This window comes from Pseudophryne corroboree, chromosome 4, assembly GCF_028390025.1.
Source record: "Pseudophryne corroboree isolate aPseCor3 chromosome 4, aPseCor3.hap2, whole genome shotgun sequence".
Lineage (NCBI taxonomy): Eukaryota > Metazoa > Chordata > Amphibia > Anura > Myobatrachidae > Pseudophryne > Pseudophryne corroboree.
In genome coordinates, this window is record NC_086447.1 from 292,505,758 (window position 1) to 292,577,846 (window position 72,089).

Consider the following 72,089-nt stretch of genomic DNA (forward strand, 5'->3'; position numbering starts at 1 on the left):
TCCATTTCAACACTGCCACCGGGAGTCTGCACTGAATCTATACCGCTAACCTTTGCAACCTCAGCCACCTCTATTGGTACCACCACAGGAAGGGGGGGAAGGACACCAACCCGACCAACCTCCACTTCTGCTCTCCTGGTCACCTCCACCAGCTCCTCATCCTGCGCTGTATTATGGAAAGCCGAGGGGCAACGGCTGAATGGGTGACCCTCCACACCACACAAATTGCAAATAATGCCCTCGCAGTCCCTCGCCAAATGACCCACACCATTGCACTTGGAGCATTTTTGCGCGGGGCAGTCCTTGCTAATGTGGCGAAAATCACCACATCTGTGACACATGCGAGGCTGACCCGGGTAAAAACACTGAATCCGGTCCCTGCCAATGTAGGCGGCCGACGGGACATGGACCGCATGTCTCAACCGAACCTTGGCCTCCCAAGCACCGCCCCACACCTCCAACGACCCAGGGGCCTTGACCAGGGGGGTCTGCAAGGAGTCAACATATCGCAGTAACCAAAAAGTTAGATCAACCACACTTATTGACTCGTTTCTGACCAAAATTGTTACCTTTACTGTGTCCTGACGGGTGATTGCAAATGCCTTGAACTTGCACCAATACGTCAAATTTTTATAGACTGGCCAGTAGGACCAGAACATCTGTAGACCGTTATAGGTCATGAAACTGAGATCAAAATCCGGTGTTCCCACCGGATGAATGCAAGCGAAAAGATCATCCGCCTTAAAGCCCATCTTGAAGAATTCTATTAGAAAGTCAGTACGAGACGGGGGGGTACCTTCACCCATCCACTTGAGCTGCACCGCATTGCGGCGCTTCACAGGCTGCCCACCACCACTAGAGACCGGTGCAATCCTAGACCTGCCACCAGGCACATCCGTCACCACCTTGGCATAGGAGTTATCTGATCCTGAGACCACCACCGGAGCCACCACCGGAGCCACCACCGCACCTTGCACCGATTTACCACCACCACCTTGCATCGGTATACCACCACCAACACCACTAGAGGAAGCAAGAACACCACCACCACCAACAGACCGACCTAAGGCTTGCCCCTGCGCAACCACTTTCTTCTGTTGCTCCGCCAACAGTGCCAGAGCTGGTCTGGCTCTAAGCGGAATCTCCAGACCCCCATATATTGAGTCCACTACAGCCATCTCCTGAACACCCAGCACCTCCTTATTCAGAGCTGGCAGACCTTGGGCCAACCTATCCCTGACCACACTGCAAACATTCTTAGTTACACCATTGGACAAAATTCCATCAGCTGCTGGGGGAACATCCTCAGTACCCACCGCAGATGGCTTCGACGGCGGCACCTCCTTCCCTTTAACAGCAGAAATATCAGAGACCCTCTCTAACTCCAGAGGGGTCATCACAACGCTGCAAGGCCTTAAAGCAACAGTCTCACACAATAGTTCTTTCTCAGGTAACTCTTCCTCCAACACCCGAATCTGAGCGTAGAAGGGGTGCTCCCCCTCCACCACCTCCACCACCTCAATGTCCTGAGCCACCATGTTAGGCGGCAAGTCCACACTCAGAGCCACCTCCGTTGACTTTGCTTTAATAGCAGCCACCACAGACTCAAGGAGACACTGCTTACTCCGCAACTTCTCCTCAATCTCCTCCAAGTCTTTGGTAATGGCAGGCCTGTCCCTACTGTAGGAAGTATTACGCTTCTTTCTCTTCGCCGCAACTACCCTCGTAAGTCTTGCAATTTCCGCCTCAAGCTCGGCTACCGAAGCCTCTGCGCTCGATGGGTCCGCCACACCTTGCGACGCATCAGGCACATGTGACATGGCCATCCCTGACTGCATTGGCGGTGAAGGACAACACTCCGAGGTCTCACCCGACGGACTGACATCACCATCCACAGCAGGCGCAGAAACTTCCACAAGCATGTCAGGCTCCTCTTGACACTGCAGCGCTAAATCCTGCACCGCAAACTCAGCCGCGCCAGGGTCCCTGCTTGGCACCCCGTCAGATCCAGAGGACTGCAGATCCCCCCCAAGGGTCACCCCCACCTTCTCTTGCGGAATGTCCCCATATGCAGCAAGCTCCACACACATAGACTCAGCAGATCTTTCTTCAATGCAGGCAGCACTACATATATCAGCTCCAGCAACATCCACCATCTGAACAACTGGGGACATAGAGACATCCATCACTGTACTTTCAGCATTTGGATCCAAATCGCCAGGACCCCCACCACCTTCAGCCACAGATGGCAGAACACTTGCAGCCACAGAGGGGGCTAGAACAGAGATGCCAGTAGCACCTGGCAGAGCGCCTGCAGCCACCATCCTTAACACAGGGTCCACTATGTCAGGGGCAGCACTATCGACCAAGTCCCCAGTAACACACTCCAGACCCCCACCAGACACACCTGCTGCCTCAATTTTAGAAGCGGGACCCGCAGGTGTAGATGAAATAGGCACATGAACAGCTTGCCCCTCACAGTCCTGTCCCCCCACAGCCCCAAACATGGTACTCACGTCACCCACGGCTGTCAGGGGGGGCTGGGAACCAGCACTAGTCTCTGGCTGCAAATCCTCCTTAAGCTGCACAGACGACGCCAGGGGGGGGGGCAACTTTCACGGGGGAATTAACTGCCTTCCACTAGGCAGAATTGCATGAAACTTGGTAGGCTTGTTTAGATGTGTTGGAACTTCACTCGTGTGAATTTTCAGCCCGATAGTCCCTTGGCCCACGGAGATAGACTCCTCCAAACACAGTTTCATATCTGTTAAATCCACGGCTGCCATTTTGGGACACACTGCAGCAGCATCAGGCATAGGCTTGTTGCAGACTTTATCCTGCTTTTCCACACTTTTCCCTGGATTTAAGGACATATCCAGGGGCTCCTCCAACTCCTCTCCCCCTGGGGAGTCCATTTCCACTGGGGTGGCCCCCCAAAAAATGCTCCAAACAGGCTTTTCCACACTGATTTGAAGAGCTCCTCTCACACCTCACCGCAGCTGCAGGCACCAGACTTGCCCTCCAATGGGTCCTCGTTAAAGGATTTAAAGTGTACTCATTCCAATTACAGGGCCTCGAAAGAGTCCTGTATTGTTATTTTTCGTCACTACCTCCCCGAGTCGGGAGTGGGTAATTTGCGCGCCTGCTGCCTTCCTTGGATGTGGTAGCCGTTTCTCAGGCTCCCTCTCCGGAATCGAACCCTGATTCCCCGTTACCCGTGGTCACCATGGTAGGCGCAGAAAGTACCATCGAAAGTTGATAGGGCAGACATCCGAATGCGTCGTCGCCGTCACGGGGACGTGCGATCGGCCCGAGGTTATCTAGAGTCGCCAGAGAGGCCGGGGGCGGCGGGAGGCCGGGGCCGACCCGCCGGGAACCCCCGGATTGGTCTTGGACTGATAAATGCACGCATCCCTGGGGGTCAGCGCTCGTCGGCATGTATTAGCTCTAGAATTACCACAGTTATCCAAGTAACGGGGTCGAGCGATCAAAGGAACCATAACTGATTTAATGAGCCATTCGCAGTTTCACTGTACCGGCCGTGTGTACTTATACGTGCATGGCTTAATCTTTGAGACAAGCATATGCTACTGGCAGGATCAACCAGGTAGCTCTCGGTATCGGCCGGCGCGCGCCCGAACATCGGGGGCCGCGGCGCGCACCGTCTCGAAAGCGGAGGGTCCGCCGGACCGGGCTCCATCCACCGACGCACGGCAGGGCGGACCGGGGCGGGTCTCGAGCCGAGCGGGCACTCGGAAAATATGGGGACGGGAGGAGGAGGATGGCCGTCCCCGGTCAGGGCCGATTGGGAAGCTCGGAGTCAGAGTGGACGGCGGGGCCCGGCCGCCACCGCACCGTCGGGCGGACACCCCGGGGAGGGGCAACATCACCACGCTAGATTTCGCCTGTTTTCTCCTCACCCGACAACCCGTTCGATAGGAAACCTGTGCAAGCCGTCCTGGGGGATGGTTTTTTTCGCTGGGACGGCAGCAACTGCCCCCAGCCCCACCTCATCCCGATCTACACCTGACGGGTTTCATCTGGTCCCGGGGGGGTGAAAGGGTGTAAAGAAGTTCCACCTCGCGAGGCTCCATCGCCCTTCCGGGGTGCCACCGTCTGGCGCACGGGCGAACGCGGCTTCCGCCGGCTCCCTCCGAAAAGCACCTCCCGCTCTCCCTGCGTCTCTTGGACGGTCTCGCTCCGAGTCTGCGCTTCTCTCTCGCCCTGCCGCCAGACTCGGCTCCTCTCCCGCGCTCTCTCGCGCTCTGACCTCCGCCCCGTCCGGCCCTCCCGTCCACGGCGGGGGAGGTCCGGCAGGCAAACCCTTCCGTGCGACCACCTCGCCGGAGCGGGGGCGGCGCGCAGGGCCCTCTCCTGGGGCTGCAAGGAGCGGCCATCGGGGCTGGCCGCGTCCTCGGATCTCGATGCGACGCTCATTCGGTTCCTGGGAAATCGTGTGCTCCGCCGGGGTCCGGGGGCGAGCGCCCTTCGCTGGGCGAGGGGGACGCTTCCCCGGCACCCCTGGCGGCATCAGACGCCTGCGGGTGCCGGCGGACGGAGCAGACCGCGCCGCACGGGGTACGGGTGCGGGGCCCGCCCGGCTCCGGAAACCGGAGCGATCGGGCGGACGCCTGGGGACCGGACGCCCTCTCCGGGCCGAGAGGTTCCGGGCGCGCCGTGGGCAGAGGGAGGGTCGGGTTTGCCTTGAGCCGGCCGAGACCCCTTGGTTCCGGCCGAGCGATCGTCCCTCCCCGCCGGGGCGCGGGGTGCCACATCGATCGGGTTGCTGAAAGAAAAGAGTAATTTTCATTCGGTTCACTGTTTCCATACCGTAATCCATCCGCCACCTGTAAATCTCGCTCAGGGGGTCCTCTCGGACGTCGTGGGACGGGAGGCGCGCGCGACACTTTCGCGGTGCGCCCTGCAATTTTTCTCCGAGGCCTTGGAAGTGCCTCCCAGCCTGAGGAACACCAGTCCGCACTCATCGGCGAAACTTCCACAAATTGCAGTACCCGATTTGGCCCGCTGGGGGGCGCTGCCTCCGGGGGAGAAGGAGACGTGCCCAGGCCGTACGTCGGGCTCCAACGGACACCCATCTTGACCCTTTATAGGCCCCATCGGGGAGATGGTCCTGCCCATGCTGATATCGGAGCTCCACAGCTATCCTCTCACAAACCCATTCGCCGGAGCTCCAAAAATCATTTGGTTCACTGTTTCCATACCGTAATCCATCCGCCACCTGTAAATCTCGCTCAGGGGGTCCTCTCGGACGTAGTGGGACGGGAGGCGCGCGCGACACTTTTGCGGCGCGCCCTGCAATTTTTCTCCGAGGCCTTGGAAGTGCCTCCCAGCCTGAGGCACACCGGTCCGCACTCATATGCGAAACTTCCACAAATTGCAGTACCCGATTTGGCCCGCTGGGGGGCGCTGCCTCCGGGGGAGAAGGAGACGTGCCCGGCCCGTACGTCGGGCTCCAACGGATGCCCGCCGTGGACCCTTTATAGGCCCCATCCTGGTCCTGCCATGCTGTTATCGGAGCTCCACGGCTATCTTGTCACTAAACCTTTCGTTTGAGCTCCAGGGCTTTTTGCTTTTTGTAACCCGGTTCCTGGAGCCCTGCCTGGGCAAAATCGGATGCAAGAAGGCCCTGCCCATGCTGATCTCTGAGCTCCGCGCATCTTCTGTCACGGGTCCTTTCGCAAAAGCTCCAGGGAAACAGGCTTTTCGGCCCCGGACAGAGTCCCGGCTCTCTCGCTCGCCTCGTTGGTACCTACTGATCCGGCGGAGGTGTTCTCCGGCGGGTAGCGACACGGACGGCCGAGGGCGCGCTTCACCCAGGCTTCAACCATCTCCTCCCCGAGCCCCTGGAAGTGCCGCTGGGCCGCGGGCGCCCCGGTCCGCACTCATCCGCGACACTTCCGCGCTGGAGTCCGACGCTCGCCGGCCGCGTCCCCCGGCCCGCGGGGGGCCCGGGGGGAGGCCCGACGCGTGCGGGGGGAGGCGGCGGGCGGCGGGGGAGCCCCCGCGCCACCCGACGGCGCCCCCCGGTGGCCAGAGGCGGCTCGGAGTGAGACGATCGGGGGGGAACGGCGGCGCGTGACCCGCCCCGGCCCCCTTGGCCCAGCGGACGGGCAGGCGGCTCCCGGGCGACCCCCCGATCCCCGCCGCGGCGCCCCCCGGTGGCCGCCTGACGCCACTGCGGGGGGTGCAGATTCCGTGTGTCCTCTCGGATAAAAACAAAAGAAACGATTCCCGTCGGGCGAAAGTAAGTGGGACGCAGGACCCCGGGCCCCGCCGGTCCGCGCGCGCGGCGCCCCCCGCTGGCCGGTCGAAGGGATGACAAAAATAAAATGAAAAAAATTTCAAAAAAGCACTCGCCCCAAACAGACGAAAGGTACCCGGTCCGCCCGGATGAACCCTCCCCCGTGTCCCCGCCGCGGCGCCCCCCGCTGGCCAGCCGAGGTAATACACGATTGAGAGGGGGGGAGTGAAAAAAAAAGGGCAAAAAATGAAAAACACCCCACCCATTTGAATGCAAAGTCCCGGAGCGGCCAGGGGTGGACGCCGGTCCGCGCGCACGGCGCCCCCCGCAGGCCAGTTGAAGGGAAGAATGGAACGAGACTAAAAGATAAAAAAATTTCAAAAAAGCACTCGCCCCAAACAGATGAAATGTACCCGGTCCGCCCGTGTCCCCGCCGCGGCGCCCCCCGCTGGCCAGCCGAGGTAATACACGATTGAGAGGGGGGAAGTGAAAAAAAAGGGCAAAAAATGGAAAACACCCCACCCATTTGAATGCAAAGCCCCGGAGCGGCCAGGGGTGGACGCCGGTCCGCGCGCACGGCGCCCCCCGCAGGCCAGTTGAAGGGAAGAACGGAACGAGACTAAAAGATAAAAAAAATTCAAAAAAGCACTCGCCCCAAACAGATGAAATGTACCCGGTCCGCCCGTGTCCCCTCCGCGGCGCCCCCCGCTGGCCAGCCGAGGGAATACACGATTGAGATTAAAAAAAAACAGGCAAAAGACAAAAACACACCACCGATTTAAATGCAGTGTTCACGAGCGCCAGTCCGCGCGCGCGGCGCCCCCTGCTGGCCGCGTAAAAAAAAAAATAATAATAATAATCCACCGTTGTGAATTTGCGATGTGTCCGGTACGGCGGCGGCGGGGAGGCGTCTCCCCTCGTCGGCGCACCCTGGTGGGGGGAAATAAATGAAAGGGAAAAAAAAAAAGAACAGCCCGGGCTCTCGCCGGCTTCCGCAGCCCGGGCTCCCTCCGGCTTCCGCGGCCCGGGCTCCGTACATACAGACAGCAAATGAAATAACGGACGGATGGATGGAAGAGAAGAACAGCCAGGGATCTCGCCGGCTTCCGCAGCCCGGGCTCCAGCCGGCTTCCGCAGCCCGGGCTCCCTCCGGCTTCCGCGGCCCGGGCTCCCTCCGGCTTCCGCGGCCCGGGCTCCGTACATACAGACAGAAAATGAAATAATGGAAGGATGGAAGAGGAGAACAGCCCGGGCTCTCGCCGGCTACCGCAGCCCGGGCACCCGCCGGCTTCCGCAGCCCGGGCTCCCTCCGGCTTCCGCGGCCCGGGCTCCGTACATACAGACAGCAAATGAAATAACGGACGGATGGATGGAAGAGAAGAACCGCCAGGGATCTCGCCGGCTTCCGCAACCCGGGCTCCAGCCGGCTTCCGCAGCCCGGGCTCCCTCCGGCTTCCGCGGCCCGGGCTCTCTCCGGCTTCCGCGGCACGGGCTCCCTCCGGCTTCCGCGGCCCGGGCTCCCTCCGGCATCCGCGGCACAGGCTCCGTACATACAGACAGAAAATGAAAAAATGGAAGGATGGAAGAGGAGAACAGCCCGGGCTCTCGCCGGCTACCGCAGCCCGGGCACCCGCCGGCTTCCGCAGCCCGGGCTCCCTCCGGCTTCCGCGGCCCGGGCTCTCGCCGGCTACCGCAGCCCGGGCACCCACCGGCTTCCGCAGCCCGGGCTCCCTCCGGCTTCCGCGGCCCGGGCTCCGTACATACAGACAGCAAATGAAATAACGGACGGATGGATGGAAGAGAAGAACAGCCAGGGATCTCGCCGGCTTCCGCAACCCGGGCTCCAGCCGGCCTCCGCAGCCCGGGCTCCCTCCGGCTTCCGCGGCCCGGGCTCTCTCCGGCTTCCGCGGCCCGGGCTCTCGCCGGGTGAAGATCAGGCGAGAGTAGGGGTGTCCTCCGCTGGACGGGAAGCCCAGGCCGTGGAGCCGCCGCACGGACCGGGGGTTGACCCGGCCGGGGACGGGCAGGAGGCGAGGCCCGGACTCGCTCCCGTCCAGACGGCCCGAGGCCCCTCCTCCCCTCCCGGTGGACCCGCCCCCGACTATTAAGCCCGGCCAGGGAGTCCACGTCGGCCCCCGGGCGGACCAGGGAAGGACCCCCCTTCCGCGCTCCGCCGTGCTCGGAGGCGCTGACGCGCCGGGCGGACGGGGTGCCTCCGGCCAAGTCCCCGGCCGGGACTTGGCTGGCTGGCGAGCGAGGGAGGGCGAGGGTTAGGGCCTCGCCCGTCCCCCGCCCCGGGCCAAGTCCCCCGACCGGAGCGGAGCGAGCAGGCCGCCCTAACCCCCCCCGGTGGCACCGCAGCACCGGAGATTATTCGGGGAATGCTCCACAGCGCTGCTGGGGAAGTGTTTGCTTTAAACACACTCTGCATTGCATACACACCGAAACCCATTCCAGTCTGGTAAACGTGATTCTCTGGGACTTGCGAGAATTGTATGCTGGGTAGTTGAGACATGACTCCCCCATCACCTCCCAGGGTCAGACTCATGGGGACCTCATTTTAGGTCCCCACCATGTCGGAGGTCCCGCCAGTGTTGGTGTGCTGTCTGGCCCTTGTCCCCGTTAGGATATATAAACAAGTGCACACACACACACACACACACACACACACACACACACACACACACACCCAGCACTGGCAGCACTCCTTGGTCTGGAATCGTGGGGACATACACTATAAATATATTTATATATATATGTATTTATATAGGAAACCCCCTGAAAGGATTTGCCCTTATACCTTAACCCTCGATGTGATGGCCTCTCAGACGTCTGGGAGTGTAAACCTTTACGCTATCAGTTACATGCACAACACAAGCAGTAAAAATTCACACTGTTTTATTGAATGTTTAACATTGGTATAAAAAGAGAACACATAAGGGTGTAACTGATAAGTGTAAAAGGGCTCATTGGCTTAGGGGTAGGTGCCTGGGTGGGGTACGTAGGGGTGGTTAATACTTGACATAACATAATTGGATATAGCAGTTGCTAGGCAGATGTTATATACGTTGCATCAGACGGAACTTAACAAAGGATCTTTTAGTAACACACAGAAGTAGAAAAAGCAGGTTTCATCTAGTATAGAGCTGACCTTGGATGCCAGACCCACACAAGCCTGGTATCTGTATGAGAGACAAAGGCATCTAACACAGGGCAGCACGCATCCATTGCAAACACATAAGAGTTCATAAAGCATGTTTTAACCCTTCACTAGGGAAGTAGAAATATTCACTTTTACACTGTAACTATTATAAGGAAATTGATCATATAAAAAGTAATATTTACAAAGCACAGAAGAGTTAACCCTTCAATCCCCTCTTAGAATCATGATTATTATATGACATGATTCTTGAGTGAGGCTCCTTTTAAATTTCTCCCTGTGGTGGTGTTAGATGTATAACAGGTATAGTTTCCAGGATATATGGTTATGGTGCTTCCTGGGTTGGGATTTTTTGACAATATGGGATATTCCCTTTTCCACATTTCGCACTGACTGTCATTTGTTTTGGTGTCATTAAAAAGGCTGAAAAAACAATTTTCCTGTTCTAGGGGTATATTAAGGGGCACTGTACCTAGGTGGGGCCTAGATTTGCCACAGACATAACAGTTGCTTTTATTGTGTTTGTTAGCACTATACTTCATCCATTCCAACCAAAAATTAATGTCAGAGAAACCAGTTTCAATAGCTAGGGTGTCTTCAAAGGTAGGGTTAGTAATAGCCACCATATCTTTAGAAGTGGCAATATGGGGCTTTAAAGGTTTGTTTTGGGGATATTTTAGGCTGGTATTTTGGTTTTTTTTTATACATATCCCATAAATAAAACATTTGTCTTGCACTATAGTACCATTCGTCAGTAACACAAATATATACTGTCTCAGACATTCCTGATTTCCTTCTTTGTTGTATATAACATAAAATAGTCAAGGATATATGTGGCTACGTGTGTGTTAGAGGAATTATACCACAAGGTGGGGATCCCATTAGTGTGTGTAATATCAACCTCACATATTGTGTGGTGAGTGAGGGCCAGTAGGGCTATCAAGGTAGTCCCCAGGATAGAGATAGGGGACAGGTTCCTCATCTTCTTCTGTTCTTCTGTCTTCGCTAGGTGGGAGGTCAGGGCTGTCTGCCCCGGTTCGTACCTCACTGGAATCACTTGCTTCCCTCTCTAGGTCTGGTCTAGGAACCTTTTTTACTCGGGATGCATGGATCCAGGCAGGACTTTCCTCTGTCAGGACTGCTGTCCGGGTAACTGCTACGACCTCTGTCTCTGGACCATAGGTGAAGTCTCCTGGGCTCTTGTTCCTGGGGAGCACCTTCACCACGACTCTGTCTCTGACTTTAAAGGGGTGTGTAGGTTCCTGTGGATTCAAAAGGGTTTTTACAAACAACCTCATGTTCAATTTCATTCAGTTTTGTTATCAGGGACCTGACATACTCTTCTCTGATGAGTTCTAGATCTCCTTCCTGTATTACTAGTGGTTTCTTAGCCCAGGGTGTAGGAAAAGGGTCTGCCCATTAGTATTTCAAATGGGGAGTAACCTAGAGTCTTTTGTGGGGTATTCAAGATGCTGGTGTTTAGCTTTATTAGGGTTGTTCCTGAGGCAAGTGATGCATCTGCTAACATACTGGTCCACAAGTGATTTGGCATTAGTAACATAAAAATCATTGGTTAGTAGGAGGAGTGTTGTGGCTTCACCACGGTGACCAACACCACGGCACTGGGCAACGAGCAAAGGGGCACTGGACTGGGGTATACAGGGTTTCCCCTCTTTGCAGATTAATCCTGATTTAGGATTTTTTCTGCAGAATTGGGTAAGTCCAGTCGGAGAGATCAGCATTAGTCGCAGCAGCTTGAAGTTGAGTGAGCAGATGGACGTTGTCAAGGGAGGGACATGCTCTAGTGAGTGCAACGAGTTCTGCAGCTTGCGCGGACTGATAAGGTATTGGTAGGGTTTCCAACACAGTATCAGGGAGGGTGACAATGGCATAGCCAGCCTGGTATGTATTGTCATTGGGCCTACTACATGAGCCGTCAACAAAAACTACGTCTGCGCCTGGTATGGGAACGGGAGACATGTCAAGTCTGGGAGAAGTTTCAGCTTCAATGGAAGCAGCACAGTCATGTAGGTCGGGTGGTTCATCCTCGGGACCTTTCAAGCCTAAAAGGGCATTGAGAATGGGTGCAGGGCCAGAAGAACTAGCAGTGTACTTAATGGTAAGGGTAGGGTTACTCAAAAGGAGTACTTCATATCCACTAAGGCGTTGTGCTGACATGTACTGTGTGTGTAAGCCTTTAAGTATTGCCAGGACATCATGTGTGGTGTGGAGTACTGTGATGTGGCCTAAAGTGAGGGTAGTGGCCATTTCTGCAACCATTGCACAGGCTGCCAAAGCCCTGAGGCAGGCAGGCATACCTTGCACAGACACTGGCATGACTTTGGAAAAAAATGCCACGGGGCGCAACTTCCCTCCATGAAACTGTGTGAGCACCCCCGCCATGGTTTTACAATTGTCCCTTGCATATAGATGGAAAGGTAGTACATAATTGGGGAGGCCAAGTGCCGGACTTTTCATCAACATACATTTTAAACTTTCATATGCAGTTAACATTTCTTGTGACCATTGTACAGTTTTAGGCTTGTCCTTCAGTGTGGCTTGTCTCAAAATGTTATCATAATAAGAGCAATCAGATATCCACTGTCTGCAGTAATTTACCATACCCAGGAAGGACAGTAGTTCCTTCTGGGTAGTTGGGGTGACCAGGCCCAATACAGACTGTATGCGTTGTGGACTGACTTTCCTCTCTCCCTGAGTGAGCACAAAACCTAAGTAATCAACATGCTTTTTACACCATTGCATTTTTATTTTGGACACCTTGTGTCCACATTCACAAAGCCAGTTTAGTAATGAAACACCATCCTCTCGGCAGGCCTCCTCAGTTTTACTACAGAGCAGCAGATCATCTGCATACTGTAGCAGGACTGAACCATGGTGAGGTTGCCAGGGCCTCAATGTGGCCTGGAGACAACAGGTGCGTCAATAATCTGCACCAGGTAAGTTGTTTACCCTCAAAAGAAAAGGCAAAAGTAATTGTGTCTGTGAATCTACAGGCATGCTGAAAAAAAGGCATTCTTCAAATCAAATACAGAGAAGAACGCAGCATCTGCAGGGATTGCAGAAATGAGTGAGTTTACATCTGGAACAATTGGTGCAATTGGGACAATTAACTGATTGATCGCTCTGAGATTCTGTACAAATCTTATACTGCCATCAGCTTTGGCAACAGGGTTCACAGGAGTACAGTATGGTGATACAATATGTCTGAGAATACCCTGTTGTAAGAATTGCTGTATCATGGGGCGGAGACCTTCTATCTTTTCTGGTGAGAGGGGATACTGCATAGGTCAGAACACAAAACACTGGTTGTTGCACCGCTGTCCACTAAAAAGGGAATTTTACTTCCATTTATAATAAGTGGCAGCAGAGGTGAATCTTTACTATGACGGGAGAGTTGAATAAAGGCTGGGATGCCCTCCTCCGGGCCCCGTCAGTGCGCGGGGTCTTTGGAATCTTCCCTGACTGCGGGGTTGGTTCTGTCTGTCAAAGCGTCCGGAGCTCTGATAGGCATGAGTGGGTGGGGAAATGAGTAAGCTTTCTGAGTTAAGCAAAGGTAAGCCAGCGTCATCTGTCCAGCAGTCCTTAAACCTTTTCCAAAACGCAGTAACAGACTATGAAGGTTTCTGTTTACAAGCCACAGCGACAGGCAAAAAAGCACAGGCAAAGGAGCACGGGTTTTAAAGACCTCCTTCATATGTGTATAGCTGCGTCCTTTGCAAGCTTTGCGCAAATAAGATATACAGCCATCGAGGGTAATAGTGGGCTTGGGACAGTGTTTTACTATTATCTAAACTCTGGGTTATTGGTGCTAGGGATAGAGCTAGTGGACGCACCCTCCAGCAGTGGAGCTGGAGGCAATCCCATTTAGTGTGAAAGGGTTACTGCTGCCAAGAGATTTGTGTCTCTGAGCGCAGGATACATTGGAATGCAAAGGGGGGAGGGAGAGGGTTTTTTCTGCAGCCTCGCTTCTGTGCTGTTGGGAACTGACATTTTTTCTTAAATCTCCATATAGAAAGGGTAATTACTGCCTTCCCGTAGGAATGGGTCCTGTCCTGCTTTCTCTGTCCATCCCGCTAAATTATCCACCCATGGGTTAACTAAATAATACTCTGAGGTAGAGTTACGGGCAACATACATCTTGCATGTCTCACCAGGGAGGGGCGGGGGATATGCAGTTTTTTACTCTGACTAGAGCCCATTGTCAGACAGTAATATAAATCAACAATACAACTTTTAAAAGAAAATTATCTAAAATATACAACACTCTACTTACTATACATGCATCAGCTAACACCAGTTAATTAGTCATTGACAATATCACAATATTATCTGTATAATGAGAACATGAAATCTTTTGACGGGTACGCTTACCTTCGTACAAGATGTCAGAAAAATACAGCGTTTTAAACAGGAAGCAAGAAAAGTGTTTGAGTAAAGATATCTGGCAGACGAAAACTTACCAGCCGTCTGGACCAAATATAAGAACTTATCTCACTACAAACATACAAGAATATATAGGCGATCAAATCGGGGTATTCTCTACGTTACGTATAGACCCCAGGTCTATGTTTTTTTAAGTATCCCAGATACTGACGTCTTTGGAGAATTGCGCTTGGACCCCGGGTCCTTTCTCAGACGTATTCTTTAAGTCCCAGACATTAAAGATTCTATGGTATCCCTGATACCTGTTTTATGCTTTTACATAAAACTTCGTAATATTAAGTCCCGGACTTAAATATTACCTTGTCACGTGTTCCCGGAACACTGACACGGATTCAGCTTCAGTGTATGACCGCAATCCTGTATGGCAAAGACAGACAATAAATTCTCTATTTTTACCATTCAGGGACGATCACTGAATTCCGGACATAGCCCCCAGCTGAAAGGATTTGCCCTTATACCTTAACCCTCGATGTGATGGCCTCTCAGACGTCTGGGAGTGTAAACCTTTACGCTATCAGTTACATGCACAACACAAGCAGTAAAAATTCACACTGTTTTATTGAATGTTTAACATTGGTATAAAAAGAGAACACATAAGGGTGTAACTGATAAGTGTAAAAGGGCTCATTGGCTTAGGGGTAGGTGCCTGGGTGGGGTACGTAGGGGTGGTTAATACTTGACATAACATAATTGGATATAGCAGTTGCTAGGCAGATGTTATATACGTTGCATCAGACGGAACTTAACAAAGGATCTTTTAGTAACACACAGAAGTAGAAAAAGCAGGTTTCATCTAGTATAGAGCTGACCTTGGATGCCAGACCCACACAAGCCTGGTATCTGTATGAGAGACAAAGGCATCTAACACAGGGCAGCACGCATCCATTGCAAACACATAAGAGTTCATAAAGCATGTTTTAACCCTTCACTAGGGAAGTAGAAATATTCACTTTTACACTGTAACTATTATAAGGAAATTGATCATATAAAAAGTAATATTTACAAAGCACAGAAGAGTTAACCCTTCACCCCCCTGTAAAAATCCTGCGTTTGCCCCTGTGCAGCAATTAGTAAGTTGTAAAGTCCTGCTATACAATACTTTTGCAGTGAAATTAAATATCGCATTTTCATATTTAGGGGGTATTTATCAAAGCTTGCAGAGAGATATAGGCCCTCATTCCGAGTTGATCGGTCGCAAGGCGAATTTAGCAGAGTTACACACGCTAAGCCTACGCCTACTGGGAGTGTATCTTAGCATCTTAAAATTGCGACCGATGTATTCGCAATATTGCGATCACAAACTACTTAGCAGTTTTAGAGTAGCTCCACACTTACTCTGCCAGTGCGATCAGTTCAGTGCTTGTCGTTCCTGGTTTGACGTCACAAACACACCCAGCGTTCGCCCAACCACTCCCCCGTTTCTCCGGCCACTCCTGCGTTTTTTCCGGAAACGGTAGCGTTTTCAGCCACACGCCCATAAAACGCCGTGTTTCCGCCCAGTAACACCCATTTCCTGTCAATCACATTACGATCGCCGGAGCGAGGAAAAAGCCGTGAGTAAAAATACTATCTTCATAGCAAAGATACTTGGCGCAGTCGCAGTGCGAATATTGCGCATGCGCACTATGCGGAATTTCACTGCGATGCAATGAAAAATACAGAGCGAACGACTCGGAATGAGGGCCATAATTGTGAGAGGAAAAAAGTACCAACCAATCAGCTCCTGTCATTTTTCAAACACAGCCTTTGTCATGGCAGAAAAGAGCTGATTCGCTGGGACTTTATCTCTCTCCACTTTATCTTTCTCCAATCCACAGGTATTGGCTAGTGATAATCACTATAGGCCAGATTCAGCGTTGAATGTAAGTCTATTGATCTTGTGACTGTTAAAACAAGAAGCATTAGAGTGTATTGTCATTGTCAATTGTGAAAAAAGTAAAAATAAAAATCCAATTTTTTTTGAGTTTCAATAATATATTATTTTAATTTTGCACAACCTGTGTGCGCTGTACCACAGTGCGTTTATTATTCACATACATAATAAAATAAAAGTTATTTGAATTGCCGCAGTTAAAGTTGAGCTGCCAAGTGAAAATTAAATATATTCTTCTATTGCTTGTACTGTTTGGTGCACTTCACCTTAGATCACTTTGTTCAAAGCTCCACCCAGTTTGAACGATGCTGAAAGTTCAAAAATACAAATACAAATAAAAAATATAGTTAAGTTCTATTGTTTGAACTTTTTGGTGCGCTTTACCTTAGTGTGCATTGTTCAAAGCCCTGTGACACCACACAGTTTGAGCTGAGCTGCAAGTTCAAAAAATTCAAATTAAAAAACATATATACTGTAGATATATTGTCTGTACTGTTTGATGTGCTCTAGCCTAGTGTGCTGTCACGTAATTTGGACCAAGCTTCGAGTTAAAGAAAGACAATCATTTTTTTTTAAATATATTGTTTGTACTGTTTGGTGAGCTTTACTCTAGTGCACTTTGTTCAAAGCCCTGTTACTCCACTCAGTTTGAACTGAACTACAAGTTTAAAAAAAAAGAGAGACAGAAAGTTCTGAGCAAGCCTACATCCTCATAAAATCTGTGGTCAGTTCCAGATGTTTGGAACAACTTTGCTGCCGAGTTCCTTCAAAAACTGTGTGCACTTCTATTTTTGAAAAAAAGCATTTTTACGTTGCAGCATTTTTTCATACCTGCCTAACACTTTTGCACAGTACTGTGTATGTATATATATATATATATATATATCAATACACACAATAAATATAAATATGTTTATATTTAAAGTCAGAAGGCACTCACCAGACTTTGCAGATAAAAGGTATGAGTTTATTCACATGGCTTACATAGCTTCAATAGTTAAAGTTTTGGTCCTTGTACTGGAAATTGTCAAGGTATCCACAAAGCTTATCTCCACCAGGCGAGTACAATGTGAATAAATGTATCCCTTTTATCAGAAATGTCTGGCGAGTGCCTTGTGAAATTGTATATTATATAGATGGAGTAGACCGAAGGTGTTAAACTTATAATACCTACTTGAATCCTGTGCCCCAGTGGTTACATTACTGAATGTAACACACACATATATAAATATAAATTTAGAATATAAATATATATATATATATATATGTATGTATATTTGACCAACTCGGATCTCATTACATCCAGCACAATAGATCTATTATTTGTACTGTGTGGTGTGCTTTACCCTAGTGCACTTTGTCCTAAGCCTTGTGACTCCACACAGTGTTGACTGAGCTGAGATATATATATATATATATATATATATATATAGTTTGTACTGTTTGGTGTGCTTTACCCCAGTGCACTTTGCTCACATGCGTATATAAGCCCTTCGAATTGAAAAATGAATAACGATCAGTTTAGAGAAGAGCAACCAAATATTAGCACTACAACCACTGCCACCAGGGCATAGATGAGCTAAGTAAGGGCATCAAAAATAAAAATAATAAAATTGCAAAAATGGCATTCATCACACAGTGGCAAGGAAAGACTCAGGCCTTGGCCTTCATTTATAAATGGTGGTTCTGCAACTGTCAGTGAGGCATCTTCTTCTACCTCTCATGACAATGCAAGAAATTTTCACTCAAGGTCTAGAGGAGGTGTCAAAAAAATTGAAATCACTAAGGCAATAGAACAAACTGTGTTCAGAACCATCACACATCCCTGAGAAGAGTCTAGCGGTATCACCATTAGCTACTGTATGTGTTATTCTGACATTTCTCATACTGTTCTCAGAATCCTCTTTCACAACCTTCCACCACTTCTGCACCATCTGCACATGTGGGGAGCAGAAATGGTAAAGATGGTGATAAGGACAAAATAGAAATGGCATGCTTGAGTGGAAGTGGAGCAGGATGAGGGGTATGTGTGTACTACTACTACTACTATCCATGGGCATAGCTACCATAGGTGCAGGGAGTGCCACTGCTATGGGGCCCCAAGCTGATAGAGGCCCATCTTCCCTGTCAAAGTTACATGTGTTATTCAGTATAAATTTTTCACCACTGGTAAATGCATAGGGGTCCTTACAAACCTTTGCCTTGGGGTCTACAATATATCTAGTTAATGCTCCTATGCTCATTGTATTGGTATATAATGATCTGGAGAGCATTATAATGTTACATAATAAGAACTGTGCCACTGTAATGTGGCAAAATATGAAATGGAGGCACTATAATGTGGCATAATATGATCTGGTGCACTGTAACATGGCATCATTTGATCTGAAGGGCACTGTAATGTGGCTTAATATGAACTGGGGGCATTGTATGTCATAATGTGAATTGGGGGTACTGTGTTGCATAATGTGTACTGGCAGCCCTTCAATGTGACATAATGTGAACTAGGGCACTACTATGGTTCATAAAATAAACTAGCACCCTACCAAGGGGCATGACATTCATATATTGAAGTAGGGCACTATTATGGGATATAATATTAGAAACTGCTGCGGCGAGGTGTCTCTCTAAAAGCATTGGGACAGGGGCTCCTTCTAAATTTTGCTATGGGGTCCACAAAGTTCTGGCTACGCCCCTGCTACTATCTGACACTGAGGATTAGGATGTTGGTGATGTTGTTTGTGTAAAACAGCCACCAGTGGCTGCAGTTCTTGCCCATGATTAAAAAAAAAGCCATTGTAATGTCCAGGCATAAGACCATAAAAGCAACCTCTTAAGTGTGGAATTATTTTGACCCAAATGTTACCAACGTTTGTGAAGGCATCTGCTCAATTTGTGAGGCCACAGTTAGTAGAGGTAGGGATGATAGCCATCTAGGCGCCTCCCCTATGTTACATCATTTGCAGTGATGTAACCATGATAGCCATCTAGGCGTGATAGATGATAGCCATCTAGGCGCCTCCCCTATGTTACATCATTTGCAGTGAGTTCATTAACTTTATCTTACAAGATTATAATGTAATTAACACTCTCATCATCAACATCCTCATTAGTGATCAGCGTTAGTCCCTCCAAAAAATAGTTTTGTGGGGGCCCAAACAAACCAAGCACTTTAGCCACAATAGTGGCAGTCCCTGTCGCCGAAGTGCTTGGTCTGTTAAACTGTGCATGTCCTTTTTAATATCCAACATAAAGTAAGGGTGGATGGGAGAGCCTAAGGACAATTCCATCTTGCAGCATTTTTAATTTCTACCACTGCTGTGTGGCAATGTTTCTTAGAATGTTATAAACTGCTGTGTGTTTGTGCATCTGCTATGCTGCTTAGTAACAAGCCAGCTCGCTCCAGCCTTCGGCCTAAACTGGATGAAAACAATATTGTGAGCTGTGAGGTGGCCAAAATTTAGTGGAAATTAGTGGAAAATAATTTTATTGAGGTTACTAATACTCTAGGAACAAAAAAGGCACACATTATGTGACTTTAGCTATTTATGTAATTTTTTCAAAAAAGTACAAAACCAAAACAGCCACGGCCAAAAACTGAATCCAAAACCAAAGCCAGACAACGAATTAGAACCAAAACTAAAACCAGCAAAAATGGTCAGGCGCACATCTCTAATTGTAGTTTTGTAGCAAGAAAAGCCACATTTATCAAACGTTTCCAATTCTTGGAATGTGCTCCATTGTATAAATATGCTAATTTTAATACAGCTTTAAGAAGCAAAGGTTTGGAACTCTCCAAGTTGCAGCAGTGTTGGAGGCCACTGCGCTAAAGATGCATTGAATTTTCTATGACTGCAGCGGCTGGGAGAAACACGGAAGTACGGTGCAGCATCATGTGTAATGATGTTGCTATGCTATAACGTCACGACACGAGACAGCACAGACACCTGGACAGGACCAAAATGGTGGAGCGGTGGCTGGCTTACTGAAGATGCAGGCAGGTGGCACACAATTTAAAAAGTTTTATGTCTCCATTTTTGTACTCTTGAATCTTGGGGCCCCTCTGAACCTCAGGGCCCAGTACAGGAGTACTCTTTGCCCCCCTTGTTGCCAGGCCTGTACCAGGGGACTACAAAATAAATGAACCCTATGTTTAATAAAGCACTATAAAATGTTATAGTTTTTTTGTTGTATCTTGATCAATTGTGCTCAAAATCAGAAGAAAAAAAATACATATGTTACTGTGTATACTGTACTGTACAATTTTCATTTATGTTACATTGGAAATGGAAAGGTAGTTTAAAAATATGCGCAAATTAGTTTTACAGGTGCAGCTAAAAATTATATCTCAAAGTGTACATCCCTTTACACTTAAAATATAAGAATTGAGGAATAGATAGAGATATAGCCTTAAAGCGCTCCTATAGAACCCACGTTTAAAAACACACACCAAGTGGGTCAAAAGAAAATATATAATCACATACACCGATGTTTCAAAAGATGAATGCAAGTCCAGCGTTTGATTAGACGTAGATGGTTCTAGTTCTCATAGAAATATAAGAAAAAAGAAAGTGCAATAGTGCAATAAACCTTTAAAAGGTGCTTGAATTTATTTTAATATTGCACTTACACTCAGCAGACGAAATCAGTAGCCTTTAGGATAAACCCTCATTGGCAATACAGCAGCAGCGGACTGGATGATGATAATCCTTTTAATGTCCAGCGCCGATATCATATACGATTAAGCCTCATAAAAGATAAGCAGCACGAAGAAGAACTATTCAAGTTCGAAACGCGTTAAGCGTACACTCTCCCGCTGTATTTGTAACCCTGTTGGAGCTTTACCATCTACACTGGACGCTGAGGAACAGTTTGGGGTACTGGTTTCCGGAGCCATTTCCCGTGGGTGGACCATCTGACCTTTTCCAGACCTCGCCTCCTGTGGCTATGCTCCATACTGGGGACTTGTGTATATGCCTTTTTTCATCAATTTGATGTAAGTGTAATGTTTTAAAAATAAATCTTTGCTTTTAAAAAAGGATAATTGCACTATTGCACTTTCTTCGTGCTGCTTATCTTTTATGAGGCTTAATCGTATATGATATCGGCGCTGGACATTAAAAGGATTATCATCATCCAGTCCGCTGCTGCTGTATTGCCAATGAGGGTTTATCCTAAAGGCTACTGATTTCGTCTGCTGGGTGTAAGTGCAATATTAAAATAAATTCAAGCACCTTTTAAAGGTTTATTGCACTATTGCACTTTCTTTTTTCTTATATTTCTATGAGAACTAGAACCATCTACGTCTAATCAAACGCTGGACTTGCATTTATGTTACATGACAAAATATGCAGTTAAAAACTGCACCTACTCTTCAGTCTTGACTGGAAGATTATAGAGCTATAGAGCACCATCCAGAGAGTTAAATGTGTTATTTTTACTCATTTCCCCTGCAAAGTGATGTTATTCGTAGAGGAGCAGAATTGTGCACAGGTGGCGGGGAGGAGTTTAGCACAGGGAAGGTGTTCCCACTGAAGGGAAGGAGTTTGTTGCAGGGAAGGTGTTGCCACTGAAGGGAAGGAGTTTGTTGCAGGGAAGGTGTTGCCACTGAAGGGAAGGAGTTTGTTGCAGGGAAGGTGTTCCCGCTGAAGCGGAGGAGTTTGGCACAGGAAAGGTGTTCCCACTGAAGGAGAGGAGTTCGTTCCAGGGAAGATGTTCCCACTGAAGGGGAGGAGTTTGTTGCAGTTAAGGCGTTCCCACTGAAGGGGAGTAGTTTGGTAGAGGGAAGGTGTTCCCCCTGAAGGGAAGGAGTTCGGCACAGGGAAGGTGTTCTCACTGAATGGGAGGAGTTTGGTGCAAGGAAGGTGTTCCCACTGAAGGGGAGGAGTTTGGTGCAGGAAAAGTGTTCCCACTGAAGGGGAGGAGTTTGGTAGAGGGAAGGTGTTCCCCCTGAAGGGAAGGAGTTTGGCAGAGGGAAGGTGTTCCCGCTGAAGGGGAGGATTTTGGCACAGGAAAGGTGTTCCCACTGAATGGGAGGAGTTTGGTGCAGGGAAGGTGTTCCCACTGAATGAATGAGTTTGGCACAGGGAAGATGTTCCCACTAAAGTTTAGAAGAGACTAAAAATGGTGAAAGGTGCAGTTTCAGGGAGGCTCATTGCCATCCAGGAGGGCTCATGGTCATTTGAACTAGAGATGAGCGGGTTCGGTTTCTCTGAATCCGAACCCGCCAGAACTTCATGTTTTTTTTCACGGGTCCGAGCGACTCGGATCTTCCCGCCTTGCTCGGTTAACCCGAGCGCGCCCGAACGTCATCATGACGCTGTCGGATTCTCGCGAGGCTCGGATTCTATCGCGAGACTCGGATTCTATATAAGGAGCCGCGCGTCGCCGCCATTTTCACACGTGCATTGAGATTGATAGGGAGAGGACGTGGCTGGCGTCCTCTCCGTTTAGACACTTGATTTACTAATTTTGGGGAGCATTAGGAGTACTCAGTAGTGTACAGTGCAGAGTTTTGCTGATAGTGACCAGTGACCACCACTTTTATTTATAATCCGTTCTCTGCCTGAAAAAAGCGATACACAGCACACAGTGACTCAGTCACATACCATATCTGTGTGCACTGCTCAGGCTCAGGCCAGTGTGCTGCATCATCTATATATATTATATATCTGTCTGACTGCTCAGCTCACACAGCTTATAATTGTGGGGGAGACTGGGGAGCACTACTGCAGTGCCAGTTATAGGTTATAGCAGGAGCCAGGAGTACATAATATTATATTAAAATTAAACAGTGCACACTTTTGCTGCAGGAGTGCCACTGCCAGTGTGACTAGTGACCAGTGACCTGACCACCAGTATATAATATTAGTAGTATACTATCTCTTTATCAACCAGTCTATATTAGCAGCAGACACAGTACAGTGCGGTAGTTCACGGCTGTGGCTACCTCTGTGTCGGCACTCGGCAGCCCGTCCATAATTGTATATACCAGTGACCTAACCGTGTTTTTTTTTTCTTTCTTTATACATACATACTAGTTACGAGTATACTATCTCTTTATCAACCAGTCTATATATTAGCAGCAGACACAGTACAGTGCGGTAGTTCACGGCTGTGGCTACCTCTGTGTCGGCACTCGGCAGCCCGTCCATAATTGTATATACCACCTAACCGTGGTTTTTTTTTCTTTCTTTATACATACATACTAGTTACGAGTATACTATCTCTTTATCAACCAGTCTATATATTAGCAGCAGACACAGTACAGTGCAGTAGTTCACGGCTGTGGCTACCTCTGTGTCGGCACTCGGCAGCCCGTCCATAATTGTATATACCACCTAACCGTGGTTTTTTTTTCTTTCTTTATACATACATACTAGTTACGAGTATACTATCTCTTTATCAACCAGTCTATATATTAGCAGCAGACACAGTACAGTGCGGTAGTTCACGGCTGTGGCTACCTCTGTGTCGGCACTCGGCAGCCCGTCCATAATTGTATATACCACCTAACCGTGGTTTTTTTTTCTTTCTTTATACATACATACTAGTTACGAGTATACTATCTCTTTATCAACCAGTCTATATATTAGCAGCAGACACAGTACAGTGCGGTAGTTCACGGCTGTGGCTACCTCTGTGTCGGCACTCGGCAGCCCGTCCATAATTGTATACTAGTATCCAATCCATCCATCTCCATTGTTTACCTGAGGTGCCTTTTAGTTGTGCCTATTAAAATATGGAGAACAAAAATGTTGAGGTTCCAAAATTAGGGAAAGATCAAGATCCACTTCCACCTCGTGCTGAAGCTGCTGCCACTAGTCATGGCCGAGACGATGAAATGCCAGCAACGTCGTCTGCCAAGGCCGATGCCCAATGTCATAGTACAGAGCATGTCAAATCCAAAACACCAAATATCAGTAAAAAGCCTCTTTTTTTCTTTGCGTCATGTGCTGTTTGGGGAGGGTTTTTTGGAAGGGCCATCCTGCGTGACACTGCAGTGCCACTCCTAGATGGGCCCGGTGTTTGTGTCGGCCACTAGGGTCGCTAATCTTACTCACACAGCTACCTCATTGCGCCTCTTTTTTTCTTTGCGTCATGTGCTGTTTGGGGAGGGTTTTTTGGAAGGGCCATCCTGCGTGACACTGCAGTGCCACTCCTAGATGGGCCCGGTGTTTGTGTCGGCCACTAGGGTCGCTAATCTTACTCACACAGCTACCTCATTGCGCCTCTTTTTTTCTTTGCGTCATGTGCTGTTTGGGGAGGGTTTTTTGGAAGGGACATCCTGCGTGACACTGCAGTGCCACTCCTAGATGGGCCCGGTGTTTGTGTCGGCCACTAGGGTCGCTTATCTTACTCACACAGCGACCTCGGTGCAAATTTTAGGACTAAAAATAATATTGTGAGGTGTGAGGTATTCAGAATAGACTGAAAATGAGTGTAAATTATGGTTTTTGAGGTTAATAATACTTTGGGATCAAAATGACCCCCAAATTCTATGATTTAAGCTGTTTTTTAGTGTTTTTGGAAAAAAACACCCGAATCCGACAAAAAAAATTCGGTGAGGTTTTGCCAAAACGCGTTCGAACCCAAAACACGGCCGCGGAACCGAACCCAAAACCAAAACACAAAACCCGAAAAATTTCAGGCGCTCATCTCTAATTTGAACTCCATAAAAGGACTTCAGTTTGGATATCAAGCTTAGTTCTACACATTTGTCCTTATACACCTAGTGTATATATGCCATATTGTGCAAAATGTCTGACGCGACTGATGATTGGCATATTGCATTTTACTTTAAATTTTGCATCTTATTCACATCGCAGATGCAGCCAAACATCACTCAAAGTATACTACAGATACTGGGCTGTGGATTTAGATTTCTCTTCTGTCTTTTACTTTGCATTTTGTTAAATGATAAAAATAAACTATTAATTAAAAGTTCTATTTTATTAGAAAAGCATTCTTACATTGCAGCATTGTTTCAATAACTGCACTCACCAAACTTTGCAGATAAAAGGTATGAGATTATTCACATGGCTTACATAGCTTCAGTAGTTAAAGTTTCGGTCCTTGTACTGGAAATTGTCAAGATAGCCACAAAGCTTATTTCCTGGGTTGTTAGAGATATTGGGGGTCATTTTGACCCGTTCGCTCGCTGCAGTTTATCGCAGCGCAGTGATCGGGTCGGATCTGCACATGCGCCGCAGTGCGCCGGCGCATGCTGGGCGGCCGAAGGCCGTTGTAGTGTAGTGATCGCCTCTGCCTGATTGACAGGCATAGGCGGTCGCTGGGCGGTAGGGGGCTGGACGGCGGCGTTAAGCCGCCGTTTAGGGGGCGCGGTCTGGCCAATGTAGGCGTGGCCGGACTGTTGGAGGGGGTGGGCCGCAGCGACTGCGTGATGTCACACGCAGCCGCTGCGACCCGGGGAGCGAGGAGGTTCTCCCGGCCAGCCGCAGGAGCTGCGCTGGCCGGGAGTTACTCCTGAAATGCAAAAGCATCGCTCGCATTTCTGCGGGGAGGGGATGGGGCGGCACTGACATGCAGGGCGTCCCCCCGCATGTCTGAGTGCCTGATCGTAGCTGTGCTAAATTTAGCACAGCTACGATCAACTCGGAATGACCCCCATTGTTGTCATCTGTGCATGCAGTGCCAGATTAAGGTCCACATGGGCCTGGAGCTGAAGTCTATGAAGGGCCTATTGCATGCCACGCAGTTGGTGTGATTAGCGCCACAGAGAATAATTTCTCCTTGTGAGGGCAGGAGGGTGTAGTGGCATACTACATCACTGCACTCCCCCCCCCCCCCCACCCGCCCCCACACACACTACGGGGGTCATTCCGAGTTGACCGTAGCTGTGCTAAATTTAGGTACCGGTTTACAGGACAGCTGATCGGGGTCACAGAGCAGGAGTCCAGCGACCAGCTGACTGCGGGAGAGAGCTCACCGATCAATGCTCAGGTAGAGAGAAGGCAGATCCACAGGTGGGGTGGACGGCAGAGATACAGGTTGTTAGGAGCAGAGACACAGGAGGAAAGGGGGGTAGAAGCACAGGTGGTGAAGGGGGAAGGGGCACAGGTGGGGAGAGGGCAGAGAAACAGGTAGGGAAAAGCAATGGCACAAGTGGGGAACAAGGCATAAGTATTAGTAGGAAAGCATAGGTGGCAAGAGGGGTGGACACACAGGTAGTGAAAGTGGCGGAGAGACAGGTAGTGAAGGTGGCAGAGACAAATGGAGAGGGTGGCGGAAGCACAGGTAGAGAGAAGGCAGAAAAATATGTGGAGAGGGGGCAGTGTGACAGGTGAAGAGGGAGACAGAGACACAGACGGAGAGGGGGTAGAGACACAGGCGGGGAGGTGGTAGAGATACAGGTGGAGAGGGAACAGAATTTTTATCTAAAAAAAAAGTGTGCAATTAAAAGAGGACATGCAGCTGAAGATGCACAATTAGAGCATTCATCAGTATTCCATTACACATTAAAAAAGAAATTGAATGTGCATCTATATCAGCGCTCCCCTGTTTTCACATATACACTTGAACACCTTGGAGTGAACAATAGATACACACCGTGTATTTCAATGCACCTAGGGATTTAAAACAAATAATCACCCTTTGAGGATAGTCCTATCATTCTGGGTAGTACAATAAAGTTGCACTTTTCTTTGCAGTAAATCCACAGCAAAATCCAAATAATATATCCACTTCCTCTTTAGATCCTGAAACAACAGATGTGTCCTCCTCCCATATAATGGCTAAAGTCAGTAGCAGAGAGGTGGCAGTGACAGCCATCAAGGCCCCCCCTGGGCCACTCCATGGTCACCCTGTGGCGGATGCTCATGGTGATGGCGCCTGGCTCCAGCACTGTCACAGCGGAGAGGGAGCATAGACACAGATGTGGAGGTCGACAAACATACAGGTGGGGAGGGGGGAGATACAGGCAGAGAGGGGGCAGAGACACAGGTGTGGAGGAATGCAGAGATACAGGTGGGGAGGGGGAGATACAGGGGGAGAGGGGGCGGAGACACAGGTGTGGAGGAATGCAGAGATACAGGTGGAGAGGGGGCAGAGACACAGGTGTGGAGGAATGCAGAGATACAGGTAGGAAGGGGGAGATAAAGGTGGAGAGGGGGCAGAGGCACAGATGTGGAGGTATGCAGAGATACAGGTAGGGAGGGGGGAGATAAAGGTGGAGAGGGGGCAAAGATACAGGTGTAGAGGAATGCATAGATACAGGTGGGGAGGGGGAAATACAGGTGGAGAGGGGGCAGAGATACAGGTGTGGAGGTATGCAGAGATACAGGTGGAGAAAGAGGCATAGATATTGGTGGAAGAGCAGCAGATGACAGGGGGAGGAGCAAAAATGGGATATGGGGACGCAACATGTACACCGAAAGAGCTGCAACCCCTGTGGTAATGGTGCATTGTGAAATTCCGGTCAACCAAGTAGCAGACCTCTGTCCTAAATGATCTATTACTCACAACCACCTCCCCACCGATCCCCAGCTCTACCCACCTGCTGAAGATCCAGCTTAAAGTTCTGACACTGACAGCATGTCTACAAAGCTTCATACCTTCCGACAGGGTACAGGAGGTGGAGCTTTGGACGGATACCAGAGGTGGAGCTTTGGATGGGTCCCAGAGTCGGAGCTTTGGATGGGGCCCAGAGGCGGAGCTACGGATGGGTCCCAGAGGCGGAGCTATGGACGGATCTCGGAGGTGGAGCTATGGACGGATCTCAGAGGTGAAGCTATGGACGGGTCCCGGATGGCAGAGCTTCTAACAGAATGAGGGCATAGCTTCTTGCAGGTCTGAGAGGTAGTGCTTAGGGTGGCCCAGAGTCTGAGGGACTAATGTCAGCTGCTTCTGGTCAGGGAGGAGAGTGAGCTGGGCTGGTGGTGACAGGAAAAACTTTTTCCTATCAACACTGGCAGTATTGCAAGGGATCCCGTGGGCCTATTTTCAATGGGGGTCTGGAGCTGCAGCTCCATCCGCCCCATTGTTAATCCGGCCCTGTGTGCATGCAGCTCAATTTTCACTATGTCAGCCAAAACTGCATGTTCGGGCCAGCAGCTGGGTGACGTCACTGGACAATACCATTAGTGATATTGTTCAGTTTGTACGCAATGTGGGCCTAATTCAGACCTGATCGCTGTGCTGCAAATTTTCAGAGGTCTGCGATCAGATAGTCGCCGCACAGGGAGAGTGAAAACCAGCCCCGTGCAAGTGTGCGAATGCATAGAACGCCATCTGTAAATCTGTTTGCAACTCACTCACCTTTGAATGATTTTTCCAGTCTGTGCGTAACCCAAGACTTACTCCTACAGTGCGATACAAACAGGCTGTTAGGGGCCGTAGCTGACATCACACACACACCCTGAAAATGTTTGGGAACGCTTGCATTTTTCCTGACACTCCCTGAAAACGGCCAGTTACCACCCACAAATGTCCTCTTCCTGTCAATCACCTTGCGATCAAAGTTTTTGCACCATCCTGTCGCCTGCGCATTGTGGCGCATATGCATGTGCAGTCATTCTATAATCGGCCGTTGTGCAAATTCGCACAGCAGCAATCAGATCTGAACTGGGCCTTATATCAGTAGCCCTGGAGGGTAGAGAAAACACTAGGCAATATCCCTCACGAAGCTTATCGCCTAGTGTGTACCTGGCTAAAGTCCATTAAATTGCACATCCCAGCCCCATAGCCTTCAGGAGCAATGTTAGCTATACACTGACCATTTATTACACAAAGCAGCATCTGAAAGAAAGTGACTTATTCGAGCTAAGGTAACTGAATCATTTGCAGTTCTCCATTATTCAACTGCAGGGCCGGCTCCAGGCCTACTAGCACCCCGAGCGAGAAATTTTGAAGCACCCCCGCCCCCTCTCTATGCGTGCGCCGAAGGCACGCATGCTCCTGGGAAACTTTATATTATGATATCAAACTCTAAATATATATATTTGACCTCACTCTCTACACAAACAATTAGCATCCTTACACATTACGCATACAGTAGTGCTCCTTACACACAATGTACCCAGTATGCTGTCAGATACACATAACATTCCAGTATGGTGCCAGATACACATAATGATCCCAGTAGATTGCCAGGTATGCATAATGACCCCAGTAGATTGCCAGATACACATAATGACCCCAGTAGTGCAGTGCCAGATACACATAATGACCACAGTAGTGCCAGATACACATATTTGAAAATACCAGACCAGAAAGAAATCCACAGCGCTGTTCCTAATTAATTCCCTTCAAACTCCAGGATATTGCTTAATGTCATATAGCAGATCTTTGTAAAATATCTCTCTTACATGCATTCCCAGTTCTAAAATATACTCCACAATGGGGACCGTTTTTCAAATCCACACAGCAGACGACAATTGAAGTATGGTTCTATTGGTCTCCACACAGTAATGCCCCTTGCACCGTATCATGCCCCACACAGTAATGCTCCTTATACACATTACACCACAGTTGAGCCACTTATACTGTACATGTTATGCCACATCAGAACCCTTAGACACATTACACCAAAGTAGAGCAGCTTACACACATTATGCCATAGTGGAGCTCCTTATACACATTACACCACAGTAGAGCCGCTATAGAAGTAGCTGTGAATTGTGGACTAGAGAAAGAGAGAGGACAAGAGAAAGAAAGAAAGAAAGAAAGAAAGAAAGAAAGAAAGAAAGAAAGAAAGAAAGAAAGAAAGAAAGAAAAAGAAAGAGAAAAAGAAAGAAAGAGGTGAGGAAGAGAGGAGGGGGTGAGGACAAGAAGAGAGAGAGGGGGCTGGTGAGGATAGAGGGACAGAGAGAGTGGGGTGAGGAAAGAGAGAGTGAGTCAGCAGGGCATGTATACATCTGGAAGACAAGAGAGAGAAAGACGTGAGGACAAGAGAGAGAGGTGAGGACGAGTGAAAGAGAGATAGAGAGAGGTAAGGATGACAGAGAGAGAGAGAGAGGTGAGGACAAAAAAAAGAATAAGAGGGGGTGAGGACAAAATACAGAGGGGGTGAAGACAAGAGAGGGAGTGAGGACAAAAGAGCAGGAGTGAGGACAAAAGAGTGGGAGTGAGGACAAAAGAGAGAGCGGGGGAGTGAGGACAAAAGAGAGAGCAGGAGTGAGGACAAAAGAGAGAGCAAGAGTGAGGACAAAAGAGAGAGCGGGAGTGAGGACAAAAGAGAAAGAGGTTAGAAAAAGAGAGAGAAGAGAAGGGGGTGAGGACAAAATACAGAGAGGGAGTGAGGACAAAAGAGAGAGAGGGGGAGTGAGGATAAAAGAGAGAGGGGGAGTGAGGACAAGAAAGAGAGAGGGAGTCAGGAGAAACGAGAGAGAGGTAGTCAGGAGAAGAGAAAGAGAGAGGGAGTGAGGACAAAAGAGAGAGGGGGTAAGGACAAAATAGAGAGAAAGGGGGGTGAGTACAAAAGAGAGAGAGGGGTTAAGAAAAGAGAGAGAAGAGAGGGGGTGAGGACAATAAAAAGAGAGGTGAGGACAACAGAGAGAAGCGTGAGGACAAGAGGGAGAAGAGAAGGGGTGAGTACAAGAGAGAGAGGTGAGGACAAAAGAGATAGGGTGAGGACAAAAAAAGAGAGAGGGGGTGAGAACAGAGGGACAGAGAGAGTGGGGGTGAGGACAGAGAGAGTCAGCCAGGGCATGTATACATCCGCACTCACCCTGACCATGGGGGCAGAACTCTCCCTGCAGTGCTGATGCTGGCTGTGTGCTGTGCTGCTGCTGGGATCCCGGACTGCGTGGGTGGCAGGACTCCTCCTCAGGACCAGGGGCTCAGGCAGGCTGCAGACCGGGTGCTTGTGGGTGGCCAGCCATATGTAGTACCATGCACCATCGCTCAACGCCATGCTGCGGCTCCTAGGACTTCTCTCCCTGCTGTGCGCTATGACGAGAGAGATAGAGAGAGGGGTGAGGACAAGAGAGAGGGAGGTGAGGGCAAAAGGGGGGGGTGAGAAAAAGAGAGAGAGATTAATACAAGAGAGAGGAGAGGGGAGGACAAAGGAGGGTGAGGACAAGAGAGAGATGAGGACAAAAAAAAGAGATTGTGAAAACAAGAGAGAGAGAGAGAGAGAGAGAGAGAGAAAGTGAGGACGAGAGAGAGGGAGAGAGGTGAGTTGAGTACAAGAGAGAGGTGAGTTGAGTACAAGAGAGAGGTGAGTTGAGGACAAGAGATAGAGAGGTAAGGACAAAAGAGAGAGGGAGGCGAGGACAAAAGAGAGAGGGGGTAAGGACAAAAGAGAGGGTGGGATAAGGACAAAAGAGAGAGGAGGTAACGACAAAAGAGAGAGAGGGAGGTAACGACAAAAGAGAGAGGGGGTAACGACAAAGAGAGAGGGGGTAACGACAAAAAGGGAGGGTGTAATGACAAAGAGGGAGGGGGTAACGACACAAAGAGAGAGAGCATAACAACAAAAGAGAGAGGGGCTGAGTACAAAAGAGAGAGAGGTGAGGACAAAGGAGAGAGAGGGGAGTGAAGACAAAAGAGAAAGAGGGGGTGAGGACAAGAAAAGAGAGGGGGGTGAGGACAGAGAGAGTCAGCCAGGGCATGTATACATCCGCACTCACCCTGGCTGGGGGGCAGCAATCTCCCTGAAGTGCTCATGCTGGCTGTGTGCTGTGCTGCTGCCAGGATCCTGGACTCGCAGGATGCCTCCTCAGGGCCAGGGGCTCAGGCAGGCAGACTGCAGACCTGCTTGTGCTTGTAGGTGGATGGGCGGGCGCATGCAGTACAGGACGCGCCATCGCTGGGGCTGCCTATGCTCCTCGATCTTCCCTCTGCTCGTCATTTTTTCTGTCACCAATGCTTCTGCTTCCAGAATGCTGTGCACAATGATGTCGCACCCACAGCGGCATTCTGGGGAGGTGAGGGGGAAGAGGAGAGCACAGTGGCCGGAGATAGGTGGTGGGTGTGTCGAGAGGGAGGCGGGGCTGCTCGGGCAGGCCAGGCGCCGCACACAAATTCACTGAGCCCGGCCTTGGCCGGCCCACAACACTCCCCCATCATTGCGGCCACTGCTGGGAGCCGGGGTGGACAGCTGTGATCAGGGCCAGCTCCAGATATGTGAAGACAAAATGACGACCATTAAGGGTGGCGCCCTGCACGGCTGCTCGAGTGGAACATGCCTGGAGCCGGCCCTGTTCAGCTGGGTGTGATATTTCTCTTCAGCTGACTAAAGCTGGGTACACACTAGTCCAATCCTTGGCAAATCGGAAAATCAGACCACAGTCTGTTTATACAATCCTACTGCAGACCTGCTCGAAGATTCTACAGCCAATCCTTACTACACACCTGTCCCATTTTTTTAGCAGACCCGTTATTCAGTCTGCTGAAACTTTCAGCTGAAAAAATTAATTCAGCTGTGGGTGAAGAGGGATTTATTAATGGGAGTGTAATACATTATAATGGTGAAGGGGGAATGGGGACAGCATTTTAATGGTACTTAAAAGAAAAAAAATGTGTACCCCCAACCCCCCCCCCCCCCCCCCCCAAAAAAAAAAAAAAAAACTGGCCCTGGGCTCTTTGAGCCAGCACTGGTCCAAAAAATACAGGGAACAAAACATGTAGAGGTCCCCCATGTTTAATGAACCAACACCAGGTTCTTGGAGCTGGCCCTGGTTCTAAAACTAGGTGGGACAAAATGACTAGGGGTCCCCCATATGTTCAGAACCAGCACTAGGCTCTACTAGCAGGTGGGTAATGCCACAGCCAGGGGACATACTTGACGGGGTCTTGTGACCGAAGCATTCTTCCCCCCTAACTAGTCAGCCCAGGCTTGGAATTCCTGGGGAAGTGGGGAACCCCAATAAAGGGGTCCTCCTTCTCCAGGGCACCCAAGGCCAGGGCTGAAGCCTGTGGCTATCCATGCCACTCCTTGGCTGTGGGTGCCAAGATGATAGGACAATAGTGAAAAATAGAATATTGTCTTTACATGAAGACTACAGTTCCCAGCAAGCCTCCCTTGAATGCTGGTACTTGGAGAACCAGCATGCAGGGCATTAAGGGTCCCCAGTAAAATAAATATTTAAATAAAAACAGGACACCAAATATTTTAATATTTTATTATCCAGCACCTTCATCTGGGAGACAATGACTTTAAGCTCTTTTCCATGGCCGCCACCACCCCCCCCCCCCCCCCCCCAGGGCTTCCCCCCGGCATCTTCCATCTTCAGGAGCTCTTCCTCCCTGCTCCTTTGGTGTCAGAATGACACACGCTGCCTCACGTTGGCTAATATTAGATGGCACAAGGGGGTAGGGTGATGATGTAGTGAGTCGTGATTGGCTAGCCGCAACCATCTTGAATTTCAAAAACAGTGTTACGGCACAATTTTTTACATGGGAAGCCACACCCACTGCCATGCACTGGCTCCACCATCATGCCCAAGCTGCCTCAACCCATCACCACCATGCCCTCTGCCCCCTCAACCTACACCAAATCCCACCACCAGCACTGCTGATAGTGTGCTGGGCTGTCAGGCAAACTGGTTGGTCGGTAGTCGGATCTCCTGAGGATTGTACAAGTGTGTGCCCAGCTTAACAGTTACCCCTAATTTGATTATAATATTTATCAACAACATGCGTAATTCAGTATAAACTGCAATTCCTAATACAACTTTGTGAATTTATTCAGCAGCAGAGCATGCAGGTGACTGTGCATGGTCCGTAGTTGAATATAAGCATATATGAGCGATTCAGATGCCCCACGTGAGGCCAAATAAGCTGCACTGATCTGCAACTAGGTGTTCACACATACATTGTATGAGGGTGTGTAGACAGAATTGCAGGCTAGTCTGAGTTGTGCATTTGGAAAGATTTGTCTGATTTTAGTCTGACCTCTTGCACCAGGTAAAGGTCTGGTGCAAGTACCTGCTGATAACGCTGATAGGTCTTTGACCAAGCATATGAATAAAAGGTCATTGAGAGCAGAGACAGGCCCCAAGGGGGGCATGACCAAATCTTGGAGGCATGGCCACACCCCTCCTTCACAAATAAAAAAATAGTATTTGCGTCCCTACACTTTGCAAAAAGGGAATTTTTTTCCCCGTCAGCAGTGCTGCAAAGAGGGACAATGTCCAACCCAGCAACTGACCCAGGCCCCCGTCGGACATCTCCAACAATAGTTGAGAGTAACCCCGTACTCTCAGTGCCCATGTTTTAATAGGGTGATGCAGTCGCATTGATGTGCCCACCTTGGCATTCGGGCGAATATCTGAATCTAGTGCCCTGCTCTCAGTGTGCATGTCATTGCTGCTGACTTGCATGCAACTCTATATTGACCCTTGAGTGAGTAAACATGCTCTTAAGATATTTTAGGCCAGATTGTCAAATGTTTTTGTTTAGCCTGTGGCTTGGAGGCCATAATATCTCATTTGAAACATGACCTCTTAAATGTTTCAATGTCATTGTCCCGTGTCTATAAACCTGAAATGTACGATTTATGTGTGTATGCTGCTCAATCAATCATTTTAGCATTTTAGTGTCAGTGTACAGATTAAACATATGGAGTGACATTAGGAAATATATAGAGCAAAAAAAGCTAATTAACTTGATTTGAGTGAGTTCATAATCAAATACAAATGTCAAACTTTTACAATCAACCTTCAACTCCCAATTGATTGCATATAAAGCAGATGAAATTAAATCTCATCACTGATACTTTGATAATCTGTACCTGTCTCCTTCGCTAGGACCACATTTGTGCTGAATTGAAGAGTATCTGGTGACGTCCATCACCATCTGTTGCTCATTTCAGACGTTACTTCAGAACATTTCTAGAATACTTTTAACTCACATTAAGATGCATCGAAACATCACAAATCATAAGTGTGAGGGGTGATCTTGTGAGATTGATGGCAGTTTCATGTGTGAGATGATTTTGATTATGAATAATTTTACCTCCATCAAGTTCTGAGTAAGTTGAAATGTGTCCTATTACACAAGATGTCATACAACGGGAGAAAATGTATGACTGGATATTTACTCTGCTTAATGCAGTGGGTGGCCTATAATGTATTAATGCATAGTTATTCCAAAATACACAGTGCCCAGCGGGACTCAGAGATGAAGAATGATTATAGAGGTATCCGTCAGAAAACAAATGCCACCTAGGAGGTACTGTATTACGTTCATAAAGTGAAATATATTCTTTAACTTCATGTTAATGTATCAATACAAGTTATTCTTGGAATATCTTGGAAGATGTGTAACTCAGATGAAGGAGTTAAGCAGAGGAGGGTGAAGAAAAAAAATATCATTGAAATCTTTAAGGAATTGTGGACATATGGAAATGGGTACTGAAAAACTAGGAAATGAGATTAAAGTGGTAAGCAATTGCTGGACGGGTTTTAAATAAGAAGAAAATGACCTTTTGTCTCTTATTTATGAACATTTTGGAAGCTTGTTCAAAGATTTAGACAGATGGTAGGAGGGAAAACTAGGTTACTGAGAAACCTTCATCCTCTATTACTAACAGTACAACTAGATACAAGCACAGTAAAGAAAGGAATTAGATGCATTTGAAAAAAGTAAAGAAAAGAGAAAATCTGCAATGGTGTTGCTATGGGAAATCTATTTTATTATAAAATTGAAATAAATATCAGATATTTGCCTTGGTTACTCATATTTGTTTTCCTGATCCTAGATGTAATTTCTTTGATTCATGTATGGGATGAAAAAACACATTTTGAGTGAGGTGTTAGTAAATATGTCTTTTAAGCATTATTTTTCTCATACATTTTTAATGAAACATTTCAAGTACAGTACACACTGGGGCAGATGTATTAACCTGGAGAAGGCATAAGGAAGTGATAAACCAGTGATATGTGCAAGGTGATAAAGGCAGCATCCAATCAGATCCTAACTGTTAATTTACATATTGGAGCAGATTGGCTGGTGTGTTTATCACCTTGCACATATCACTGGTTTATCACTTCCTTATGCCTTCTCCAGGTTAATACATCTGCCCCACTGTACACAAAATATAGTATAATAATTGTATTTTCATGAGAAGTATGGCTGCGAAACCACCAAAAGTGGGAAACATAAACTGGCATTGTCATAACAATAGCTAGTATTGTGTTTAACAATACTATACACAGGACTAGACCTATGGGAAGGATGCTGGGGCACATGGCAGCACTCCCTGCTCACTAAACTTGGGATGAAACTGTGTTCTACTTAGTTTCATGTATTTCTTTTATACTGATATATCGGGGCTGGGACAATGGTGATATATGGCAATCAATCCACATCAGTCCACCAAAACTGTCTTTATCAAGGTCACTAATGACCTTCTCACCATTACATCTAAGGTCGCCTTTCAATTCTCATCCTCCCTGACCCAGCAGTTGCCTTTGACATGGTTATCCAGCCTCCTCTTTAAACCATCCACTCTCTTAGGTGACCATGCCCTGTCATGGCTGTCTGCCTACCTTTCTAACTGCTATTTCTCTGTCTCTCTCTCTCTCCAGCTCTACCATCTGCTCTCTACCACCTCCTGCTGGTGTTCCCCAAGGCTCACTCGTACTCTTGTAGAGCACTTGTCTCCTTGAAGGATCTCATTAGCTCTTTTGGCTTGTAGTACCACCTTTATGCTGATGATACACAAATCTACCTTTCCTTTCTGGACATCTACTCCACCTCCCCTCTCTCACAACGCTTACTCCTCCCTTCCATTTTTTCCTGGCTGTCCTATTGCCCTCTTAAACTCTGCATGTCTAAGACTGAGCTTATTGTCTCCCTCCCCCTCCAAGATACCATTTCCTTTCCAACTCTCTTACCCCTCATAACAATGTCCTCTTCTCTGTCACACAAGTTCACTACCTGCGGGTCATCTCAACTCCTCCTGCTCCTTTACAATACACATTCATTATTTCTCACTATCCTGCTGCTTCAACTTCTGACACATCTATGGAATCCAACCCATCCTCACTCTTCAGGCTTCATAATTTCATATTTATGCCCCTATTTTTTTTATTTTTACTGAGTTGTTTGTGTATCATTGTAACTATTCACTCTACTGCGCTATGGAAACATGGTGTCGCCATATGAATAAAATATAATAATAATAATAATAATAATAATAATAATGACAATAGGACAGAATAACTGGCTTGTGTGTGTTGAACAATTTAAATCCACGTCCATCTGACAAGACAAGCACAGGCATGTTTGCTACTTAGCAACAGTGTAGACAGTAAGGGAAATATTTACTAAAGTGCAGGTTTTTAGAAAGTGGAGAAAGTGCCCAATAGCTATAATGCCAATCAGGTTGTAGCTGTTATCTTCTAGAAGGTGCTAGATAAATGTTAAGTAGAATCTGATTGTTTGCTCTTGGCAACACCTAAAGGGCTGTATTCACGCCCCGATTTGGGAGAGATATGTGCTGAGCGAACCGCTCAGCACACATCTCTCCCCCCGCTCAGCACAGCGCGATGTGTGCTGAGCATGCGGGGGGAGACGGGGCGGCCGCTCATTTCACCCAGCGGGTGAAGTGAGCAACCTGCCAGATTGTCCTGCATGCAATCTAGCACCAGCGATAGCGATGCGCGGGGCTGCACATCTCTATCGCTGTGAGGGTTACACACGGAGTGATCGCTGCTTAAAATCTAAGCAATCTAGTCAGATTGTTTAGATTTTAAGCAGCGATCGCTCCGTGAGTACCCCCCTTAAGACTACCTCCATTGCTTTCCTCTAGCAATATACACTTTGACTTCTATAATTTATGTTATTTATTTTAGCTATCATATTATGCCTTATATGAAGCACAAACTAAAATAAGAGATAAAATAGACAATAAAATAATGGTTAACACTTACACTGGTACAGCATTCAAAGCAACAGAGAGTTAAATGGCAGAACGTCAATAAATACCATATGAAGTTCACCATAAACATGTGTTCTTTTTCAGTTAGTGCTAAAATAAGCAGGCTATGTGTGAACTATTGTTTCAGAAATATTCAAGAGAGCTTGTCAAAAATTACCTCTAGGGCATAATGTCAAGTCACAGCTGCAAAGACAAATACAGTTTTATCATGTAAAAGTTACAGATACACAAGAACATTGTGCAAAATCATTGGAAAGATCTAATCTGCTATATGTAGACTTTGAACCGGTAATATACACTTACGTTAGAAAGTCATTACTACTGGAGGTTATAGCAGAAGAAAATATATATAAATAAATCTAACTCAGACACAAACCAGTGAGATTATCACAGATTGGTTTCTTTCTCAGGCAAAACAATAGTTCCTGCATTTATACTTATTATATTTATTATTATTATTATTATTATTATTATTATTACTACATACACCCAAACTCTCCTGTTCATGCATGACATGTAATTGTGTAAGGATTAATTAAAACAATAGCTACTGGTCTGTTTTGAAAAGATCCCCCGAACATGTGTTTTATTCTCATTAATAAGCACAAAGGGGTATATTTACTAAAAGTCGATTTGGTTAATGTTTGGTCGATTTTTGATCGATTTTGTGTTTCAGGGTCTAATTCACACATTTACTAACAAATGATTTTTGACATCTTTTTAAAAAAAAAATCATCTGTAATGTAAATGTGGAATTGAGACTCTGAAATACAAAATCAACCAAACATCTACCCAGATAGATTTTTAGTAAATATACCCCTAAATCCCAGATTTATTCATAGTTGATATTTGAATTTTTTTTTACAAGGATGTCAAAAATCATCTGTTAGTAAATGTGTGATTTACACCCTGAAACACAAAATCGATCAAAAATCGACCAAACACTGATCAAAATTGGCCCAAATCAACTTTTAGTAAATATACCGCAAAGTCTAGGTACCATTATTACTTAGGGGGTCATTCCGAGTTGTTCGCTCGCAAGCGGATTTTAGCAGATTTGCTCATGCTAAGCCGCCGCCTACTGGGAGTGAATCTTAGCATCTTAAAATTGCGAACGATGTATTCGCAATATTGCGATTACACACCTCGTAGCAGTTTCTGAGTAGCTCCAGACTTACTCGGCATCTGCGATCAGTTCAGTGCTTGTCGTTCCTGGTTTGACGTCACAAACACACCCTGCGTTCGCCCAGACACTCCCCCGTTTCTCCGGCCACTCCTGCGTTTTTTCCGGAAACGGTAGCGTTTTTTCCCACACGCCCATAAAACGGCCTGTTTCCGCCCAGAAACACCCATTTCCTGTCAATCACATTACGATCGCCAGAACGTTGAAAAAGTCGTGAGTAAAAATCCTAGCTGCATAGCAAATTTACTTGGCGCAGTCGCAGTGCGGACATTGCGCATGCGCATTAAGCGAAAAATCGCTGCGATGCGAAGATTTTTACCGAGCGAACAACTCGGAATGACCCCCTTAGTTCAAGAGCTGACACTCTCAAGAAGACTTATTACTCACTGATTAAAGCCAAACTGCTATCATCTTAATTGTATCACCCTTTTTCTTTAAACATAATTATGATAACTGGCTCACTTTATTTATGCATCTAGTGAATGTATGTATATTTCTTGTTATCAGTTTATCCCATACAGTGCTACTGAACCCATGTGGTGCCTAATAATCATAAAACTTAATAATAGTTACTTTAATTTTTTTTTGCAAACATTTAATCACACAAGAGAATTCTCTAAGAATTAAAATACAGAACGTTATTAAATGTGCTTCTAATATGAAAAAAAAAGTCAAATGCTTTTTGTATAAAAATGGTGATAATATACAAAACAGTATCTTAGAGAGTCTTGTAACTGGGAACGGGAGCTGGTAATGAGTGTAAAGCTGGCCATACACTTGTCCGATATGGCCACTTTTCACCCTATTTCGGCGGACTGGGCAGAGAAATTGGGTGAAAAGTGGCCAAATCGGATGTGTTTGACATCCGATCTGATCCGATTCGCAGTCCGGTGCTGCACATCCGACCACCGACTCAGGGCGGGCTCTGGCAGCGGGGAACGGGATTGCATGCGATATGTCACATGCAAACAGTCCACATGCGATATATATAATATATGTTCTTGTTTCCCCACTTGTTGACTACAACTCTCTCCATTCCTGCCTTGAAAAAGGTCCCTGTGTGGACCGAAACATCGGCATAATTCTCTTTGAATCAACCTTTGCAGTCTCCATACTACTGAAGACTGGTGAGTGCCATTCTATCCCCTTTTGGGGATTATATTTCTTTAATAATACAAAGAAGATATTTCTAAAATATTCTTTGTATTTTTCATATACATTATACTTTATACAGTCAAAACTCTGGTGCAAACGTTAGTATGACAGTAAAGGCTCTGCCTCACCTGCTTCACCCCACTGCACATCACTGCTGTACATCTCCCCTTGTGTAAGTGCAAGCTTATGTGTGTCAAGAGGATGCACTGGATACCCACAGAGGGAGAATAGCATGTGGCGACGGTATTCCGGCAGCAGAATTTCACAGCTAATCGGGATTCTGGTGTAGGCATTGTGTCCGCCGGGATCCCAACTAGCGCTATTTTAACCGCTTCCCTTCCCGGGTAGCCAGAGTATGCAGAACAGCAATATATTGATATAAATTAGTAAAATTACATTTTCTCTCTGTTGTATTTCAAATGTGTTTCTTATATCTAGTACTGACAATAATTCTCTTTTAAAGTGTATAACACAAAAAATGCTGTAAGTGTTAAGGGTTGAGGCAATAACTACTACTATATGCTTACATAGCAATGCACATTGGCCCTCATTCCGAGTTGTTCGCTCGTTAGTGGTTTTCGCAACGGAGCGATTTGTCGCAAACTGCGCATGCGCAATGTTCGCAGTGCATCTGCGCCAAGTAAATTTGCCAAAAAGTTAGGTATTTTACTCACGGCTTAACGAAGAAATTTCTTCGTTCTGGTGATCGGAGTGTGATTGACAGGAAGTGGGTGTTTCTGGGCGGAAACTGGCCGTTTTATGGGTGTGTGCGGAAAAACGCTGCCGTTTCTGGGAAAAACGCGGGAGTGGCTGGAGAAACGGGGGAGTGTCTGGGCGAACGCTGGGTGTGTTTGTGACGTCAAACCAGGAACGAAACTGACTGAACTGATCGCAGTGGCAGAGTAAGTCCCGAGCTACTCAGAAACTGCAAAGAAATTTCTATTCGCAATTATGCGAATCTTTCGTTCGCAATTCTGCAAAGCTAAGATTCACTCCCAGTAGGCGGCGGCTTAGCGTGTGCAAAGCTGCTAAGAGCAGCTAGCGAGCGAACAACTCGGAATGATGGCCATTGTGTTTCACCATTTACAGTATATACATTTTTGTTACATAAAGATCTAGTCTTAGGGGGAAATATACTAAACTGCAATTTGATCATACTACAGTTTTTCATGCAGTTTGTTAACTATTCAATTTACTAAAGGTCGCTGCACATCAAAGTGCATGAATTGAAACTGGAAGGTCTCAAACCACATCTGCATGGCAAAATCTCTGATGGTCCCAACACAGAGATAGTTCAAACTGCACGCTGTTTGAATGATTCTGTCTGTTGAAAAGCATTACATTAAACATTAAAAATAAATGCCCCCTTCCAAACATTCCTGAGCTTGCATTGCACTTAGCTGACTAGAGGGAGTGAGAAACAATTATCAGGCCCCTGCAATTAGAGAGAACTACTCCAATGCAAAGTAGCACTAGGCACTACCCCAGTACTTATGGTCACTGGGTACATGAACAATGCTGTCCAAATATAGTGCAAACTTTTGGTCCACTACAAATACCAGCATGCTCTGATAGCCCATGAGAGTTCTTGTCTGCTGGAATTTGTATAACTACAAATTCACATCCAATTTTACCATGTATTTTTGTCTGAACTGCATGTAGTGTTGAGGTTTACAAATCACCATACACCTGATGCAGGTTGAGTTTTCAGCCTCCAAACAGTATCTTAGTAAATTTTCACCTTAAAATGATCATGTAAAATGTACTTGCTATGGATGTGACATTAATTGTTCAACCCTGCTATTTGAGTCCTATGAGATCCATCTCAGGTGATGTCATCAAGTTGTAACACTGACAGTGAAGAGGGGGCCGAGAGAAGACGATGGTGAACAAGAGACAGAAGAAAAGGAAAGAAGAAAAGAGAAGTGTAGAGGAGCCCTTAACATGGAAGGGGTATCTGGGAAGCAGGAGAGACCAAATTAGTCAGGTCGTCTGTTTGTAAATCATTGAGCATTCACATAAAGCACACAATTAAACTGAATTAACATTTAACTGATCGATGTGGTTTACAACACACATAATGGTTTACTAGTTTTTAGTGGTTTGTGGATTTGTGCATACAGACTTAATGGTGCTATATAGGATTAATTTGATTCAAATATTTTAACAGATTGTTGATAATCATCTATTTCAATACCTTTAGATTAAAATGATTGTATACAGTATGCGTAAGATCTGCATTTGAATATGACCTGGTCTGCTCCCAGTTACACCCGCCAGCAAAACATATCATTATAGCAAGACAGATTTGCTCAGCAATAAGGACAAATAATATTGGCCTAAATGTTTCCAATTATGCATAAATTTACATTGAAGACCGCCTTGTCAGTATTTTTAGCATAACCAAGTTGATGATTATGTGTAGAAAGGTTGAAGTTGAACACTTGCAAGTTTTCAAAATCAGATATTGTAAAGCTCACTGAATGCTTTAAAATCAGAAATAATTAAACACCTACCTTCATAATCTGACATCTTATGTAACCCACTGGGATCAAGTATCACAGAAGTAGTTAAAAAAGTATTCTGATTATAAGAAACATGTGCAGCTATGCATAATTTAAACAACATTAAAATTAAAAATAGACTTCTATATAAATGTGATCTCTTACAAAATAAACACAGGACCTCTTCCCTATTTGTCTAATCTACCAACTAGCAAATCCACCCCAAGTAAAAAAGGAAATATATTTTTAATTCTTGTAGTTTATTAATAAAGAAGAGGTAAAATCAATGTTTTTACAGTTATGCATGTATTAGCAAGGGACTTGTATAACACAGGAGTTATCTGCAAGTATGTTGAGCTGCAGGGTGAGTACATAAGAGAGGACTGGTGAACTCCTTTATTTAGGAGAGAAGTAATGCAATTTAAAAATGGTACCCACAGTATCTGGGTGGGATAATTATCCATAAACAAAAGGGAGAAAGAAGAAGGCTCTTGTGTGGGCGCACTCATTAATGATAGTTAAATAACTAGAATGAATAACACTAGGTTGATTAGTCAGCAGATAAAACAAAATTTATTTGGAAATATTAAGAATATAATTGCCCCTGGTTGAGGAGATGTGAATGATCCCAGATAAAAATGTTCTGGTCCTGCCTCAGGAAATGAGATGGAGAGGGGTAGAGACACTGCAAGTCATAAACCCTTTCTCACCCGGCCAGTACAGATGATCTGTATTAATGAGATCAATTAAGTCAATTGATTTTAGATTCTGTCATAATCCTAATGAAGAAATAACAGCTATTATGGCAATAAGTAATAATAGAAACAAATCAAAGGATATACCAGGGTAAAGAAAGAAAAGGATAGGAACAAATGGTGATGCTGCTGTTGGAGTCACATACCACACATCATATGCAATGATTGATGTTCTACAACACTGAGTATTCCCTGTGAGTCTCCACCTCAGGTACTAACTCAGCCCACACTGTTTCGCTTCCAAGATCGGACGAGATCGGGCATTAGCAGTGTGGTTTGATAGTAGAAGGATTTGGTCAGACGTCCAATGAGAGTGCACCTATATAGGGGGGGATAATTAGCTGGGTCTTATAGATACAGTGTGGATCTGCTTTTTGTGTTAGGCAGGAGACATCAAGTCCCACACCGGTGGTATTGTGTCCCTGGATCACAAATGAGAGTCCACGAAAAAGGAAGATATATAGATTTATGAAAAAAACGAAGATATATAGATTTATGAAAAAAACCTTAGAAAGGATAATGGAGATCAATTAGGCTGTAGTTATTAGGAACGGGTGATAAAAATTACCCGTCCGTATAGATACAAATGGATAAAGAAACACGGATCAAGAATTTTTTTTATATATATGTGTACATTGGTACTGGTGTAAGGAACAGAAAATATGTCAAAGATAATTGTAGATACAAATAAATAGTACTGGTATATGCAATGAAATAATCACTAGTGACATGGGTGTCATTAGAAACACTTTGTGTGAATTGGAGCTGTTATAATCATTAGGATATAGGGAAATAGACATGAAATTCTCATATAACCCATGCAGCAATATGACAACAGGATCTGCAGGAGGAAAGTCAAAGAAGAATGCAGTATTTCTTTCCTATAAAATGCAGTTTTTAATCCTGATGCAATAAACTAAGATGCATAAGCCTGGAAAAAGGCATAAATGAAGCTGCACGGATATAGATACAATTTCTATGACAGCTGGGCAAAAATTAGCCCAGAATGGCAGGATGGAATGATCTGACCTGAGGCTAGGAGTGAATCACTTGCAGTTGGACAAAACAGGACCCATTGGAATGGAAAACATGTTTCACCCCTGTGGGGCTTGCTCACTTCCTCAGGAATGGGTCCTGTTTTGTCCAACTGCAAGTGATTCACTCCTAGCCTCAGGTCAGATCATTCCATCCTGCCATTCTGGGCTAATTTTTGCCCAGCTGTCATAGAAATTGTATCTATATCCGTGCAGCTTCATTTATGCCTTTTTCCAGGCTTATGCATCTTAGTTTATTGCATCAGGATTAAAAACTGCATTTTATAGGAAAGAAATACTGCATTCTTCTTTGACTTTCCTCCTGCAGATCCTGTTGTCATATTGCTGCATGGGTTATATGAGAATTTCATGTCTATTTCCCTATATCCTAATGATTATAACAGCTCCAATTCACACAAAGTGTTTCTAATGACACCCATGTCACTAGTGATTATTTCATTGCATATACCAGTACTATTTATTTGTATCTACAATTATCTTTGACATATTTTCTGTTCCTTACACCAGTACCAATGTACACATATATATAAAAAAAAATTCTTGATCCGTGTTTCTTTATCCATTTGTATCTATACGGACGGGTAATTTTTATCACCCGTTCCTAATAACTACAGCCTAATTGATCTCCATTATCCTTTCTAGGGTTTTTTTCATAAATCTATATATCTTCGTTTTTTTCATAAATCTATATATCTTCCTTTTTCGTGGACTCTCATTTGTGATCCAGGGACACAATACCACCGGTGTGGGACTTGATGTCTCCTGCCTAACACAAAAAGCAGATCCACACTGTATCTATAAGACCCAGCTAATTATCCCCCCCTATATAGGTGCACTCTCATTGGACGTCTGACCAAATCCTTCTACTATCAAACCACACTGCTAATGCCCGATCTCGTCCGATCTTGGAAGCGAAACAGTGTGGGCTGAGTTAGTACCTGAGGTGGAGACTCACAGGGAATACTCAGTGTTGTAGAACATCAATCATTGCATATGATGTGTGGTATGTGACTCCAACAGCAGCATCACCATTTGTTCCTATCCTTTTCTTTCTTTACCCTGGTATATCCTTTGATTTGTTTCTATTATTACTTATTGCCATAATAGCTGTTATTTCTTCATTAGGATTATGACAGAATCTAAAATCAATTGACTTAATTGATCTCATTAATACAGATCATCTGTACTGGCCGGGTGAGAAAGGGTTTATGACTTGCAGTGTCTCTACCCCTCTCCATCTCATTTCCTGAGGCAGGACCAGAACATTTTTATCTGGGATCATTCACATCTCCTCAACCAGGGGCAATTATATTCTTAATATTTCCAAATAAATTTTGTTTTATCTGCTGACTAATCAACCTAGTGTTATTCATTCTAGTTATTTAACTATCATTAATGAGTGCGCCCACACAAGAGCCTTCTTCTTTCTCCCTTTTGTTTATGCATATGTCACTGGCTCTGGGCGCACCCCCAAACTGGACATTATATTAAAGATTTTACTTGAAAATTGTCCAAATTTGGTTTTTCTGTAATCAAAAACTATTTTTAGACCGGTGCCGGGTCGCCCCCTTTGTGTAACTGGGATAATTATCCCACAGCTCTCACTGGTTACTTTTTATTCTACTAAATCAGCAATAAAGTCAGTTGGTTCTTTTGTTTGTTTGTTTTTATTGTATTGTTTTATTTCATCTACAACAACAAAGTTTGGCTCATTTTATTGTGAGTTAATACACTTTACAAAATACAGAATCTAGATGAAAGTACACTCATTGCATTCCACTGGAATTTTGTCTCCTGATCTGACATTATTTTGTGTGTTGACTGCCTCTTCTCTTTCTATCCAACATCCTGCTTTTATCCTGACCCTTTTCTGGCTCATGCAGATTTCATCCACTTTCTGACACTGTGCTGTACTTACTGTATTTGTCCTTTCCTTTCTTATCCTTCTCCCTCTGTTCCTTGTTGCTGCATACAGTACATTCCTCCTGTGCACCTACACTTTCCTTTTCCTCACTATGCCCCCCTCTGCTCTTCTTTCCATTTGTAGACATCTCCCTGCTGTTGTTGTTTACATTGCCCACACTTCTTCTTCCTCTATATTTAGACTTTTCTTAATACTTACCATATTTTCTTTAATCCAGTGCCCCCTACTCGCTGTTCAAGTCAAGCCATGGAAATAGTCCATCAGGCCATGTACAAGAGTAATGTAGAGCAATGTAGAAGTCAACCAAGTCAGGAACTTCAATAAAGCATTAGCGAAGTATCAGGGATCACAGACAGAGACTTAAGAACCCCAATACTAAGAGCTGCTAGCAATGAAGAAGCGATAACTAATGGAAGTAAAATTTTCCTGATTTGACATTCAGTGATACCCCTTTCACTTCACACAAAAAAACAGTATTGACCCAGCATATTGCCAGGTCGACACAGGTCACTGTGCGATGTGAAAGGGTCAGTCCTGAATTCCTGGGTCACCTGACCCGGTAATTCAACACGGGTAATAAGAAGGGTTATTCCCGGATAATTAACGGGTGAGGCGCAGTGTGAATGGGTTACCCTGGTTGATGCGACCCGGTACCCATTCACACTATATGCAGGAGGCGGCACGGAGATGAGCTCATCTCCCAGCGCCGCCCCGCCTCCACCCCTGCTCCCCGGCTGCCGTGGCAACCTACCCAATATATTGCCGAGTTGGGTAGGCAGCCGGGGAGTCTAATGTCGGGTCGTACACAGGAAGGATCCGTTTCCAATTCCCGTGTGTGACCCGGCATATGCGATGTGAAAGCAGTTTTAGCTACCTACAGTATGTGCATGAAATAAACCTACCAGATGACAGAAAGCAAAAAACAAGTATGCTGAAACATGTCAATCCATGGTGAATTGTAAATTAACACGCGTCACGATCCACAGCTCAAATCCTGGAACATCTCCAAAGTGATAGAGAACAACATGGAAATAGGAATGTGTTTGCTTGGCTTTAATTGTTTCACTTGTGCAAAGCTCAGTAGATTAATATATTGTGTTTTGTGCAGTTTGACACAAGTAAGCAATGTTTGTATTTGTAACATTATTAGAAGACAATACATTTATTTGAAACAAAAACCATGATCTTCATGTTGATGTGATATTATTTTTGTGCTGTAAAAAACATTATACAGGGATGATGAGGATCTTAGATGAAGCAAAGCTCAAATAAGTTTGAGCTTTGCTTCATAAGAAGGTACATCCAACACAACAACCTTCCTCTACCAGGTTCTAGGAAGCCTCACTGCACTATTCTATGTTCTTGTTGGAATGTAAAAATTGTGATGCATGATTTGGCGACCCCTTGTTCTAGTCTCACTTCAAACCTGCCTACATGTGTACATACTGGAATAAGCAGGGCATAAATATGTGTGCCACTGCTAACATTTAACTAAATGTATATAGTATCCACTACTAAACTAAATGTATATGATTGCATTTATTGTGGATAGCTAGAGTAGTTTTAGTCTGATTACCCACCCTGTGCAATTTGTTCTTTGATCAATTAGCATTTCAATCAGGTGACCAAATGTTAAGAGGTAGGCCTATTCTTAATCACAGACAGTATTTCTTTAGGTTTAGTTAAGGGGTCAGCTTGCTGGGGGTAGCTTGCGTAGATTTTAATAAGTGTGGATTTAAGAAGTGTGTTATCCGAACAGTTAAAAAAAACAGTTGAAAAAACATTGAACAACATCAAGGAAAGGTAACTTACTTTTATAACTTACTCCTACTCCACTTTAACCCAAGAAAACACAAACAACCACAGCATGTTAATCAAACTACTGTTTCTTATTTCCATTCATGGAATTCTCACCAAATTTCACACATTTTACACTCACCCAGAAACTCACCCCTCTGTGCACATTACAGCTTCTATTCTCCACTCCCCTCTTCTAACCACTCATGAGCTTTATACTTACTTCTCTGCAAGTACTTTGACAACCACAATTGGCCACCAGAATAAACACTCGCAAACATCCACCAATATTTATCTCACTCTTCTGCTTTTATTAGCTGGTGACATATCACCAAATCCAGGCCCCAACCACCTTTCCCTCTCACACTTGGCTGTCTCAAAACAACATAGAAATCCATCTAACCTCATAAATATCACGTGTCTTCCATCCCCCTCCAAGTCACTAAAATGTGCCTTATTGAATGCACGCTCTGTTTGCAACAAATTAACATCCATCCATGACCTCTTCATATCTCACAAGTTTAATCTGCTGGCTATAACAGAAACATGGCTCACACAATCAGACACGGCCTCCCCTGCAGCACTGTCACACGGTGGTTTCCACTTCACACACACATCTAGGACTAATAATAGTAAAGGTGGTGGGGTTGGAATCTTACTGTCACAGTTTTTCACATACACTGTTCTACCTCAGGTTCCATCACTCGCATTCACATCATTTGAAGTTCACTCTATCAGGATTTTCACCCCCTTCTCTCTGCGTGTTGCAGCTATCTATCGCCCTCCTGGGCAACCTAAACAACAATTTCTATAAGATTTTTCTGCCTGGCTCCCACACTTCTTATCCTCTGACATCTCCACCATCATTATGGGCGATTACAATATAGCTCTTGACAGTCAACAATCTGTTCATGCATCCAAACTCCTCTCTCTAACCTCCTCTCTTGGCCTAACCCAATGGTCCGACTCCTCTACTCACCAGGAGGGCCACTGCCTTGATCTTGTGTTCACCAGGCTCTGCTCAGTTTCCCAAATCATTAACACTCCTTTCCCTCTCTCTGATCACAACCTGATCACCTTCACAATCTCTTCTATTACTTTAAATTCTAGGACACTAAAATCAAGCAAGCCTCCTCTAACACGCAGAAATACTAACAATATAAATTTTCAACAACTTTCCACTTCTCTGCAACAACGTCTCTCACCAATCTCTACATTCACCACACCTGACACTGCTGTATCCCACCTGCACCAGACCCTAGAGAGTGCCCTTGATGAAGTTGCTCCAGCTACCCATCACACTCCACGTAGGCTTAGATGCCAACCATGGCACTCTAAATCAACAAGACACCTGCAAAAACTGTCACGTAAGGTAGAACGTCAGTGGCGGAAATCTCGGAATCTAAGTGACTTTCTCACATATAAGACTACCTACCACTCCTATCGTCAGGCCCTGGACACTGCCAAACAAACATATTTCCAATCTCATCTCTTATCATGCCACCAACCCCAAACGACTTTTTAATACATTTAAATCACTTCTTTACCCTCCCTCACCTCCCCCACTAGCTACTATCAGTGCACAAGAACTTGCTTCCTACTTCAAGGATAAGATTGATAAAATCCGAGATGAAATGGTATGCTCTAACTCAGCCAGTGACCTGCTCAAATCCCTTTCTGAACCCTCTGGCACTCTCTCTTCATTTGATCCCACAAGTGAAGATGAAGTATCAACACTCTTTTCATCCTCCTACTCCACTACCTCTCCTCTTGATCCTATACCCTCACAGGTCAGCAAAAGTTTGTCTCCTGTGCTTATCCCAACCTTAACTAAAATCTGTAATCTCTCTCTCTCTACTGGCATCTTTCCATCTCTGTTTAAACATGCAGTGATTACTCCCATTCTGAAAAAACACAACTCTGACCCAAACACACTCTCTAACTACCGTCCCTTTTCTCAGCTACCCAGTCCCTCCAAGCTACTTGAGAGACTTGCCTACACTCGCCTTACACATTTTCTTAACTCCCACAACTTACTGGACCCACTTCAGTCAGGCTTTCGTGCCCAACACTCCACGGAGATGGCACTGACCAAAGTAGTGAATGATCTGGTCACTGCTAGATCAAAAGGCCATTACACACTACTTATTCTTCTAGATCTCTCTGCTGCTTTTGACACTGTTGACCACTCTCTTCTCATACAAACACTAGAGTCCCTAGGTCTTCAAGACACAGCCCTTACTTGGTTCTCATCCTACCTATCTAATCGATCTTTCAGTGTTCGCTTCTCTGATTCTACCTCCTCTTCTCTACCTCTATCAGTTGGAGTACCACAAGGCTCAGTCTTAGGTCCTCTGCTTTTCTCAATCTATGCCTCCTCTCTTGGTAAACTAATCAGCTCCTTCGGATTTCAGTATCATTTGTACGCTGATGATACTCAAATCTACCTATCCTCCCCAGATTTATCACCATCTGTATTGGCTCGTGTCACTGGATGCCTGTCTGCCATTTCATCTTGGATGTCATCTCGCCATCTCAAACTCAACATTTCTAAAACAGAATTAATTATTTTCCCACCAGCTAAGGGTAGTTACTAACCTGATATTGCCATAACTGTTGACAATGCAACTATCCACCCTACCCCACAAGCTCGCTGCCTAGGTGTCATCCTTGACTCTGAACTGTCGTTTGTTCCACACATTCAATCTGTCTCTAAATCATGTTACATGCACCTTAAAAACATATCCAAAATACGCCCTTATCTTACACAAGACACTGCAAAAACTCTGATCCATGCACTCATCATCTCCCGCATTGATTATTGTAATAGTCTCCTTACTGGTCTTCCCAAACATAGGCTCTCACCACTTCAATCCATTTTAAATGCAGCTGCGAGGCTAATCTTCTTCGCCAGACGTTCTTCGTCTGCTGATCCGCTCTGTCAGTCCCTCCATTGGTTACAGGTATTCTACCGTGTCAAATATAAAATACTTTTACTTACATACAAGGCTATTACCCAAACTGCACCATCATACATCTCCTCACTCATCTCAAAATATCTCCCTACCAGACCCCTCCACTCTGCACAAGATCTGCGTCTCTCATCCAGATGTATTACCTTTACCTGTTCCCACTCAAAATTACAGGACTTTACCCGGGCTTCATCCACTCTGTGGAATGCCCTCCCACGCACAATAAGACTCTCCACTAGTCTCCAAACCTTTAAACATTCCCTGAAAACTCATCTCTTCAGACAAGCCTACCAAATTCCTGACCCACACACATAACCTTCAATGCTTCCCTATCCAGTTACATTCCCTCTGCACAGTCCCCATAACCTCACATTTTGTCTTCCAACATTGCTGGGTGATCATATCATACAACCCACTAAGAAGCTAGCAATCTGGGGAAACATGATGTAACAGGTTGCATCTATCCTTGTGTATCAATACCTATTTCCCTATAGATTGTAAGCTTGCGAGCAGGGCCTTCCTACCGCTATGTCTGTCTTTGCCCTGTTTTGTTCTATAACTGTTGTTCTAATTGTAAAGCGCAACGGAATATGCTGCGCTATATAAGAAACTGCTAATAAATAAATAATAAATAAATAAATAGTTTAGGACATGCAACAGATGTGTTATACAATAAATACTCACACAATGCAATCTAAACCTGAATATTTTTACCAGGCTCAGGCAATTGTTGTCAAGACATGGGGCCTGATTCATGTTTGTTATCAAAGCAAATTATCAAGCAACTGTACAAAGCAAAGATGTACTGCTGGTGGGGCAGATGTTAGATGTGCAGATTTGGGTCAGTTATATTTTTTTCTGTGCATGGAAAATACTGTACTTGCTTCTTTATTATTAGATTTATCTAGACTTTGAATACACCACACCCAAATCTAAGTCTCTCTGCACATTACATCTCTCCCACCTATAGTGCAGCATATTTTTTTTTGCCTAGTTGCTTGATCATTTGTTGTACATGTATCAGGCCCACAATACCAAATATATTATGCCAAATGTAGTGGATGTTGTACATATACCAAGATACTGAATTTGCTCTGGAATAAATGATGAGCTTAATCCAGTTTTTCATCTACACAAATGACACTCCATCTGATTCTATAGTATTATATTCTGATTTTTTTTTTAAAGTAATACATATCTATGTCAGTATTACTGTAGACTTACTGGTTTTAACTGAATGTTAACAGAGATGCATATATTATTACAAAAAAATAATCTATTCTGGAGCACCAATACATATAGGTACAGTAGTAGTAAAAAACAAACAAAAAAAACCCCCATTATAAAGCAATTGCTTTGAGTCTGTATTCCCTGTGTCATTGCTGGTATCTTGAATTGTACAGGAGGAAAGCAACACCAATTTTCCACCAGAATGTCACTCAGCTGACCTCTGGTTCTTGGTGGCAGAATTACACTGTCTCAGACATTATTTCAGAACTTTGCTTGAGTCTTTCTATCTGAGAAGGGCATGACATATGAATAATAGCCATGAAACTACTGGATGACAACACATTCACTGCTAATGGGGATATTGTAGTCTTGGAACACAAGCCTCTCTTCGGGAAATAAACACAGTGAGATGGGGCAGCAGTAAGTAACAATTAGCCCTGACCATGCCTTCTAACTGAATGACTGCACCAAACCATGCCAGGAAAAAGCTCCCCAGGACATTGCAGAACCTCCACAATCCTGCATTGTTGTTCGGCATAAGGACTCAGGGCTGGTGAAGTATTTACTTTGGCATCACACATGCACTTATCACCTTTCATGCTATAACCTTTCTCCACCGCACCGTAGTCTATTGTCTTTTCACTACTGAAATTGTAAACATACTTTGCTGAATGTGATGGGTTTATGCCCTACAATGTGATTATGATATCCTGCTCTATTGAGCGCTTTCTAGACTGTTTCTGAATAAACTGGTCACAGGTTGAAATTTTTTGTCAATTTATTTGTCTGTGCTCATTTATTCTGCCTTACACTTGGCACCATTCTGACCACTTCTACGATGATGTTCTTCCTAATTTCCTTGTAGAACTAGGACCCGAAAATTAATAAATATACCCCATAATCTGCTTAATTAACACACAAGGCTCAACTATATGCAAGATCAATATGCTTGGTAGTTCTCATTCACTCAAGCATTTCCTTGTTTTGCTCACTACTCACACCTCCAAAGCATGTGAATAATACAATCTGGTTACTTATAATAAGTATGTGAAAAACGGGATTGAAAATCTGACCAATGTGCAAGAAGCAGCCTGTGTGAACCAATTGATGTGAAGCGTCACCAACACTCTGATACCATATACAGAAAGCAAAATCATCATCGTCGGTTCCCTTGGCGCATAATTTAGATTAATTCTAGAGGTGATTAATGTAGACCACTAGTGGGTACTACATTAAACAAAGAATCTTAATGTGTGGCGCACTCTTTTATGTAATATTTGTTAATTTTAAAATATAACTTTTATTTCATTCCTTAAAATAAATCTCTATGCCCAGGCATGTGGGTATATGTAATAGCCTAAGAGTAGAACTACAAATAATAATTGCCTCTAATTTCCAATATTCAGATACTGGTGAAATTCCAGAATTGATAGGGGCAGTTAATTTACACTAATATTATCAAACTAAGTGATATATTTATGAAAAATACTTATGCTAATGGCTATCATTCTTGCCTATTAGCATGACTTATTCAGTCTCAGATCCTTGATGTGAATCTGACATGAACTATTCTCTGGAAAAAATATGTATGACTGTTTGCATATGAGACCTAATTATGTCGTGAAGCTACAGTAATAAAGAGGAGGTTTGGTTGAATAATTACCTTAATATCATCCCCATGAAGATCGTTAAGGCTGCCCTCAGCCTTATAAATGCAAAGAATGTGTGAGAAAAAATTCCAGATTGTGATATGTAACATGTGTACACTCTGTCTACCAGTCTATTTGTCCAGACTGTAGTGGTCGTACATATGTAAATTTAATGCATTTCGTATCTGCAGTTGCAGCCCAGAAAAAGAAGGGATAATGAGAACAGATAATGAATATACTGTCTCATATGTACAACTAGTCAATATTCATTGATTCTCTCCATAATATTTTTATATATATCCCCTCAAGTTTAAATAGTAGCAATCACCACATATTATAGGTAACCCTCGTTAGAGGAAAAAACAGCATTTTCCATCCCTAATTGATAGAATAGTTTCAGTGATTCAATTCACAGACCGTCTCTAATATTGAGGCTAAGTAATATTCCATATAGAACACCTCTTTTAAGGTTATACCCTGCAAAATTTATATACTCTTTATATTATCTACTCAAGCTATAAAAGATACATATGATGTATAGAAACAATTGTGTTAATCGTAGCTGATATAACTGCGACTATCAAATCCTTGTAAGCAAAATGTTTCTTAATAAATAAATGTTATAGCTAAGAGATACAGGGTCCCAGGTGTATATCGACGGTTTCCCTTTCTGCTGTTGTTCCATGTGCCGTGGTTAGTACCTTGGCAGTGAATGGAGACAATGAGAGTAGGGGAAAACCATCCACCTGGAGACAGAAAGGACAGAGCAGTGCGAGCCGCTTCTGCTGTCCACGCTTTGCATCCCCCCTCCCCTGTTGTGAATCACATTGCAGGGGGGGCCCGTAGATGCCCAGCAGTGGATGAGAGGGCGGCTCTGAATACCTGTTTTTATTCAGGGTCTGTTGTGTCGCTGAGCCAAATCAGATCTCCGTGAATAGCGGATAGCCGCTCGCGGGAGCCGGGCGCCGTGTAAGATGTACTAGCCGCTCCTCCGTTTCCTCTACACGCTCGTGCCCCGCTGATAATCTTTGTGCTGGAGCTGCTGCAGAACGTAATCGCCGGATCGGGTATAATTTCCCGTGCTTCCGTCTGATCAGCGTTCGCGTCCTGCTACTAGTGATGATGACGTACGTTTCACATGTAGCTTGATCACATCAGTATATTTTTTCCAGAGAATAGTTCATGTCAGATTCACATCTAGGATCTGAGACTGAATAAGTCATGCTAATAGGCAAGAATGATAGCCATTAGCATAAGTATTTTTCATAAATATATCACTTAGTTTGATAATATTAGTGTAAATTAACTGCCCCTATCAATTCTGGAATTTCACCAGTATCTGAATATTGGAAATTAGAGGCAATTATTATTTGTAGTTCTACTCTTAGGCTATTACATATACCCACATGCCTGGACATAGAGATTTATTTTAAGGAATGAAATAAAAGTTATATTTTAAAATTAACAAATATTACATAAAAGAGTGCGCCACACATTAAGCTTCTTTGTTTAATGTAGTACCCACTAGTGGTCTACATTAATCACCTCTAGAATTATACTGCAACCTTAGCTTAGTGGCGCACCTCCAACCTGTTGCTATTTTTGGGCCCTTTCTTTTAGGCCAAATAATTTTTTTATTGGTTGGTTTTTCTGCAATTTATCGATAATTGTTGAATAAGTGCCTGTGCATTATCCTTTGGACTTTGTTGTCTCTCTCTAGAGCATAATTTAGATTCACAGGATCGTCTAATTGGAGTAAACCAACTCAATGTGAATGTCCGCCTCTTTGAGGATCCATTTGGAAGACAGACATTTACATTGGGTTGGTTTACTCCAATTAGACGATCCTGTGAATCTAAATTATGCGCCAAGGGAACCGACGTTGAGGATTTTGCTTTCTACTTATCATAAGTACTCTATAGCCATACTGTTTATTTTGCATTGCTATCTTCCATGGGTACACTGTAGTAAGCTCAGTTGTGAAGCTAGTAAAGTCCTGGAACTTTTTTAGGATTGCATTAAAAAGCACCACCAGGGGTGTAACCAGAACTTTGTGGGCCCCATAGCAACATATTGAAGGGGCCCCTGTCCCAATGCCTCTTGAGAGACACATCTCTGCAGCAGTAGTTAATTTTATGCCCTATAATAGTGCCCTAGTTTAGAGGTTCTCAAACGCGGTGCTCAAGGCACCCCAATGGACCAGGTTTAAAGTATATCCATGGCTCAGCACAGATGGTTGAATCAAATTGACTGAGGTATTAATTAAGTCACCTGTGGCCAAGCATGGATATACTTAAAACCTGGACAGTTGAGGTGCCTTGAGGACCATATTTGAGAACCTCTGCCCTAGTTAATTTTCTGAACCATAGTAGTGCCCTAGTTAATGTTATGACCCATAGTTTCTTTTATGAATAATCATGTCACATTGTAGGACTGCCAGTACACATTATGCCACAGAGTACCCCCAATTCACATTATGCCACAGTACCCCCAATTTACATTATGCCACACAGTACCCCCAATTCACATTATGCCACATTACAGTGCCCCCTGCTCATACTGTGCCACATCAGAGTGCCCTCCAGGTCAAAGGATGTCACGTACAGTGCCCAAGTTCATATTATGCTATTCTATAATACCTCAACTTCATACTGTGCCACATTATAGTCCCCTAATTCTTATTATGTAAAATTTTAGATCCCTCCTCATTAAACAGACCAGATAATGACACATTACAGTGCCCTCCAGTTTATATTGGGCAACATTACAGTGCCCTTCAGTTCAAATTATGTCACATTACAGTGCCCATTTACCAAAACCTCCACTACACATTCCTCTCACAGAAAATGTAATGTCACATAATTCAGGCTGGGCAATGGATCAGACCCAATTGCTTAGCTGTCAAATCATGGAAATTGATATGCAACTGTATAGCCTGGGTCCAAGTCCCCTAATCTCTGGGCACCATAGCAGTGGCATCTCTTACACCGACTATAGTTACGCCCATGAGTACCACATTTCCAGGAGAATGTGCACATTTGCCAATTATTATTTTTTTCCTCCTATGAACTGAGCCTATAGCCTGGCTGCTGTATCCTAACTTCAGTACAATTCTTGCTTTCCACCTATCCTAGCCTTGAATGCAGAAGCCAGGGGCGGATTGGGAACAAAAAGCGACCCTGGAAAAATTTGTACTAGTGGCCCCACATGGGCAGCACCAGAGGTGTAAGGTCTAGCCATGTGCCATGGCAGCAGCACCCTCCCCCCAAAACTTTCCAGATAGTGGGCATGTCCAGCATCAGGGGGAAGTTAAAAGGAAATAAAATTAAATATTATGAGCACATAATATGATACACCTTTAGAATTTAGGAAACTATAATTATTTAGAAAGATATATTTTCTTGCTTATTACACCAACCGCGTATCCCAATCACTATTCACTCAATCTTATATGTCAGCCAAGCAGGCAGGCAGAGCATACACTAGATCATCTGCAATCACAGGCTAAGTGGCAAAGAAATTTTCATATATGCAAATTATTTTGCATCTTATTCATTATGTCTATAAATAAGACCACATGTCCTCGAACAAAACAGGCCCCACGGGTGCGTCGTCCCACCGGGAATCTTCCCTGTAAGCCCTATGGCCAATACGCCTCTGGCAGAAGCATTATTAAATTTACTGACAAACAGGAGAACATTTTAACAACAAAATTCAATACAGCATTTCCTTAAATCTATAAACGACATATCTTTCAGTATTATCTAGATCTTATTGGTTGCCTTATCTTCAGGGATCTCTGCATACCGTATATGAGCTACTTTAAAGGAGAACTAGACAGAACTTTGGAACTGAAACTTTTACAATAACTTTACTACAGGCAACACAAGTAGTTGTTTGTATACTTTATGTGCATAACAGGCACAAACATAACATAAATACACGAGACTAGATAACCACACAAGTTTATTTTGTTTACCTGGCAAGTTTTTGAATTAGGCTTTACAAGAAAGGTATATATTCACAATAGTATGGAATGGAATAAACTAGAGATGAGCGGGTTCGGTTCCTCGGGATCCGAACACCCCCGAACTTCACCCATTTTACACGGTTCCGAGGCAGCCTCGGATCTTCCCGCCTTGCTCGGTTAACCAGAACGCGCCCGAACGTCATAATCCCGCTGTCGGATTCTCGCGAGATTCACATTCTATATAAGGAGCCGCGCGTCGCCGCCATTTTCACTCGTGCTTTGGAGATTGAACGGAGAGGACATGGCAGCGTTCTCTCCCTGAAAAGCTCCGTAATCTGTGCTCAGTGTGCTGAAAATATCTGTGCTCAGTGTGCTGCAAATAATCTGTGCTCAGAGTGCCGAAAATATATACGTTCTCTGCCTGAAAACGCTCCATATCTGTGCTCAGTGTGCTGCAAATATCTGATCAGTGTGCTGCATTGTGGGGACTGGGGACCACCAGTATACAATATATACTTTTCTATAGCTTATATACTGCTTGTCAGGACACACATGGGTCACAGTTACACAGCTCTGTACTGATATATGCAATAATATATATACTTTTCTATAGCTTCTATACTGCTTGTCAGGACACATGTGTCACAGTCACACTGCTCTGTACTGATATATACAGTAATATATATACTTTTCTATAGCTTCTATACTGCTTGTCAGGACACATGTGTCACAGTTACACCGCTCTGTACTGATATACAGTAATATTATATATACTTTTCTATAGCTTCTATACTGCTTGTCAGGACACATGGGTCACAGTTACACCGCTCTGTACTGATATACAGTAATATTATATATACTTTTCTATAGCTTCTATACTGCTTGTCAGGACACATGTGTCACAGTTACATCACTCTGTACTGATATACAGTAATATTATATATACTTTTCTATAGCTTCTATACTGCTTCTCGGGACACATGGGTCACAGTTACACCGCTCTGTCTGTACTGATATATACAATAATATATATACTTTTCTTATTTTCTATAGCTTCTATACTGCTTGTCAGGACACATGTGTCACAGTTACACAGCTCTGTACTGATATATGCAATAATATATATACTTTTCTATAGCTTCTATACTGCTTGTCAGGACACATGTGTCACAGTTACACTGCTCTGTACTGATATATACAGTAATATATGTACTTTTCTATAGCTTCTATACTGCTTGTCAGGAGACATGTGTCACAGTTACACCGCTCTGTACTGATATACAGTAATATTATATATACTTTTCTATAGCTTCTATACTGCTTGTCAGGACACATGGGTCACAGTTACACTGCTCTGTACTGATATATACAATAATATATATACTTTTCTATAGCTTCTATACTGCTTGTCAGGACACATGTGTCACAGTTACATCACTCTGTACTGATATACAGTAATATTATATATACTTTTCTATAGCTTCTATACTGCTTCTCAGGACACATGGGTCACAGTTACACCGCTCTGTCTGTACTGATATATGCAATAATATATATACTTTTCTAATTTTCTATAGCTTCTATACTGCTTGTCAGGACACATGTGTCACAGTAACACCGCTCTGTCTGTACTGATATATACAATAATATATATACTTTTCTTATTTTCTATAGCTTCTATACTGCTTGTCAGGACACATGTGTCACAGTTACACCGCTCTGTCTGTACTGATATATACAATAATATATATACTTTTCTTATTTTCTATAGCTTCTATACTGCTTGTCAGGACACATTGGTCACAGTTACACCGCTCTGTACTGATATATACAATAATATATATACTTTTCTATAGCTTCTATACTGCCTGTCAGGACATGTGTCACAGTTACACCGCTCTGTACTGATATACAGTAATATTATATATACTTTTCTATAGCTTCTATACTGCTTGTCAGGACACATGGGTCACAGTTACACCGCTCTGTCTGTACTGATATATACAATAATATATATACTTTTCTTATTTTCTATAGCTTCTATACTGCTTGTCAGGACACATGGGTCACAGTTACACCGCTCTGTACTGATATACAGTAACATTATATATACTTTTCTATAGCTTCTATACTGCTTGTCAGGACACATGGGTCACAGTTACACCGCTCTGTACTGATATATACAATAATATATATACTTTTCTTAATTTCTATAGCTTCTATACTGCTTGTCAGGACACATGTGTCACAGTTACACCGCTCTGTCTGTACTGATATATACAATAATATATATACTTTTCTTATTTTCTATAGCTTCTGTACTGCTTGTCAGGACACATGTGTCACAGTTACACCGCTCTGTCTGTACTGATATATACAATAATATATTTACTTTTCTTATTTTCTATAGCTTCTATACTGCTTGTCAGGACACATGGGTCACAGTTACACCGCTCTGTACTGATATACAGTAATATTATATATACTTTTCTATAGCATCTATACTGCTTGTTAGGACACATGGGTCACAGTTACACTGCTCTGTACTGATATATACAATAATATATATACTTTTCTATAGCTTCTATACTGTCTGTCAGGACACGTGTCACAGTTACACTGCTCTGTACTGATATACAGTAATATTATATATACTTTTCTATAGCTTCTATACTGCTTGTCAGGACACATGGGTCACAGTTACACCGCTCTGTCTGTACTGATATATACAATAATATATATACTTTTCTTATTTTCTATAGCTTCTATACTGCTTGTCAGAACACATGTGTCACAGTTACACCGCTCTGTACTGATATACAGTAATATTATATTTACTTTTCTATAGCTTCTATACTGCTTGTCAGGACACATGGGTCACAGTTACACCACTCTGTAGTGATATATACAATAATATATATACTTTTCTTATTTTCTATAGCTTCTATACTGCTTGTCAGGACACATGTGTCACAGTTACACCGCTCTGTCTGTACTGATATATACAATAATATATATACTTTTCTTATTTTCTATAGCTTCTATACTGCTTGTCAGGAAACATGTGTCACAGTTACACTGCTCTGTCTGTACTGATATATACAATAATATATATACTTTACTTATTTTCTCTAGCTTCTATACTGCTTGTCAGGACACATGGGTCACAGTTACACCGCTCTGTACTGATATACAATAATATTATATATACTTTTCTATAGCTTCTATACTGCTTGTCAGAACACATGGGTCACAGTTACACCACTCTGTACTGATATTATACAATAATATATATACTTTTCTATAGCTTCTATACTGCTTGTCAGGACACATGTGTCACAGTTACACCACTCTGTACTGATATAAAGTAATATTATATATACTTTTCTATAGCTTCTATACTGCTTGTCAGGACACATGGGTTACAGCTACACCACTCTGTCTCTACTGATATATACAATAATATGTATACCTTTCTTATTTTCTATAGCTTCTATACTGCTTGTCAGGACAAATGAGTCACAGTTACACCGCTCTGTACTGATATATACAATAATATATATACTTTTCTTATTTTCTATAGCTTCTATCCTGCTTGTCAGGACACATGTGTCACAGTTACACCGCTCTGTCTGTACTGATATATACAATAATATATATATACTTTTCTTAATTTCTATAGCTTCTATACTGCTTGTCAGGACACATGTGTCACAGTTACACCGCTCTGTCTGTACTGATATATACAATAATATATATACTTTTCTTATTTTCTATAGCTTCTATACTGCTTGTCAGGACACATGGGTCACAGTTACACCGCTCTGTACTGATATACAATAATATTATATATACTTTTCTATAGCTTCTATACTGCTTGTCAGGATACATGGGTCACAGTTACACCACTCTGTACTGATATATACAATAATATATATACTTTTCTATAGCTTCTATACTGCTTGTCAGGACACATGTGTCACAGTTACACCACTCTGTACTGATATACAGTAATATTATATATACTTTTCTATAGCTTCTATACTGCTTGTCAGGACACATCGGTTACAGTTACACCGCTCTGTACTGATATATACAATAATATATATACTTTTCTTATTTTCTATAGCTTCTATACTGCTTGTCAGGACACATGTGTCACAGTTACACCGCTCTGTCTGTACTGATATATACAATAATATATATACTTTACTTATTTTCTATAGCTTGTATACTGCTTGTCAGGACACATGGGTCACAGTTACACCGCTCTGTACTGATATACATTAATATTATATATACTTTTCTATAGCTTCTATACTGCTTGTCAGGACACATGGGTCACAGTTACACCACTCTGTACTGATATATACAATAATATATATACTTTTCTATAGCTTCTATACTGCTTGTCAGGACACATGTGTCACAGTTACACCACTCTGTACTGATATAAAGTAATATTATATATACTTTTCTATAGCTTCTATACTGCTTGTCAGGACACATGGGTTACAGTTACACCACTCTGTCTCTACTGATATATACAATAATATATATACTTTTTTTTATTTTCTATAGCTTCTATACTGCTTGTCAGGACACATGGGTCACAGTTACACCGCTCTGTACTGATATATACAATAATATATATACTTTTCTTATTTTCTATAGCTTCTATACTGCTTGTCAGGACACATGTGTCACAGTTACACCGCTCTGTCTGTACTGATATATACAATAATATATATATATATATATATATACTTTTCTTATTTTCTATAGCTTCTATACTGCTTGTCAGGACACATGTGTCACAGTTACACCGCTCTGTCTGTACTGATATATACAATAATATATATACTTTTCTTATTTTCTATATCTTCTATACTGCTTGTCAGGACACATGGGTCACAGTTACACTGCTCTGTACTGATATACAATAATATTAAATATACTTTTCTATAGCTTCTATACTGCTTGTCAGGACACATGGGTCACAGTTACACCACTCTGTACTGATATATACAATAATATATATACTTTTCTATAGCTTCTATACTGCTTGTCAGGACACATGTGTCACAGTTACACCACTCTGTACTGATAAACAGTAATATTATATATACTTTTCTATAGCTTCTATACTGCTTGTCAGGACACATGTGTCACAGTTACACCACTCTGTCTGTACTGATATATACAATAATATATATACTTTTCTTATTTTCTATAGCTTCTATACTGCTTGTCAGGACACATGGGTCACAGTTACACCGCTCTGTACTGATATACAGTAATATTATATATATTTTTCTATAGCTTCTATACTGCTTGTCAGGACACATGGGTCACAGTTACACCGCTCTGTACTGATATATACAATAATATATTTACTTTTCTATAGCTTCTATACTGCCTGTCAGGACATGTGTCACAGTTACACCGCTCTGTACTGATATACAGTAATATTATATATACTTTTCTATAGCTTCTATACTGCTTGTCAGGACACATGGGTCACAGTTACACCGCTCTGTCTGTACTGATATATACAATAATATATATACTTTTCTTATTTTCTATAGCTTCTATACTGCTTGTCAGGACACATGGGTCACAGTTACACCGCTCTGTACTGATATACAGTAACATTATATATACTTTTCTATAGCTTCTATACTGCTTGTCAGGACACATGGGTCACAGTTACACCGCTCTGTACTGATATATACAATAATATATATACTTTTCTTATTTTCTATAGCTTCTATACTGCTTGTCAGGACACATGGGTCACAGTTACACCGCTCTGTACTGATATATACAATAATATATATACTTTTCTTATTTTCTATAGCTTCTATACTGCTTGTCAGGACACATGGGTCACAGTTACACCGCTCTGTACTGATATACAGTAATATTATATATACTTTTCTATAGCATCTATACTGCTTGTTAGGACACATGGGTCACAGTTACACTGCTCTGTACTGATATATACAATAATATATATACTTTTCTATAGCTTCTATACTGTCTGTCAGGACACGTGTCACAGTTACACTGCTCTGTACTGATATACAGTAATATTATATATACTTTTCTATAGCTTCTATACTGCTTGTCAGGACACATGTGTCACAGTTACACCGCTCTGTACTGATATACAGTAATATTATATTTACTTTTCTATAGCTTCTATACTGCTTGTCAGGACACATGGGTCACAGTTACACCACTCTGTAGTGATATATACAATAATATATACTTTTCTTATTTTCTATAGCTTCTATACTGCTTGTCAGGACACATGTGTCACAGTTACACCGCTCTGTCTGTACTGATATATACAATAATATATATACTTTTCTTATTTTCTATAGCTTCTATACTGCTTGTCAGGAAACATGTGTCACAGTTACACCGCTCTGTCTGTACTGATATATACAATAATATATATACTTTACTTATTTTCTCTAGCTTCTATACTGCTTGTCAGGACACATGGGTCACAGTTACACCGCTCTGTACTGATATACAATAATATTATATATACTTTTCTATAGCTTCTATACTGCTTGTCAGAACACATGGGTCACAGTTACACCACTCTGTACTGATATATACAATAATATATATACTTTTCTATAGCTTCTATACTGCTTGTCAGGACACATGTGTCACAGTTACACCACTCTGTACTGATATAAAGTAATATTATATATACTTTTCTATAGCTTCTATACTGCTTGTCAGGACACATGGGTTACAGCTACACCACTCTGTCTCTACTGATATATACAATAATATGTATACCTTTCTTATTTTCTATAGCTTCTATACTGCTTGTCAGGACAAATGAGTCACAGTTACACCGCTCTGTACTGATATATACAATAATATATATACTTTTCTTATTTTCTATAGCTTCTATCCTGCTTGTCAGGACACATGTGTCACAGTTACACCGCTCTGTCTGTACTGATATATACAATAATATATATATACTTTTCTTAATTTCTATAGCTTCTATACTGCTTGTCAGGACACATGTGTCACAGTTACACCGCTCTGTCTGTACTGATATATACAATAATATATATACTTTTCTTATTTTCTATAGCTTCTATACTGCTTGTCAGGACACATTGGTCACAGTTACACCGCTCTGTACTGATATACAGTAATATTATATATATTTTTCTATAGCTTCTATACTGCTTGTCAGGACACATGGGTCACAGTTACACCGCTCTGTACTGATATATACAATAATATATATACTTTTCTATAGCTTCTATACTGCCTGTCAGGACATGTGTCACAGTTACACCGCTCTGTACTGATATACAGTAATATTATATATACTTTTCTATAGCTTCTATACTGCTTGTCAGGACACATGGGTCACAGTTACACCGCTCTGTCTGTACTGATATATACAATAATATATATACTTTTCTTATTTTCCATAGCTTCTATACTGCTTGTCAGGACACATGGGTCACAGTTACACCGCTCTGTACTGATATACAGTAACATTATATATACTTTTCTATAGCTTCTATACTGCTTGTCAGGACACATGGGTCACAGTTACACCGCTCTGTACTGATATATACAATAATATATATACTTTTCTTATTTTCTATAGCTTCTATACTGCTTGTCAGGACACATGTGTCACAGTTACACCGCTCTGTCTGTACTGATATATACAATAATATATATACTTTTCTTATTTTCTATAGCTTCTGTACTGCTTGTCAGGACACATGTGTCACAGTTACACCGCTCTGTCTGTACTGATATATACAATAATATATTTACTTTTCTTATTTTCTATAGCTTCTATACTGCTTGTCAGGACACATGGGTCACAGTTACACCGCTCTGTACTGATATACAGTAATATTATATATACTTTTCTATAGCATCTATACTGCTTGTTAGGACACATGGGTCACAGTTTCACTGCTCTGTACTGATATATACAATAATATATATACTTTTCTATAGCTTCTATACTGTCTGTCAGGACACGTGTCACAGTTACACTGCTCTGTACTGATATACAGTAATATTATATATACTTTTCTATAGCTTCTATACTGCTTGTCAGGACACATGGGTCACAGTTACACCGCTCTGTCTGTACTGATATATACAATAATATATATACTTTTCTTATTTTCTATAGCTTCTATACTGCTTGTCAGAACACATGTGTCACAGTTACACCGCTCTGTACTGATATACAGTAATATTATATTTACTTTTCTATAGCTTCTATACTGCTTGTCAGGACACATGGGTCACAGTTACACCACTCTGTACTGATATATACAATAATATATATACTTTTCTATAGCTTCTATACTGCTTGTCAGGACACATGTGTCACAGTTACACCACTCTGTACTGATATAAAGTAATATTATATATACTTTTCTATAGCTTCTATACTGCTTGTCAGGACACATGGGTTACAGCTACACCACTCTGTCTCTACTGATATATACAATAATATGTATACCTTTCTTATTTTCTATAGCTTCTATACTGCTTGTCAGGACAAATGAGTCACAGTTACACCGCTCTGTACTGATATATACAATAATATATATACTTTTCTTATTTTCTATAGTTTTTATCCTGCTTGTCAGGACACATTTGTCACAGTTACTCCGCTCTGTCTGTACTGATATATACAATAATATATATATATACTTTTCTTAATTTCTATAGCTTCTATACTGCTTGTCAGGACACATGTGTCACAGTTACACCGCTCTGTCTGTACTGATATATACAATAATATATATACTTTTCTTATTTTCTATAGCTTCTATACTGCTTGTCAGGACAAATTGGTCACAGTTACACCGCTCTGTACTGATATACAGTAATATTATATATATTTTTCTATAGCTTCTATACTGCTTGTCAGGACACATGGGTCACAGTTACACCGCTCTGTACTGATATATGCAATAATATATATACTTTTCTATAGCTTCTATACTGCCTGTCAGGACATGTGTCACAGTTACACCGCTCTGTACTGATATACAGTAATATTATATATACTTTTCTATAGCTTCTATACTGCTTGTCAGGACACATGGGTCACAGTTACACCGCTCTGTCTGTACTGATATATACAATAATATATATACTTTTCTTATTTTCTATAGCTTCTATACTGCTTGTCAGGACACATGGGTCACAGTTACACCGCTCTGTACTGATATACAGTAACATTATATATACTTTTCTATAGCTTCTATACTGCTTGTCAGGACACATGGGTCACAGTTACACCGCTCTGTACTGATATATACAATAATATATATACTTTTCTTATTTTCTATAGCTTCTATACTGCTTGTCAGGACACATGTGTCACAGTTACACCGCTCTGTCTGTACTGATATATACAATAATATATATACTTTTCTTATTTTCTATAGCTTCTGTACTGCTTGTCAGGACACATGTGTCACAGTTACACCGCTCTGTCTGTACTGATATATACAATAATATATTTACTTTTCTTATTTTCTATAGCTTCTATACTGCTTGTCAGGACACATGGGTCACAGTTACACCGCTCTGTACTGATATACAGTAATATTATATATACTTTTCTATAGCATCTATACTGCTTGTTAGGACACATGGGTCACAGTTACACTGCTCTGTACTGATATATACAATAATATATATACTTTTCTATAGCTTCTATACTGTCTGTCAGGACACGTGTCACAGTTACACTGCTCTGTACTGATATACAGTAATATTATATATACTTTTCTATAGCTTCTATACTGCTTGTCAGGACACATGGGTCACAGTTACACCGCTCTGTCTGTACTGATATATACAATAATATATATACTTTTCTTATTTTCTATAGCTTCTATACTGCTTGTCAGAACACATGTGTCACAGTTACACCGCTCTGTACTGATATACAGTAATATTATATTTACTTTTCTATAGCTTCTATACTGCTTGTCAGGACACATGGGTCACAGTTACACCACTCTGTAGTGATATATACAATAATATATATACTTTTCTTATTTTCTATAGCTTCTATACTGCTTGTCAGGACACATGTGTCACAGTTACACCGCTCTGTCTGTACTGATATATACAATAATATATATACTTTTCTTATTTTCTGTAGCTTCTATACTGCTTGTCAGGAAACATGTGTCACAGTTACACCGCTCTGTACTGATATACAGTAATATTATATATACTTTTCTATAGCATCTATACTGCTTGTTAGGACACATGGGTCACAGTTTCACTGCTCTGTACTGATATATACAATAATATATATACTTTTCTATAGCTTCTATACTGTCTGTCAGGACACGTGTCACAGTTACACTGCTCTGTACTGATATACAGTAATATTATATATACTTTTCTATAGCTTCTATACTGCTTGTCAGGACACATGGGTCACAGTTACACCGCTCTGTCTGTACTGATATATACAATAATATATATACTTTTCTTATTTTCTATAGCTTCTATACTGCTTGTCAGAACACATGTGTCACAGTTACACCGCTCTGTACTGATATACAGTAATATTATATTTACTTTTCTATAGCTTCTATACTGCTTGTCAGGACACATGGGTCACAGTTACACCACTCTGTACTGATATATACAATAATATATATACTTTTCTATAGCTTCTATACTGCTTGTCAGGACACATGTGTCACAGTTACACCACTCTGTACTGATATAAAGTAATATTATATATACTTTTCTATAGCTTCTATACTGCTTGTCAGGACACATGGGTTACAGCTACACCACTCTGTCTCTACTGATATATACAATAATATGTATACCTTTCTTATTTTCTATAGCTTCTATACTGCTTGTCAGGACAAATGAGTCACAGTTACACCGCTCTGTACTGATATATACAATAATATATATACTTTTCTTATTTTCTATAGTTTTTATCCTGCTTGTCAGGACACATTTGTCACAGTTACTCCGCTCTGTCTGTACTGATATATACAATAATATATATATATACTTTTCTTAATTTCTATAGCTTCTATACTGCTTGTCAGGACACATGTGTCACAGTTACACCGCTCTGTCTGTACTGATATATACAATAATATATATACTTTTCTTATTTTCTATAGCTTCTATACTGCTTGTCAGGACACATTGGTCACAGTTACACCGCTCTGTACTGATATACAGTAATATTATATATATTTTTCTATAGCTTCTATACTGCTTGTCAGGACACATGGGTCACAGTTACACCGCTCTGTACTGATATATGCAATAATATATATACTTTTCTATAGCTTCTATACTGCCTGTCAGGACATGTGTCACAGTTACACCGCTCTGTACTGATATACAGTAATATTATATATACTTTTCTATAGCTTCTATACTGCTTGTCAGGACACATGGGTCACAGTTACACCGCTCTGTCTGTACTGATATATACAATAATATATATACTTTTCTTATTTTCTATAGCTTCTATACTGCTTGTCAGGACACATGGGTCACAGTTACACCGCTCTGTACTGATATACAGTAACATTATATATACTTTTCTATAGCTTCTATACTGCTTGTCAGGACACATGGGTCACAGTTACACCGCTCTGTACTGATATATACAATAATATATATACTTTTCTTATTTTCTATAGCTTCTATACTGCTTGTCAGGACACATGTGTCACAGTTACACCGCTCTGTCTGTACTGATATATACAATAATATATATACTTTTCTTATTTTCTATAGCTTCTGTACTGCTTGTCAGGACACATGTGTCACAGTTACACCGCTCTGTCTGTACTGATATATACAATAATATATTTACTTTTCTTATTTTCTATAGCTTCTATACTGCTTGTCAGGACACATGGGTCACAGTTACACCGCTCTGTACTGATATACAGTAATATTATATATACTTTTCTATAGCATCTATACTGCTTGTTAGGACACATGGGTCACAGTTACACTGCTCTGTACTGATATATACAATAATATATATACTTTTCTATAGCTTCTATACTGTCTGTCAGGACACGTGTCACAGTTACACTGCTCTGTACTGATATACAGTAATATTATATATACTTTTCTATAGCTTCTATACTGCTTGTCAGGACACATGGGTCACAGTTACACCGCTCTGTCTGTACTGATATATACAATAATATATATACTTTTCTTATTTTCTATAGCTTCTATACTGCTTGTCAGAACACATGTGTCACAGTTACACCGCTCTGTACTGATATACAGTAATATTATATTTACTTTTCTATAGCTTCTATACTGCTTGTCAGGACACATGGGTCACAGTTACACCACTCTGTAGTGATATATACAATAATATATATACTTTTCTTATTTTCTATAGCTTCTATACTGCTTGTCAGGACACATGTGTCACAGTTACACCGCTCTGTCTGTACTGATATATACAATAATATATATACTTTTCTTATTTTCTATAGCTTCTATACTGCTTGTCAGGAAACATGTGTCACAGTTACACCGCTCTGTCTGTACTGATATATACAATAATATATAAACTTTACTTATTTTCTCTAGCTTCTATACTGCTTCTCAGGACACATGGGTCACAGTTACACCGCTCTGTACTGATATACAATAATATTATATATACTTTTCTATAGCTTCTATACTGCTTGTCAGAACACATGGGTCACAGTTACACCACTCTGTACTGATATATACAATAATATATATACTTTTCTATAGCTTCTATACTGCTTGTCAGGACACATGTGTCACAGTTACACCACTCTGTGCTGATATAAAGTAATATTATATATACTTTTCTATAGCTTCTATACTGCTTGTCGGACACATGGGTTACAGCTACACCACTCTGTCTCTACTGATATATACAATAATATGTATACCTTTCTTATTTTCTATAGCTTCTATACTGCTTGTCAGGACAAATGAGTCACAGTTACACCGCTCTGTACTGATATATACAATAATATATATACTTTTCTTATTTTCTATAGCTTCTATCCTGCTTGTCAGGACACATGTGTCACAGTTACACCGCTCTGTCTGTACTGATATATACAATAATATATATATATATACTTTTCTTAATTTCTATAGCTTCTATACTGCTTGTCGGGACACATGTGTCACAGTTACACTGCTCTGTCTGTACTGATATATACAATAATATATATACTTTTCTTATTTTCTATAGCTTCTATACTGCTTGTCAGGACACATGGGTCACAGTTACACCACTCTGTACTGATATATACAATAATATATATACTTTTCTATAGCTTCTATACTGTTTGTCAGGACACATGTGTCACAGTTACACCACTCTGTACTGATATACAGTAATATTATATATACTTTTCTATAGCTTCTATACTGCTTGTCAGGACACATCGGTTACAGTTACACCGCTCTGTACTGATATATACAATAATATATATATATACTTTTCTTATTTTCTATAGCTTCTATACTGCTTGTCAGGACACATGTGTCACAGTTACACCGCTCTGTCTGTACTGATATATACAATAATATATATACTTTACTTATTTTCTATAGCTTCTATACTGCTTGTCAGGACACATGGGTCACAGTTACACCGCTCTGTACTGATATACATTAATATTATATATACTTTTCTATAGCTTCTATACTGCTTGTCAGGACACATGGGTCACAGTTACACAGCTCTGTACTGATATATACAATAATATATATACTTTTCTATAGCTTCTATACTGCTTGTCAGGACACATGTGTCACAGTTACACCACTCTGTACTGATATAAAGTAATATTATATATACTTTTCTATAGCTTCTATACTGCTTGTCAGGACACATGTGTCACAGTTACACCGCTCTGTCTGTACTGATATATACAATAATATATATACTTTTCTTATTTTCTAAAGCTTCTATACTGCTTGTCAGGACACATGGGTCACAGTTACACCGCTCTGTACTGATATACAAGAATATTATATATACTTTTCTATAGCTTCTATACTGCTTGTCAGGACACATGGGTCACAGTTACACAGCTCTGTACTGATATATACAATAATATATATACTTTTCTATAGCTTCTATACTGCTTGTCAGGACACATGTGTCACAGTTACACCACTCTGTACTGATATAAAGTAATATTATATATACTTTTCTATAGCTTCTATACTGCTTGT